At 36.9% G+C, this 72,089-nt stretch overlaps 1 protein-coding gene across 1 annotated transcript; it reads right to left on the bottom strand.

Annotated features, from left to right (window-relative positions):
* Positions 1-34,974: 34,974 nt before the first annotated feature.
* ABO1 (IKI3 family protein) lies at positions 34,975-57,531 on the bottom strand. Its single transcript, XM_020668360.2, has 7 exons — positions 57,187-57,531; positions 49,030-49,353; positions 44,862-47,974; positions 36,973-37,074; positions 35,945-36,263; positions 35,763-35,815; positions 34,975-35,269 (listed from the first exon to the last, which is right to left on the bottom strand). The coding sequence occupies exons 1-5, from the start codon at positions 57,334-57,336 to the stop codon at positions 35,948-35,950; spliced, it is 4,005 nt and encodes a 1,334-aa protein (XP_020524019.2). The 5' UTR covers positions 57,337-57,531; the 3' UTR covers positions 34,975-35,269; positions 35,763-35,815; positions 35,945-35,947.
* Positions 57,532-72,089: the final 14,558 nt, after the last annotated feature.

The following is a 72,089-nucleotide window of genomic DNA, read 5'->3' as shown; positions in this document are numbered from 1 at the left end:
CTCTGTCACTTTGGACCTTTTTCTTTATTAAAATATTTAATGTTGATTTTATACATCCGATATCAACTTTGATCAACGTCTTAGCATCCTTCAATGGGTACTGATTGAGATCTTAGAATGTTCAACTCGTTATTGGGCTCAAACGTCAGCCATCTCTTACACATACGTCACTCAATCCTCTTCAAGTTGAACCCAAGTCCATGTGGCTCAAACGTCAGCCATCTCTTACACATACGTCACTCAATCCTCTTCAAGTTGAACCCAAGCCCATGTGCAAATGGTCGGGTGGCCCAGCCCGGTCAGCCTACCCCCAAAAAAATAGGGCCTAGGCCACAAATTGTGGTCCGAGGGCCGGCCACCTTTCCTCATACCTGGGTCTAGGCCTGGGACAAGACAAGTGCTAGCCCAGTTTGGCCCGGTCTAGCCTTTTTATTCTTTATATTTTACTTTTATGTTCACTTTTTTCCATTTGGCACTGCCCTACCGTGACAAGGCCTGGGCCTCATTAGTGTTGTTAGGACGGACCTGGCTTGGGCCGGTCTTATGGGGATCGGGCCGGGCTAGGGCTAAGCCAGGCCCAACCCATTGCCAGCCCTATATCATGCCTTATCTTGAAAAAGATAGTATGAGGTAGTCATATAGCCTGATCAGCCATTCACTGAGGTCTTCACTAGTTCAAGCTCTAATGAACTTACAACTCAACCTTTTTTTATAGGATGAGGTTTCTATAATGCCTAGGCTTTATGAAAATGAAATAAAGCCTCATCTCAAATTCTCACCCAAAAAGCACTTCCAACGGAAATCTCCAAGAGGGCTCTAAAATTTATTTCCAACACTGACAATGAAATTCAAAACTCAAAAAATGGTATAGATATTAGGGATCTATAAACACTCATTTTTAGGGCAAAATGGACACTCTAGATAATTTATTATAATGTGTACCATTTTTAGAGCTTGAAATCCTATTTTTTTCCCACAACCGTAATGTTCAAGCAAAGATGATCAATGTAGAGATTTTTCGATGCTTGAATTGCAATTTTCAATGAGTTATAAGGTGAGGCTTTACTTATTTTGATAAGGCTGCAGCCCTATTAAACCATTTTCTTTTTTTAGATGTAGTACGTTATCTACCTTTAAATTGAGTTTAGGACTTTGTACACTACAAACAAGTTGAATAGGCCTAAAGAACTGTTGACTAGCATTAACAAATGTATAGATTAGGTAATTAAGGGACTCAAAATTATATCAATTTTGGCCTTTAGGTCCCTCAAACCCTTCTGAGTTGATAATTGCAGTCTCAGGGTTGCATCCCATGTTTTGACCAGGTCTGGAGCATTCCAATGCTTAAATGGTTGTGGAACTAAATTGTTTTCTCTATATAGGTTCTTTTACCCTTTCCAAATTGAATTTAGGAATATGAGCTTTAAAAGGTCCCGAAAAGTTCGCACCACGGTCTAAGCCATATGATCATGGGGGAAGATTTAGGCTCGAATATGGTCCATTATGTACATGTTATTTTTTAATCTTAATTTTTAAGGGATCTAAAAACTGCTCCTAAACAACAGCAAAAAGAATGCTTTAAGAATCTTTTGAAAATATTTCAAAAACATATATAACAATCAAAGTAGTTCAAAACTAAAAAAAAGGTTGTTTTTGCATAAAAGTAGCTCAAAACACTTTGGAACTTTCTTTATAAAAAAAGTAGACCTCATAAAGTTGCAAAATATTGAGGATAGGAATGCCAATAAATAAAAATACAAAAGAGGGACCCAGCCAAAGATTGAACTTTCAAATAAGAAGTTGATTGATTTCCTCATTTTCATCAAACATATCAAGAAAGAAGTTAAATAAAGTTTCACTTATTTTGTGGTATTCCTCTTAGAGGATATGTATGAGTCGGACGGCGAGAATGAGTTATCAAATGAAGTTAAGGACAAACAGGGCTAGCTAGCAAAAGGCCACGCCTATGCTGAGCTCGAGCAAGCCCTATCCTGATCCCAGCCCGGATCCCTACACAGTCGGGCATGCCTAATAACCTTGGAGAAAAGAAAAATTTTTGAATGCAAATTCCAAAAAAACTATGCCTAAGTGTTGAGGATGGCCTCTTTGCTATTCTGGTCACAAATGATAATGGCAAATCTATGGTTCTGAACTTGGGTCAAGCTTCTTTAAAGAATAACCCTGAGATTTATAAGCATAATGAGCTAGGTGCAGTGTCAGAAAGTTTGAATGTGACGGCCGAAGGTCCTTATTCCGGAGGGAAGATGAATCATCAGTTAGTGGGGAGTCATTATAGGAGAAACCGTCGGAGATTCAAAGTTCAAAATATTCAGAAACCGCAGTTCCCTAAGATTTCTAAGCGGTGGATTCCCATAGGGAGGTTTCGAAAATCTTCTGTCGATTTGTCGTAGCGATTTGGTGATCACCATTTTTCAGTTACGGATGGTGCCGATGACTGCGAACAAATCCCTTTGAAAGATATCTCGTCGACTAGTCTAAAGGAATATGATGATACTGCAGCACCATCGTCTTTTCTGCATAGGGAAAGCACAAATTTCATTGAGCAGACGACGACTTTGAGTCCCGAGAAGGACGGGGAGATCTGTGTCAGGGATTTGGTTTGTTTTTCAATTGACTTTCCTTGCTTCGATTTGGCGGCTCTGTGAAAATCTGTCACCATCACCCATATTCGGAAGGAGATAGAGACTAAAAGAAACTTTCTTGATATAATCTCGGTGGTGGTTATTCTTCTGGGTTTTTGGAGCATGGAAGGCTTTCGGCTATGCTGTGACACCGTACTCTCTCGTGGCTATTGGTGGTTGCTCTGTGCTCTTTGAAGATGTATCCCTTGCCTTATCGTGTAGCAGTAGCCAAAGGTCGTACTAAGAAAACTAGGACCAAGTTCAATGCCCTATTGATTGATCCTCTAGCAATAATCATGGTGGAGCCTGAGGAAGAGCCGATGGGGCCATTGATGCTTGTAGATGGTGCCTCCGTTCCCCAAGATGATGTGAATCCTTTGGGCAATGAGCATGCTCTGTCTGTGCCTGAGGACTTTCGGCCACTAGACGTCCTTCATCAGGTGGACGTTCTGCCTCTGCCACCTGTTCAACTTGCTCTTGAGGAGCTTCAACCGAAACTAACAATGCTGGGGACTCCTTTGAAGGACGCTCAAATGGATGATTCCCCTGTGATCTCTATGGTGTTGAACGACATGGGTCTGGATGAGGTCCCGGTTCGAGTGGTGATGGAGGATATTAAAGATCGTAGAAGAAAGAGAGCTTCTGCTAAAAAGGGAGTGACGGCGACTGGAAGTCTCAGACAGATGCAAGCAAGGAGACTATTTTGGTAACTCCGACCAAAGTGGTGGATGCGAGCAAGAAGAAGGGGATTGCAAACGTGGGGGTTTGGTCTTCAGTGCGCCTTGAGGCTCATGGCATATTCAAGAAGGGTCCACCTGGTGCTATCGCTTTTGGAGAACCTATAGTTGTTGATGTGGAGTCGTCCTCCTCGAGTGCGGCATCCCGAGATGACGACGAGCTAAAGGAAGCCTAATTTTGGAAGCTCTTTACTTTGGTGCAGGTCCTGATGGACCAGGAGGTTGCTCCTCTAACCCCCATTTTCTTGATTAATGAATTTCTTATCATAGAATGTGCGGGGTCTGGGTGATCCCCGTAGAAAAAGGGATGTTTCTTTTTTGGTGTCCAAATATAAACCGGTTGTTTTGCTTTTACAGGAAACCAAACTTCCTAGGGCCAATGTGTCAAGGGCTACGGAAGTTTGGGGTTCAGTGCAGTTAGTTTCTGTGGGATTGATGCAGTAGGTGTATCAGGTGATTTATAGGTACTGTGGGACCTGTTGGTTCTACATAATTTTAATGTCATCATCAAGAATAGTTTTTTGCTATTGGGCTTTTATGGTCCTAAACCAGGTTTCTCTTGGGGTCTTATGAATGTTTATAGACCTTTTGTTTTTGCTCTTAAAGAAGCTTTTATTATTGAGATGAATTTTGTAATTCAATCTTTTCTTTTTCCTATGGTGGTTGCGGGTGATTTTATCTGATTCGATGGCCAGATGAATGTCTTACAGCCACTCATATTAATTCATCAATGAGACTGTTTAATAGGTTTATTGAAAGTAATGCCTTTATGGATCTTCCTATTATTGGATCTAAGTTCACTTGGTCCAATAATAGTGTTGCCAGGTTAGCAATGTCCAAGCTAGATAGATTCTTGATTTCGATTGAATGGTTGGAGGAGTTTCCTTTATCATTTGTTAAGTCTCTGCCGAGACTGAGTTCTGATCACCAACCCATTTTATTGAATACTAGAGTGGAGCGAGGTGGTTTAAAACATTTTCGTCTGAATCTGGAATGGCTGGAGGTGGATGGTGTTGTCAATCTTATTAAATGAGCTTGAACAAATTGTGTTGTTGAAGGTACCGTGGATTATCAGTTGCACCAAAAGTTGTTGAATATCAAGCGTAAATTGATTGTCTGGAAGAAAGAAAACAACTTTGATATCAAAGGTAAATTTAATAAGGCTTTACTTGACATTAAGGGTTGGATCAAAGCATCCAAGAAGCGAGCACTTTAACGGAACAGTTTTTTTTAAACATAAGTGAGAAATTGAAAGAGTTAAATGATCTAAGAAGAGCTGAGGAAATATATTGGAGGCAAAGGTCCAGATCCAAGTGGCTTAAAGAAGGAGACCTCAATACCAAATTCTTTTATGCTATTGTTAGTGCTAAGAGAAGATAGAATGATATCTCTGAACTAACTATTCCAGGTATTGATTCTGAAAATGATCAGGTCATGGAACTAGCAGTGATAAATCATTTAAAAAAGATTTTTACAAAGGAAGTGAATTTTACCCCAAAATTTGATAGAATCCCTTTTAAAGTGCTACGTAACAATCTGCGGTGCCATTTGGAAAGAGATGTAACATTGAAAGAGGTGAAAGAGGCAGTTTTTTCATTGCCTGGTGATAAAGCGCTTGGACCGGATGATTTCCCTTTAGCCTTTTTACAAAAATTTTGGGATCTGGTTAAGATGAACTGTTGGAGTTGGATATGGGTTTTATGATTACTGGGCACCTGCTTAGAGGTATAAACTCAACCTTTCTGACTCTAATTCCCAAAAAGTTGGTGATATCGAAAATCTCGGATACTAGACCGATTAGCTTACTTAGGAGCCTTTATAAAGTTATTGCTAAAGTGCTGGCTGAAAGGCTCAAATTAGCCCTCCCTTTCCTCATCTCTAGTACGCAATCAACTTTTATTGCCGAATGCCAAATTACTGATAGTGTGTTGATAGTGCAAGAATGCATCTAGTCTCAAGTGATAAGGAAAAAGCCTGGTGTGATGCTCAAGCTAGACATGGAGAAGGCATATGCCAGAGTGGAATGGGGGGTTCTGTTAAAAATTATGAAAATGATGGGCTTTGGAAATAGACAGAGAAGCTGGATTTTTTGTTGTCTATCCTCGGCTCATTTTTCGATGCTTTTTTAAAGGGAGCCCCTATTGGCTTTTTCAATGCGCTAAGAGGACTTCGTCAAGGGGATCCACTTTCTTCATTCTTATTTACCATCTATGATGAATGTTTCAGCTTGATGTTAAGGTGGAACGAGCTGGTTACTTTTCGGGTTTTAAGATTGCAAAATCTGGCATTACCATCTCGCACCTGCAATATGCAGATGATGCTTTCATTTCTTGTGATGCTGAAATCCCTCAAGTAAAGAGCATTGTGAGATTTTTGGAGTGTTGTGAAGTGACTTTGGGCCTAAAAGTAAATCTTCACAAGTCTTCAATGATTGGCATTAGTTGTCTACAATTGTTTGTAGATGTTCTGGCGAATGCAATGGGTTATAAAGTTGGTTCTTTCCCTGTTATATATCTTGGGATACCCATCTCAGATTCTAGGCTCTCTTACAGTTTGGGATAAGGTGATTGAAACAGTCCAACTTAAACTTGATTTGTGGAAGCCAAAATATATGTCGTTAGGAAGAAGAGTGACGATGTTGCGTTCATGTTTGGCCAATCTTCCGGTATATCAAATGTCATTGATTACCATACCTACTTCTGTTGTAAAAATTATAGAGAAAATGATGAGGGATTTTCTCTGGGGTTTTAATGGTGAGATTCACAAATTTCATCTGTTAAGATGGGATAGAGCATGCACCCATAAGAGAGAAGGTGGTTTGGGTATTTGAAAGATCCGAACTTTCAACCAAACTTTGCTATGCAAATGGTGGTGGCGTAGCATTCACTTGAAGGATCATTGTTGGTACCAAATTTTACGCGCCAAATATGGTATGGATAGATTAGAACTGTGGCTTGGGGGTGGAAGGGATAAGAATATTTCTCCTCTTTGGAGAACTATTTTAAGTTGCAGGCCAATCATATATGGTTATTTTAGATGGAATATTGGTTGTGGCGAACAACTCTCATTTTGGCATCATAAGTGGTTAGGGGACTATCCATTGAAGCCTGTTTTCTCGGATTTATTTAGGTTTCTGACTACGCCCAACTTTAAGGTCAATGAGGCAACAAAAAGGAGTGGTCAGTGTGTTTTGTGGGATATTTATTTAGCCTATAGCGGACTGAATAATGTGATGTTAACCCAATGGTGCCAACTCATGGAGTTGTTGGATAAAGTTTATTTATCTCAAAATGCCGTTGATGAGATTATCTGGGAGATTGAGAGTGATGGTGTTTTCTCTGTCAAATCATGTTATAATCTTTTCTTTCATGATCGATGGAGATGGTCCTGCACATACATCGCTCAAATTTGGAAAAGACAGATTCCACGCAAAGTTCAAATTTTTATTTGGTTGGCTGCTCAGGATAAAATATTGACCATTGATAACTTGATTAAAAGGGAGAAAATTCTTCCTAATGTTTGTTTGTTATACAAGGAGGATGGTGAGACTGGGGCACATCTCTTTATTCAGTGCCTTTTCACGACGAGAATTTGGTATTGGCTTTTGATATGGTTGGGGTACAGTTGGTACTCCATCAATTGGTTGGGGGGATTGAGTCATTTATGATTATGCCTTTTCTGCCTAAGATGCGATGTGTAGTCTGAAAGATTGCATTAGGAGTGATACTTTGGGAGGGTTGGAAAGAAAGAAATAGAAGAACCTTTGAAGGGCGTACTTGTCCATTTGATAAACTTATCCATACCATTAAATGTTCCAAGGTAGATGTGATGGCTAATCTGCGTACTTTGTTCTATCTTGGTTCCAGCTGCTCTAAACCAAGATGTATCTGGATGGCACCGTGTCCAAGAAGCTTAAAGCTTAACTTTGATGGTAGTTCCTTTGGAAACCTAGGATTAGCAGGAATTGGAGTTGTAATGCGAGATTGCTTTGGTAATGTTCTCTTTTCCTATGCTGGTCCAATAGGTTCTTCTACAACAAATTTTGCAGAACTGAGTGCGTTGCTTTGTGGATTGAAGATTTTCATTGGGAGGAATATGGATGTAGCTACACGATTGAAGGTGATTTCTTGAATGTTATCAGATGGTGCAAAAAGGAACAGGGAGTCCCTTGGGAACTCCAGTCCTTATGGTTGCAGGTAATGGATTTGGCAGCTACTATCTCGGTCTCTTTCTCTCATGTTTATCAGGAAGCGAATAGTGTAGCTGACTTCTTAGCTAAGGGGGATACTTCTATTCCCTCTCTTATTGTCTCTGATGACGTAACTTCCTTTTCATAATTATTAATAAAAGTAGTGATCGTGGTAAAAAAAAAAAAAAAACTAGGTTGGGCTAGCCTTATCGTGGTGCTGAGTCGTGCCCTGCCTGGCCCATGGGCCACACATTTTGTCCCAAGCTTGGTTTTTGAAGGCCGGGCTAGGCCAATTGTCCTTTGCCAACTCACGGACAAACAAGAAGAAGAAAATGAGAATTTCGAATTGCTTATAAGTGTTCAAGGTGGCAAGGTGCCACAACATGATATCTAGAGTTATATTCATGTTCCTAAGTTGATATTAAAAAATAAGAATAATAAGTGACAAAAGCTCGGTGTACTATGATTACAGAACATCCGAAGTCACTAAATATATATTTAGATGAATATAAGGAGTTTAAGATATTGAAAAATTATCTAATCAAGAGAGAGATGAAAGTTTGGCGCACCATCATTACAAAATAAGTCTTAAGTCACTCTAAATAAATTTGGATAAATTTAAGGGGTTTATTGAAAAAATCCATCAAAGACTTTCTTATTGAATTTGAAGGGGAAATTTTTCAAAGCGAGAGCTGTTGGAAATAATTCAAAACTTTAAACGGCATATTGGTCATATTATGACAAGGTTTTGTGGTGAATTCTTGGATATGAAAATGAAATGTTCAAGGAAATGGTAGAATCAGATGTTTTTGAAAATAAAATACTTTTGGTGGCACTAAATGATGATGTTAGAAAATAAAGAAATTATTGTGTAAAAGAGGTGTTTTAGATATGAAATTGCAAGCGAGAAAAAGCAAAGTAAGACATGTGTTTGCATTGTACTAGAGTTGTAATATAATGGATATTGTACTTAGTGGAAAACAAACTATAAAGAATATAATTGAGAAAATCATGTGTTGTTTGAAGGCCTCTTATTGTAATTTAGTAGCTCTGCTATGGCCTTTGCCTATTTGCATAATCTTATGGTTCATAGTTCTCTGTTAACTTTCCTTATTATTATATGTGGTGCGTGGTTGTTGTCTCCTTGAGAGAATGACACATGTGATCTAGCTGGAGTATATAATTTTTTTTTCTTTCTTTTTCAATTATTTTCTTTTCTTCACGGTCTAGATCACTCACAAGCAATCCTTTTACAATATAACAACTTCACATAAAATAAAAGAAAGAATACAATAGGATCTCAAGAACTTGAAGCCATTCAAAACCAAATTTTTTGTTAACAAAGAAAAGACACAACCTATGCCTGGAAATAAAAGATTTAATAAATAGATATGGAAGAAACAAAAGACGATGTTGGAGATTACCTTAACCGAACTTATTACACCCCACACCGAGTCACCACCTTCCGATGGCGCAAGATCTAATGGTCAACCTTCAATCTCAACCTGGAAAGCAAGTTTGGACGAGCCACACCAATGGAACATGTGCCCATTTGATCACAAACTCAAACCTTAAGTGAATCCCTTTAGCAATCTAGTTTGAGAGAGATGCTTCTCCTTTCTACTACAACCCTATAGTCTATACCTCAAAAGAGAGATGAGAGATCATGAGAGAAGATGAGCGACACTATAAGAGAGTTAAGAGAACCACCATGAGATGAGAGAGAATGTGGCATCCCCCCTTAGGGCTTTCAAGATAGAAGAGAGAGAGAGTCTCTATAGGAGAGTGAGAGAGATATTCTAAGTGGGGTGTGCCCCCTTTGGTAAGTCAAGAGAGAGAGAAAGAGAGAGATGGAAAGCATATGTAAGAGATAAGGTGTAGAGATTTTGGGTAGCATACTCCTATTCTTATAATGCTGGAACAAGATTAGGGTTTTTTAGACTTTTCTTTGACTTGCCACTCATGTGAAAATGAATATGCACAGGTGATCTTGGGTGATTTATAGGTTGAGAGATCTGAGATCTCTATACTATAGTTGAGCCATCAACATCCTATGGAAGATGTTAGACCATTATTCCCCGACCATTATTCCCCACTTCCTAAACCATTTTTCTATCAATTAATTCAAACAAAAAATTAATATATCATAATATTATCATTTCTTATTTTATACATATGCCTTCTCATACATTTCAAAATATCATTCAAATTTTTTTCAAGGATTAAACTTTCAAAAACAACACAAACTTATCTCTCAAGCTTTAGAGCTTGATCACAAAATAAGAAAGTTTCTCTAGATGTCGTGTGCCACCTTTGGGTACATAATGGGCCCTACCCAATATGCAACGGTGGGCCCAAAAGATCTATAGGCCTCCCATGCAATTTAGGTTATTTTTATATTTTCAGAAATACACAAAATCATTATTTGATTATTTAAATCAGGACAAAATCAATATCTCTGTTTTTATAAATCCAAAGATTTAGAAAAATTCAAACAACAATTCTAAAAATAAAATATAATTAAAATAAATAAAATTAAATACTTTGATAGGAAAATGATCTATATGATATATGAATAAATATCCACTAGGGTACTCAATGTCCAACCGTGAACTACGAACTGCACATGCTTTCTCAAACCGACCCAGTGTTGCCTATGACCCACAGTCTATACAGATGATCATTAGTGGGTCTAGCCAATGGGCAAGGGGTCGTAGTCCTAGTATATAGATTTCAAATTCCCCTAGAGACAAAACCATGGTTATCTTGACCTGATGTAATCCATAGCTCGATGGTGCACGGGGGTATCTCTTGTACATGCACACACTTCACCCTGAAAGGTGGTACGCTTTCCTGAAAACAGCTATCGATGTGCATGTCATGTGATTGTACAAATAATGAGGCTCTGGTCCCATCTCTAAAGGCCTCCATCACACACAAGGGTCACACAGTCCATTGGCTTACTCATCCGGGCATACTCATTCGGCATACTCATCGGCATAATTCTCTGAGCCCATGTAATATGGGTTTTCCCCAATCAGACCGACCTAGCACTCCAAGCACATACCAGTATCCGCAAATATCGTTTACTTAGTATAATCCTCAAATGACCACATTCCCATTGAGTTCATGTTCTACTATATATTTTCATTTTACAAGTACTCATAGCGCCTTTAATAGCCACACTCACCCAATACTCCCCTCCTTTCTCTCAAGTTGTTTAACGTTTTTTCTTAGTAGTTCAATGGAGAAAGATTCCCCTACCTATGGTAAGAATAAAACTCAAGAAATCACATTATAACACCTTGCCACCCAAACCACCTAGCCTTGAGTCCATTTTTAAGTTGTTTAACCTTTGAATACAGGAGATTTAGGTTTATGATACAGTTCCCACTAAAAGCGTCGTAATCGAGTTTTGGAACTACATCTTCCTAAAATGGTGGTGTGGCCATTTGTTCATGATATTCCCATATTTAGCAATGCCTCTCTCAATTTTCTGAGTAGGATGGGTTTTTTATCTCCACAACGTGAACCCTGTGACCCTGTGAGAGGCACGCTCGACACTTATTTACATATCCTTCCCTGTCTCTTTCCATGATGGGGTGAGGTGTGTATAAGGTGTTAACCTTTTACTATTGAAATAAAGTGCCCCTCAAAACAGTGTCAAAAGGGTTTGGTTTCTATAAGGTTGCAACCTTAAACAATCCAATTAAGGCGTAACATGCAATTTTGTTGTAAAAAATACTTAGTATTATCTTAACATCTATTTTCATTCCTAATTAGAAAATTTTAAATTCCAAAAATGGTTAAAATCAAGTAGATCTATAAATATATGAAAATCTTGAAAATGGACATTCTAGATATTGTATTGCAAGATGCACTATTTTTGGGACTCAAAAACTTTTTTTTTCATATTCATGCATCTCGATGTCGAGATGATCGATTAGAGGGTTTTTTCAACATTAAAACAACATTTTCGATAGATTTTTTAGGTGCATATGTTATTCTACATTTTAATGTTGCAACCTTATATAAACTTTTCCCATGTCAAAATATGTAGTTTCAGTGTTGGAAGGCCTTACGGTGGCATAAAATTTATAGTCGTCCCTAATTATAAAATTCAATGCTCCAAAAATGATACAGATCAAGCAAATTTATAAATAATTACAATTTTTGAAAATGGACAATCCAGACAATGCTTTACGAGAGGCACTATTTGACGATTTGAATTTTTTTTTTCATATCTATACATCTTAAGGTTGAGATGATCAATTTGAGGGTTTTTCAGCATCAAAGCAATGATGGGTTACTTCAATAGCATAAGGTTCACACCTTATATAAACGTTTTCGTTCTATGATTATGTTAAACTGTTTTTATTAAAGGAAAATATCTCCTTACCCCCTATTTTTAACTTTCCAATCTCATGAGACCCAAGAATTAAAAATATTACTTGTAAGCAAAAGGTCTCCATCTTTTATGCCTTACAACCCCTTGGACCCCTTTGACCATAAATTTTTTATCCAAACAAACACTAAAATGATACCCTATTCAAACTTCATCTCTCTCTCTCTCTCTTCGCTTCTCAGTGAGTTTACCAGCCAAGGGGTTTAGCTTGAGCTCGAACACGAGCACACCTTCTTATGTGTGTGAGAGAGATGGAGTTTTAGAGAGAAAGAGAGAGAGAAATGGAGTTTGGGTTTTAGAAAGAGATGGAGTTTTAGAGAGATAGAGATGGAGTTTGAGTTTTAGGAAGAGAAAAAGAGTTTTGAGAGAGAGACATGATGTGAGAGAGAGAGATGGAGTTTGGGTTTTAGAGAGAGACAATGATGTGAAAGAGAGATGGAGTTATATATATATATATATATATATATATATATATATATATATATATATATATAGTCATTTCATAAGTTGTTGAGGTCAATAATACATTGTCAAAAGGGTTTAAGGGGTTGGAAGATAGAAAAGATGGAATCATTTTGCTTACAAGTAATATTTTCAATTCTTAAGTCTGATGAGATATAGAAGTTAAAAATAAAGGATAATAAGATATTTTCCCTTTTATTAAATCTCTAACTAAATTAGAAAAAAATTAGGACACTCACCGTCCATCTACTAATCCTATAAAGTTACTCTTTATTAGTAAACTAGTTTGAATCGGTCAAATCAATGTGATTTGGATCAAGAAGCAATAATAAGAATAAAAATGGGAGGGAATTGAGAATTCTAGGAGCCATGGACTCACATCCCCACTCACAAACCAATCCATATAGCGTGACTCTTATCTGGATCGCCATTGTTCAAAACCTTGATCCGCACCATAGAACGCCTCAACCTTTTCATACACAAAGACTATTTTTCAACTTGCTTTGTATCTTATTACCTATGTCGTTTGATATGGCACAAAATGGAACAAAAATGTAGTTTGTGGAAGGATGAAAACAAGGGGGCTTGTACATAAATAGAGGGAGTCTAATGAGGAAGCTGTTACCTTGGCCAAACAAGGGGTTGCTCGAGATGTTTTATTAGTCAATTTAGAGACGACTTAATTGTAGATTTTATGCTATTTATTGTTATCTCTTTAACTTAATATATTTTTAAATAGAAATATATACAATGATACTATCAACTTTTGATACAATGAGGGCACAATCACACTAGTAGATTGAAATCAGGTGGTTGAGGATGTGTCATTGTTTAGGCTTCTAGAATGTTGAAACATACTTTAATACATTGGATTTCACATCTAGTGGTTAAAAGTGATTGTGACCTCTTTGTATAAAAAAATAGATGGTTTTATAGTATATAATATCTTTTTAAAATTAATAAAATAAAAGTAATTTCAGTTAAAAAGGAAAAAGAAAATAAAAAGCATTGTTGAAGCCTGGTTTTACTTTTAAAATGTCTTAATTAACCTTACTCATTATGTATAATTCAATGTTGATATTGGACTATGGACAAGCAAGAGAGTTCGAGAATGTGGCTTACATTGCAACATGTCCTCGATCCATCCTTTGTTGGCAACGGATGGTGTGCCTTCACATTTAAGGGAAACTAATCACATCAATTGTCGAATTTTGATGGCTAATAGTTGAGGTGATGTGCATTTTATTGTTGAAAGAATTTTATATAAGGCATCAACTTTGTACTATAGAAGTAAGATGAGCCTATAAAAAAAAATTTGCTCTGATAATGAGAAACTCTCAAATTGATCATCTCAATCTTGAGATATACGAATATGAAAAGAAAAATAATAAAATAATAATAAAAAAGCTTTGTAGCTTAAAAAATATTGCATTGTAACATATGATCTGAACCATTCCATTTTCAATATTTTTAGGTGCTTATGGATATGTTCAGTCTATATTATATTTGGAGCTTTAAATTTTATAGTTGAAAGAGAAAATCGAGTTTCGGGATGTTTTCCATAAACTATCAATAGAATTGAGGCGCACATCTTAGTTTAATTGTTTAAGGCGGATACCATATGTAAACGACTGCATTTATTGTTTATGTGCTTGCATCAATTCCCAAACCTATGTTATTAACTTAAGGCTCAGTTTGGTTTCTGTAGCTAATTTGTTCCTTAATTTATTAATTGGGGGATAGGCTCTTAATTTATTAATTGGGGGATAGGCTCAAGTTTTATTTTATTTCTATATTTGGGTAGGCATTGAAGTGGTTTGCAGCATTTTAGTGGTTTGGCACATTTTCCAAATAAGCTGTGGAGAGAAATAGAGAAATAATTCAAGCTAAACAAACACTTCTTGCCATTTAAGAATAAATCCTAGATGTCATATTTTTTGTTGGGTTGTGGCCTTTCAAGGCTTAACACTAAGATTTATTTGGTTCTTAGTCATAATGGAAGTGATCACGAATATGTGACTCGCCGAATCTGGGCGAACTAGGATCCCAATTTAGTGTCTATAGTGACAAAAACCCCAGATCATGAGGATTAGGTTTAAAGAGCGATATACTCAAAAGAGTTTGAGTGTTCCCTTGGCCAGGGTTGGTGAGATTAACTCGTGTTGAGTTTAAGCCAAAGCATGATATTTATGTTTGAAATGTTTATAAGAATGGCTAGAGGTGGATCAATATATTTGTATATGAGACTTTTTGAGAATTTCTTGTTGAGCCCTGTGTGAGAAGGATCTACTTTGAGAGGAGATGTGAGCCAAATCCTTGATATTGATCCTACTCACAGTATGTGTATATGATAATTGCAAAACTGGAATTCGTTCTCACTCAGGTAGATCCACTAAGGAGAGACATACACATGTGCTAGAGAGAGTTCCCTCACATCCCAAAAGCGTATGTCCTCGAGAGACCACCTGCAATTTTGATGAGCCGAAAATAAAGCCCTAGTTAGATATTGTAGCTCATGAGTCCTGTTGGCTAATATCAAGAAAGTGACCGGGTGTTCTAGATCTAACCGAGTGGGCTGCCAAAACAATTGAGAACAAACTCCTTAAGGATCCTAATTTCCGAAAAAAGAATTTTTTTATGCCCTCGAATTATTGAGATATGATGAAAAGTATTGAAAATGATTTACAATATTTTTATGTTTTTTTTTTGGACATTTTATGTGACTATGTATTTGTTTTTTTGAATAATTCCACATGAGGACACCGTCCCATGATGCCCCAAGTGGACAATGGGACTCGTGAGACCCATATGGCTGATGGTGTCAACCGCACATCGTAGCTGACATCAGCCACAAAGGTGGAACCTCTCCTCGCCCCGCCCCGCCCCTTCCCCTTCTCATTCTTCTCTTGAGAATGGTTTTGGAATTTATGAGTTGGTTAACTCTGCTCACGTGTGTGGAGAGACGTGTGAGATATTTGAATTTTATAAAGGGAAATATTTTTCCGTAAATTGAGTGCTCTAAGCCAATCATAAACCTAAATCTAAAGTGTTTTCAATGGGTCCCCATCTCTCATTGCTGATAAGGGTGAGCTTATTACATGAAGTATGTCATATGACACCAAGTATGTCCTATGCACATAACATATGAGAGGGATGAGATATTGAGAGAAAAAACCATTTTATTTCAAATTCCAAATATGGTTTGAGAGAATAATTTTGTAGAAAAATGAGGGGCATGCCTTTTATATGATTTTCTCCTCACACATTAAGCAAGGGTATTTATAAAATTGATTTTTTTAAAAAATTTATAGAATTAATTAATTTATAAAATTTGGAGTTTTTTTCATACATATGGGATAAGAATGAAGAAATCACAACCACATATCTATAATAGCTAAATGTAAGTGGGATGGCTAGGATCCTACCTCTCTCCAAATGCTTGATATTGTAATCTAGTGGTCTAGATTCTCCAAATGCTTGATATTGTAATCTAGTGGTCTAGATTCAGTCCAACATAAGGCAAGCTCAAAACCCTAGCTTACCCACAATATCACAAAACCCCATAATATGAAGAGAGAGAGAGAGAGAGAGAGAGAGTGGTTGAGTGAGAGGCATGTCCCCCTCTCCTTGTTTCCTCTTCTACAATACTTGGTGTGCTTTTGGTCCACTGGTAGCTTTACATTTTGGCTATCTTTTGAGACTATTTTGCATGAGATCCTCTTGATATTTGGTGGCTGTAAGTTTCTGTTTTTTTTTTTCCATGAATCAAGAAAGTATTTAGCCTCATTACACCAAAAATTTAAATCTAGTCTAAAATTACTTCATGATTCCATTGAAAATTGCATGATCCATGGCACCTAGTTTGATCTCATGCACCTCTCTTTTTTATCGTATTTTGGCGTGCTCTATCTTTGATTCTATATGATAATTTTGGTAGCAATATGAGTTTAGCCTTAACGATTCATGTTTCCCTTTAAATTGGATTGAGATTAGACCACTTTTATCTTGCTATCTGGACGAGAAATCACAAGGGTTGTTACTAAGACTTTAATAGACAAAATTGGTTTATAAAATTGGTTTCCCATAATCGAGAGACCATGTGCACAACTTAGGCGGTGGTTATATAATTAAGATTGGACTAATTTAGTGTCTTAAATAGTTATGTAATTTATATCATTGAAGCGTTTCACTTGGGGACGGTTTGGATGTAATTTGTTTATATAATGTTGTATTGTCGCAATCTTTATGTTAGGTTCTAAGTGAAAGTAGTAAGAGGCCAATACGGAATCTTGTAAATTGAAATTTGAGGTGTTTTAATTGAATATTTGTTAAATTGAAGTGACTTGTTTTTTGCTGTAATCTCAGTCTCAAAGTTGTAATTCAATGATTTTGTTTAAAACCTTTTAAGTTGCAACACCTGAAGGAGGACTCTTGACACCCCTACATTTCTTACTTAGGACCACCATTTTTTATGAAAAAATTATTAAGTCTACCTTTTTCACCTAAAGTTTACTTGAACCAACCATTCTTCCAATAATAGTATCATTTTTTTTGAACTTCTAGTAAAATTGCTAGCATTTTTGTTTCTCTCGAGTTGTAAATCTCCATCTCCCTTCTTCTTTAATACTCCTCTTCTCCATTCATCTCATCTTGCCATGTGAGTAACATTCATATTAACTCGTATTTTCTTCTTCTTCTTTTTTCATTATAATAGAAATTTTGAAAAATTTAGTAGTCAATCTCTAGGCTTCACCCCCATGTAAATCGATACACCAACGATATATGTAATGGCTCCCATGATTAGTACTTTTTCATTGTATTATCATAAAGAGTGCTACTATAATTCTTATTTTTATTATTTGATTGTTATATTCAACAAAGGTATGGAACTTTACCCAGGATAGGATCGTAACCATAGGCACTCTTATTATGATTATCCTATTTATTTTAGATTTTGTAATGGGAAAAGTTTATATAAAGTTGCAACCTTAAAATGTAGACTCACATATGCACCTCAAAAAATCTATCGGAAATGTTGTTTTAATGCTGAAAACGCACTCTAATTGATCATCTCAACATTGAGATGGATGAATATGAAAAAAAAGGTTTTTAAGTCCCAGAAATAATGCATCTTGCAACACATTATCTAGACCGTCCATTTTCAAGATTTTCATATATTTATAGATCTACTTAATTTTAACTATTCTTGGAAATTAAAATTTTCTACTTAGGTATGAAAATAGATTTTAAGATAATACTAAAAATTTTTTACCACAAAATTACATGTTATGATAAAATTTTAAGGTACACCTTAAATGGATTGTTTAAGGTTGCAATCTTATAGAAACCGCATACTTTTGTAATGGTATTTATTATATAATTATTATATTCTATTTATTCGAATCTAACTTTCTTTGTCATTGATTACATGTATTAGAGTCTTAATTTAGTTTTTTAATGTAATTCTTTTTTGACAGTTTGTTGTACTTTATCTTTCGTCTTATTTTTTTATGTATTGAGTTCTGGCTGTTTCTGGTTATATTTTGCTTGATAAAAGGTGCCACAAGCAAACAGAGCAATTTTTATTTAAGAATATGGATGAGAAATTACACAAAAACCTTGTATACACATACACCTATATGTTATACAAACTTTTCATGTCTAAATAACTTTTTGAGAGTTCATATTTCTAACCCTCACATCCATGTCGTAAACGAAAACATGTGTCTGTTTCTACATAACATTTGATATATCTTCTCGCATAGGGCTAGCATTGGGCCATTCAGCTTAACCCACCACCCCTCCACACCCCCGAAACAAAAAAAAAACTTGAGCATGTGCCACAAAATATGGCTCAAGGGCCGAACAAGGGCCACAACAGGGCATGCGCAGCTCAACCTGACTGGCCTAGTTCTCTTCAATCTCCAACTAAATTAGGAAACAATTGGGATACCCAACTTCATCTACTAATCCTATAAAAATACTATAATCATGAAATCTTCTACCTTTCTATTGCAATAAGATTGCTGTCCAAGTTCTCTCTCTCTATCCCAGATTTTAACAACCAAAACCAGGTTTTTGATAGACTCTCCATTGAACTGAGCTAGATCAGCAATCTGTTGATTCAGATCATGAAAATAATAATAAATAAGAATTAGAAGAAATCGGGTAAATCTAGGGGCCATGGACTCAAATCCTCCACCCAATGCACCCAATCCAGATCGTGCGATTATTATGTAAACTGTTTTTTTAAAAAACCTTATTCCAAAACGCCCCACTTTTTCCAACACAAATGATATTTCTCGAGTTGTTTTTTATATGAAATAAAATGCATGAAAAATGCACTAGGCTTGTTCATCTACATAGATAGTCTAATGAGGATGCGGATACCTTAGCAATGCTACTTTTGAAAATTTATTATGGGAAGGGAATTGCGGCAAGAGCCAAATTGCTACATTCCCTCAACCTTCCTTTGCTGACAATGGACGATTTTTGTGAAATGTTCCTATACTGGAAGTCGACTTTCAGGGAGGAGTCAATCACATTAATCATCTGTCATTGATAATCTATGGTTGAGGTGATGTGTATTTTATTATTTGTCCATGTGCTTTGAACATTGCACCTCAAAGTCCTCATCATCATTATCATCAGAGCTTTTTTTTAATTATTTGGGGTTACGAAACTTAATCTGTCATTTACTTTTAATAAAGCCATAAGTCCTCATATCTTTTGTATAGATTGCACCGCAAATTATATTATTAATTTGGGTGAGGTTTGTATAGGGTGCCTACTCTATACTATAAAAACAAAATATACCTCTAAACTTTGTCAAAAGATGTAGTTTTGGTATCAAAAGCCTCATAATAACTTGAAATCTATGTTCCGTCTTAATTATAAAATATAAAATTCTAAAAATGGTATAGGTCGAATAGAATAAACACTTGAAAATAATCAGTTCAGATACCTTGATACAAAATATATTATTTTTAATATTTGAAATTCTTCTTTTTTTTTTATATTTATATATCTCGAGGTCAGATGATTAATTTTTTGAAAATTTTCTAGCTTCAAAACACTCTTTTCCACTAAATTGTTTAGATGTACTTACTTGTAGAGTATAGGGTAGTAAACTTTTTCCTTTAACTTTAGGCTGAGTTTGGTCGCTCCAGCTACCTTGTTCACCAATATGTAAATTTGGAAATGAGCTTAAAACATGTATTCCATATCTGCTTGAAGGATTTTCCAAATGAGCAGCAAAGAGAAACAGCTGGAGCCAAACAAACACTTTCTTAAACAGGCATGCCATTGCATGATGAATCCTAGGGAACATATTTTTTGTACACATGGATGCCATTTGATTATGCCTCTCTTTTCTTTTTTTGCTTTTTTTTTTTTTTTTTTTTTTTTTTTTTTTCTTTTTCTGTTTTCTTAACAAGACCAACAACTTTCTCATTTTTATTACCTTCTCAGAAGTACATCAATCACTTCCAAAGACAGTAGAAATAAAAAAAAACCCTTCAGAGGAAAAAATGTTGGGGTTAATTCTTTGGCCAAACTTGTACAGGCTAGTCATTTGAATATGGACAAGGTCTAGATGAGTCCATCAACTTACCTATTTCAACGGGTCTTCTCTCTAAAATCTATTTTAAAGATGAATTTTGGATCTAAAATTTAAAAAAACTAAACCATGATAATTACAAATCTGAAAAAATAAAAAATTGAAAAAAATAAAAGACGCAATATAATTTTAACACCCTTGGTTTTGAATATGAGTGGAACTACTATTAATTTACGTCCAGGTACAAGATGGATGTTAAGTGCGTCAGGGGACCCAATTGCAGAAGTGCTTTCTTTGATGCATCATTTACCTTTATTTTTATTTATTTTTTACAAGAATACTAACTTTTATGAATAAAGGTGAATTACTACTAAATCAAAGTAACAACTCTTCATAAACAAATAATAGGAAGATTTACCCCCCTCCTAGCCAAGGTAACAACTAGATCATTGGCTCCTCGATAAACACATAAAAATAAAATCTCCATAGTACAACAAATATCCAAAACTTGCACCCAAAGGGACTTCCAAGTCGACAGCGGTCTACTCTTCTTATTGCACGAATTAATCACATTAAGAGAGTCCCCGTCAACCATGTAATAACCTTGATATTCCTCTTCTTTAAGAATATAAAGCCTTGCAAAATAGATGTGAACTCTGCTTTATTTGCTGAGGTACTTCCGCATGGACTCAAGTAAGGTCACCTTTCCTTTGAATAGTGTATGACACACATGTAATAATTGGTGATGGCTAATTCGATAATTCATGTTAAATTTTGTAAATTGCAACTAACTGTAGAATGCCATTTGCATATACCTCCTAACCATCCATCATCATGCGTGTTGGGCCTTTAAGCTCTAAAGAACTGTGGTCACCCATCCATTAAGCATGATGAGTGGTTGTGTTTATATATGGCCACAAAATATGGTCTAGTCTAGGTAGTATCATGCTGTATACATACATGGCCATAAAATATGGTCCATTTATTCTTACCATGGTTTGGTGGTATTGATTTCTGAATCAATTAGCATGACTTTCCAGCTTTTTCAACTTTTTGTGAAATTTAGAACCCACTAAGATTTCCTTTTCAGTTTTGGAAAGGCACTTTATTATGATCCACAATTAAAGAGGTTTTCTTGGGAAACATAATGTGTTGGGGTTTGCTTTCTCCTTGTACCATACCTTTGTCAAGGCTGCTCACTCACCTAACAATCAAACTATCATTTACAAAAAAAATTGGTGGACCTCATTAACGTGGCCCATGATCAAAGGTATGCGACTTAGGTTCCAAAACAAGCCAACATATTATTCTTACTCATTCTGTTATTAATAAAAAAAAGGCTAATATGTAGTTTTTTAGGCTAGGGCTCTAATTTAGCTAACCTTTAGGTTTCCAATACATCTTCCTCTCTTACATGGTGGTTTATGTTGGATGGCTTATTTAAAAAAACCGGCCGTCTTGTTTTATAATGGCGTGTTTCGTCTTCTAGAAAAGTGGATACTTTAGGTTCCATGATCCCTTATAGAACTAGCAGCACCCACTTTTTTGCTTTAAATATAAGGCAAGTGGATACCGCGGTATTCACTTTACTATAAAACTTCCCTCTGTTATAATACCGCGGCTTCCATAAATGAAACAGGCCCCAAGTTTTTTTTGACAACTAATAGGTGCATTTCCTATTGAGCCAATGGAGCTTTATACTCTATGGCCTACTTAGCATTATAGCCTCTTTGTCGCAACAATCAATATGCATTGTTATTATGGAGCCAAGCTCACTAATTGTGGAGGTGTATAGTCCAGGACTGAATGATCCACTGGTGGGAGTATATACTACGTGGGTCACAATTTAAGATGTATTTTCGTTTTTCTCCCATATTCGATTGAGCCATACTCACGTTCTTGAAGCACAGACCTCAAAGTGCACCTAAGATAGGCCGGGCCTTTGAGACCCATCAGCTCAGCCCAACCCAGTTACACCATTTGAATTAAGAACTTCATATATAATTGGGGCCAGCCATACCTCATCCTAAGGCCAGGCCAGGCTAGTTAAGCTAATTTAGGGCCCGTCCAGCCCTACACTCCATATGAAATGGCTCAAACCCAGCCCGTGATAGGCCAAGTCTTCAAGGCTGGTGGCCCTATTCCACCCCTAGATCTGACTGTCCAAAAATTAGACAGTCTTTATTCAATCGTATGACGCTATTCATACATAGTGATTTCACATTCTTTTTCTTATCTTTTTTCTTTTTTTCTTTTTTATTTGAGGCTGGCAACATATGACTCCGCCAATTGCTGGTCTCCTGCCCGGATGAGAAAGGAGGATTATGTTAGGTTGACAACCAATGGAAAAATTTTGGTACATCCCTATCATGAACCCCGATCCAACATTATATGCTTATGTTTGGACGTTCCTTAAAACTAAGGGTACGGCCTTTGATAGAGCCGAATGGAGAAAGAGGAATCATGTAGTTGATCCCAAATAGTTAGAATAAAGCTAGAGACATGATAATAATGATGATGATGGCCAAATATCCAACGTGTATTTCATGATCTACTCATTTTTTTCCTAGATCAGTTGCTATGTTACATGAGATAACATCCCCAAAATTTAGGACACTAAAAAACACTCCCTATTTGGCATTTACCGGAGGGTGTCAAGGAAAGAAATGCCCCCGCTTGATATCCTATAAGATTGTTTGAGTTTTGTAGTTTTTTTCTTTTTTGATAATTCAGTGGGAAAGACGGCTCCTACTTATTTTTTTCAAGTAGATTAGGAGTTAGCTTTTTAAAGTACTAGTGGAATCCATGGATGGAATTGCAAGTGTGATTTTCAAGTTTCGCACCAAGTTGTAGGGTTCTAGAAGAAAGCCAAGTACAATTCATGGCACATCTCAATTTGAACATCTTGATCCTTTTATAAGCCCATGGGATTGTGTTAGTACTTTGAATGCAAGGGATTATAGCGTTTTTCAAAGCTACTCAAAGTTTGATCCGTCATTCTGTTCGATCAAAGGCCATACCCCCTAGTGAAGGTATTTTACTTTTCCGGGAAATAGTTCTATCAACAACAAAAAAAAAGAGTTTCTCAAAGCTCCATGATTAGCATAATAAGTATGTGGTGATAGCTTGGAATTTCCCATTAATGGCCATTTCTCAGAGTTGACTCTCTCTCTCTCATATTTTGTTGAAGAATGGATGTAAAAACACATGTAGGGGCACATACAAATGTATGTTAATGAGTATTTTTGTGTGGAGTATTTCTCCTTTCCTTCTCTGGTTGGTTGTATTTCTCTGTCAACTAACAAATAAGACAACGATTTTCCAGGGAAACATAAATGATGCACCAAGGTGAAAGGCGTTTAAATGTTTTTTTTTTTTGTTAAAAAAAAAAAAATTGTATTTTAAAAATTCGAGCTAGAGTTTATAAAATAATAAAATAAACCATTATTGCCAATAATTTTCAGAAAGCATTCTCTATAGTATTAAATACTTGAAGCTTTGGACTGGCCTCGGTCACTGCGGAAACCGAGCTACGAAATATCATGGAGAGATTGCTTTAAATATCTTGGGACCGTTGTTTGATTGCACGAAACGCCCTCGGAAACCGCCCATGGCCCAGGTCCAAGTAACCGAGAACCAGTCCGAGTAATTGGTCCTAACTGAGTAAGTCCCGACCGCGCTGAAAAAATATATATAAAAAATCTAAAAAACTCTTAAAAAATACGAAAAGTATATCTGAAATATAATTAAACAAAATACATCCAAATGAAATTTAAAAATTAGTGAAAAATCAATTTTTTCAGGTATTTTAGAAAATATAGGGAAAAATGTAAAAATAAGTATTATGTCCAAAATAAGTATTATGATCAAAACCGGTTGATAAAACTAGACCAAAGCAAAACGAAGCCTGGTGCTACTGCTTCAATTAAATTTAGGCCGCTTCGATCAGATTTGGGTCTGTTTCTGGCAGATTCGGCTGACGCTTCGGCCCAAGCAAATAAATATCTACATAAACGTTTTTTTATTTTTAATCTTTTTATTATTTTTATATAATGGTGTTGCCGCTTCGGTCATATTCGAGCCGTTTCGAACGAATCTTCGGCCTCTTTGGCCCAAGCAAAGAAATACTCTATAAAAAGCAATTTTTATTTTTTATTTTAAAATTTTTATTATTTTTATATACTTCTATATATAAATATATAATTTATTTATATTAAATTAAAAAATTCAAAGTCTTCCCTCGAATTGATTGAAATACCGAATTGTTTCATTTTTCTCGCTAAACCGAAAAAAACCTCAAAGCAAATATGAGAGACTAACTCAATTTCTTTTATTTCTTTTCCTTTTGCCCTTTTGAACTCAAGACCACCTCTTCAAAGAGCCCAGTCCCAGTATAAAGACACAACTCATCACAATCATAATTCATCATAAAAAAATTTAGATTATATATCAAAATAACCTCAAAAATTTATGCCTAAAGCTCGGGCGCATTTTTAGTTTTCATCTATAGAACTTAGCAAAGTGGCGAGTTGACTCGATGAGCTAGGATACGAGTCTTTGTTCACACTTCTACACTAAAGTATACTAAAACCTTCTCAATGTCACTTATCTCGCCAATCTTTTATGATGTTAAATATGAAAATTAAATTTTTAGCGTATTTAAGTAGGGGTGGCAACGAGTCAGGCTCGACCGGGCTGGAGATTAGGTCGCAGCCCGACCGTCGAACAATTTAGCGGCACCCAGGGTTGTTTAGGGCCGGGCATCCAAGCCCATTCCTTGTGAGGATACTTCCATGATTCAAGGGCACGAGGGCATGATTGATGATTAGAGTCCTCACTTTTTAATTTGGGGGGCAAAATTATGAGGCATGGGCATGCGATGCAACATCAAGTGTGAGAGAGAGAGAGAAAGGGAAAAATATTATCCAATTCTTTTTTTTGGGTAATTAAAATATTATCCAATTCGTCAATCAAAAAGTGAACCCGGCCCACCTCCTCTTAGCTTTTAGAGATTCATCAAGAGGGAGCAAAAATGGATGCAAGCAATCAGTGATATGGGGCACAAACATTCATAGAGAAGGGAAAGTCTTGTGCTCTTTCGGGAACAAAACTCGAGTCAAAAAAAAAACTTACTTGGAGGACTTCTTGGAACTGAAATTTTGGGAGCCACTAAGGATCACTGGTTGAATTTTACGTTTTTTTTTACGCTTAGATTTCGACCTCCAAAAATTGGACAGTCTTTCTTTGATCTTGAAAAATTACTTTTTGGAGAATTCATGAAATAACTATCAGCATTGCCGCATGGTCCTAAATTTTCAAAATTTTATGTCTAGGTCCTATAATTTTTCTGGTTTTCTCATTGTAAATTTGGCCTTTCTATTTGATGATACAAATATCAGACTGCTGTTTTTTTTTGTTTTCTTTTTTTTTCAGAAAGTTAATCAAATACTAGTGAAAGATGCACAATTTAATATTTTACACATGTACAACTATTCGTACTCATGCCTCTTTTCATAGGTGTTTCGAAATAATATTAAACAATATGAGTAATGTTTAATAATTCATATTTCAAAGGTACTTTACGATATTTCTTTTATTTTTTGAAAAATTTATCAAAATACTTATGAGAGATTAATTATTTAATATTTTACACATATAGTTTGATTTAATTTCAAAATACACATCAAAAAATACGTGATTATGAGTTGGAATTGTGTAAAATGATAAATAGTGAATCTTTCATAGGTAGTTTGATAAATTTCCTTTTCTCGTTTCTTTGCTTATGTGAATCCTAAGGATTTCCGATGCCTAAGATATCAGCCCCCATTTCTAAGGTGTTCTGATATTAGAAACATGAGAACCCTATACATAAATTTTTTTTTAATGTATGAATTGACATATCTCCAACTGTAGACCACCCTTTATTTAATGCAAATTGGAACTGTCTGGTATCTCTAACACCCTTTATTTCATTTTTTATATATATATATATATATATATATATATATATATATATATGCTAAAAGATTTCATGCTCCTATGGGGATATATTTTCCATTTACTTTGTCGGATAAAACCTAACATAGGAGTAACTTGAGCACTTCAAATTTTGGGCACGTAAACTCTTCAATCCATCGACCAATTTCAATAAAGAAAAAAAGGTTTTTCCAAATTGCACGCTCTATGCATATCAAAATCTAATGTCTAAAGATGGACCATCCAATTTTTGAAGGCTAATATCTAAGTGTTAAAACACTCAAAATGCAAATTTTTCTGTTAAAAATAATCATCTAATGATTTTTAAGTGGTTCTCAAAATTTCAAATTGAATAAATCTCCTAGGAAGCCAACTAACCAAGGAACATTCAACACATTATTTTATGGGTAAACCTTACAATAGCTGGTCAGCAATAATGAATAGTATATAAGTAGAACGAGAGCTGTCAAATCTTCATCATGCGGTTCAGAATGCACATCACTATTTTAATTTTATATTTTTTTTTATATAAATTTGATTAGTATGAAATTTTGAGTGTATATACCTAACACTATTGTGCACCATATAAAAATATAAAACAATTATTTTCAAGAATTTAAAATGACCGAAATACCTCTACTATTTTTTAGGGGTATTTTGGTCATTTTATATTCTAAGAATATTTTTTATATATTTTTTATTTGTGTGCCCTGTGTTTTAGTATGTATATCCAAAATTTTATTATAACTCTGTTCATAAAAAAATAATTAAATTAAAATAGTGATATACATTCTGAACCGTATGATGAAGATCTGATGGTTCATATTCTACCTATAGCACTATTCATTATAGCAGGTGAGCTATTGTTAGCTTTTTCCTTAGTTTATATGTATATGAATATACTGGCGAGGTCGGCCTCCATATTATGATATAGTTATTGTTAACCACCATTGCAATGTATAAGAAGGGACTAGTCTATATGCTTAGTTTGATGGTGGAGACATCGGATTAATCTATAAGTTTAAGTAGAGAAAAGATTATTTAGAGCCGAGGCTCCAAATAATCAAAATAGAGCCTACCTCAAAAATTTCACTAGAAGAAGTTGTTTTAATGCTCAAATTGATCATCTCGACATCCAGATGCATGGACATGAGAAAAAAAATAGATTTCAAGTTTTGGAAATAACGTATTTTGTAACACATTTTTAGATCATCAATTTTCAAGTTTTTATATATCTATCGATCTACACTATTTTTTAAGCTTTAAAAATTATATATAAAGTTGAAAATTGTTGTGCGTGAAAGCTCTAAACCCGATTGATTGATTTTTGGTAAATAAATTATGAGAAATAAAGCATAAAACACTCATACACAAGAACTCAAATATTTACGTGGTTCACCCAGAAGAGCTACATCCACAGGCATGAAAAATTGGATTCCACTATTCCAATGAATAGTTACAATAATGATTTTGGAACAAAGAGTTACTTCTCTATTCTCGATAAAATCTGAGTCAAGCAAACCGCTTTTAAACCACTCTCCCTTCATTCTCTTTACTTCTGGCAACTATTACCAGTAATACTAGATAGAGACATGAGAGCAATGAGAAACTGACTTTTTCTCTAATTAAAAGGAAAACAATCTAAAATCCTTATGGGAATTATTTCTCTACAAAACAAACAAGCATCTCAATCTTCGAGAGTTTACAAGAGACACCATCCTAATGTTTCTCACCATATGAAGTTTTCTTCTCTCTAAGAGGAAATCTTGCATTTCATGCACAAGAGGCGTTGCCTCTTTCTTTCTCTAAAGGAACCATCATTTCCATACGGTGACCTAAATAGGGCACACTAATTCTCTACATTTTCAACTCATATATATATATATATATATATATATATATATATATATATATATATATATATATATATATATATATATATATATATATATATATATATATATATATATAAGAAACTTCTTATGGATGTTACATATATCTCAAACCAAATAGATATATCCAAGAGTCCTCATCCTTTTTGGATTTCTATTTCATTTAGAACACTTATCAATATCAATCTCAATCCCACATAATATAAGATTCTCTTATATGGGTGATTTTGGATAGCACCAAACCTAACAAAAATATATTTTAAGGCTATCTCAAAGATTTCCAATACTAAAACCACATTTCTCGACATTATTTCAAGGTAGCCTCTAATTTGATTATTTAGAGTTTGGGCTCTATACAAACATCACACATCTAAGTATGGGGTGGCACAATGTTTCCAATATTAGACCGCTCCACAAATGGGTTTGTCCAACATCATGGTCGTCCACAGCATCAGGATTCATAAAAAATAAATAAAAAATAAACAATAGAGTGTTGGATCTTTATAACATCGAATTGGGGAAAATTGGAATAAAAAATACAAAAAATATTGGACCTAGCGTAAGATTTGGAAAATTGAAGACCATGGGATGGGGTGGCATAATGTCTGCAAAATTGAAATTCCTAAAATCGCTCCAAGATTGAGTGTTACATAAGGGAGAGTAGATAGACAATATTCTTTCGCGGAAATATCAAACATTTTTTGAAAGAGAAAAAGTTGGAGATAATAAGAGAGAGAAGATTATCATGAATAGGAAGTAAAGCTTGGGCATTACGTTATTGAGTTAGAGGAAAATAGAAGCAAAGCATCAACTCAAGAGAAGAGAAGAGAAGAGAGGAGAGAGGCCGAAGCCATAAATTAAAGGGAAACCGGCCTGCAACTTTTCACCTTTTCCTTTTTACCTCTTCTTTCTCTTTCTCTTTCTCTTTCGGTTATTTTGGGTTTAGAGAGAGTTGGGGATTTGAACCCAACCTTTTCCATTGGTGAAATCCATAGAGCCAAAAGGTGAGGTGCGGTCCCAAACTTGAGAGCGCGCCACAAGTACACAAGAGAGAGAGAAAGAGGGGGGCAACACATCCATTTCTTTTACTTAAAAATTTTTAAGAAAAAATAAAAAAAAATTAAACAAAATAAATAAATAAATAAAAGCGGGAGAGTAAAATAAGGTAGTAATAATAAGCACAAAGTCGGTTGAAATACTCCGGTGATTATGGAACGAGCATCCGATGCAGACCAGGGCTATTAATTACTGTAATGCCCCTAATCTCCCCATTAGCTGCAACACTCGGTTCTTTTTCCTCAATCTCTATACCACCCTCGAAACTTCGTATATAACAAGTTTGTCCTCACCTAAGAAGCTGTATGGGGGTATTCACCAGCAGGGGCATTATAGTCAAATTTGTTGAAAACCAGGTTAATTTGTTATTTTTTGCTCGATGATAAGGACATGACAATACAGCGATGGTCATTTAACACAAAGAAAAGGGTAGTTTAGATCTTTCGGTCATAAAACGGCCAGACTGGTTCGATCGAGAATCCCAGCTACATTTATGAGGAGATGAAAACGTCCTAATCAACTCCTTTAATGACATAGGCGTCCCATATGGTTTACATTTTTCCAATACCCATAAATCCATGAGTATGACCAAAATGCCCTGGCTCTGTACCATTTGAAAATTTTGGCTGCTCCCCGGGGTATAATTGTAAACTCTGAAACTTAAAGCTCATTTGAGGCAATTAGAGCTGGTTAGGATTCTTTCGTCATTGTTAAAAGGGTAGGATGGTCTTTTCTCACCATTAAAGCCATGAGATTTCATGGGAGAATTAAAACTAAATAATCAAAAAAATTTATGATAAAAACTTTTTATAAATTTATTAAGCGATCTCTGTTTTCTCTATATAAAGCGCGTCCCCCAGCTGCATTGGTACAAATTTTGCACTCTTTTCTTTCATTTTTTTATCGTTTTGATCACTCTGAGAATAACCCATGTCGAAGCCAGAATTGTTTATTGCAGAGGAAGAGATCAAATCTCTTGAATTCGTCATCAAATGCTTGATCCCCACATCTGAATTCGGCGTCGAAAGATCTTTGGAAAATGATAACGAAACAAAAGCGAAAGAAAATCTCCAAATAATGGTGGTGAAACCAGTTGCAACAAAATTTGAGAAGAAAGAAGGAGAAGATGAGGAAGAAGAAGGTTTCCAAACTCCAAAATCAAGAGATCATAGGATACCGGAGATTTTGACTTGCCCACCTGCTCCAAAGAAGCGGAGGCCTCCAAAAAGAAAATCATGTATATCTGAAAATCGATTTTTCAAGGTGAGTTCCGGTGATCTTGAGTCTATTTTTGCTGGAATTAATATGAATTCTTGCCTGAAAATCAAGAGAGCTAGAGCGGAGTGATAATCAACCAAACATTGTTGGACATCCAATCATCATCTCTCTCATTTTCGAGGTGAAATTCTCTGATTTTGAGTGGCTAAAAGCCGTAATTTCGATGGATGTGTTCCTTTCTTTTTCTTCTTATTTATGCTTTCTGTTTGTATATACTATGCAAGAGGTAGAATATCCCTCTCTATTCTCTCTCACACATGTATTTATTTCATTAATTTATGTGAGAATTCCACGGATGAATTCATGATCTCTTTCTGTCTCCAACTCATGCACATTTTTTTTATTCATTTATTGGGGAATTGTATTGATGAATTCATGGCCATCTTCTTTATATTTCTTCTTCTGGGTTGATCAGGTTACTGGTTATGCATTCTCTTAAAGATTAGATTATGTGAAAATAATCAAATAGAGCTAAAAAAAAAGTGCGAAAAATAGCTTCCCCATGAGGAAAATGTGAAGCTTGGAGGTGTGGTGTAACAGAGCAGAGAATGCAGCATGTAACATGATAAAGGAGAGCTTGGGCTTTAGAATTCAGAAAAAAATTTACTTATTTTGGCATTTAGAGAGAGAGAGATGAGGGGAAACCAACTGGTTTTTGAGAGAGAGAGAGAGAGGAGATGAGCTGGTTTTTGAGAAAAATGGCATACAATGCGAGTCCTTGTTGCAATATAGGGGTATCTGGGTCATTTGTATTTTATTTGGCGGGACCCATTGCCTTCTCAGACCTCCATTTGATGGAAGAAATTTATACAAGGTGTGTACCGTACGAGTAAAGTGCACTTAAAAATCCAATTAAAAAACGTTGTTTAAATGTTGTAAAACCTCCAAATCGATCATCTAGGCTCGAGATTCATAGACATGAAAAAAAAATGATTTTTAGTCTTAAAAATAGTTCATTTTCTATTATATTATCTGGACCGTTCATTTTCAGGATTTTCAAGTGTATATAGATCTGTTTGATTATTATGATTTATGAAATTTCAAATTTTATAATTAGAAGCAACAATAGATTTTCATATTATCTCATGGCTTTGTGGCACCGAAACTGCAATTTCGACATGGTTTTGAGGCCCACTATACCTTAATAATATAAAGTTGACACTTTATACAAACCCCACTCTTTATAAACAGAAAGCCATTAATAGACACGTGGCGTTATGATATTGAAACATATCATCCCGGTCAGGGTTATGGGGACGGAATGGTTATTTGATATAAATAAAGTGCAGCTCAAAAAAAAAAAATTTTGACAAGGTATTATGAGCATTGAAATGTGCAGTTCCAATATTCATCGAAACAGGCTGTTTTGATGTTGAAAAATATTTAATTAATTATCGAAAGATATATAGATATAAAAAAAAAATGTTTAAATTACAAAATTAGGATATATCACAAATATTATCTAAACTGTCCATTTTCATGTGTTTATAGATCGGCTTGATTCGAATAATTTTTAGAGTTAAAAAATTTATAACTAAAAATAAATTCTTAGGTTTATCCTAAAAAAATTTTACATCAAAATTACATCTCATCTCATGACAAAATTTAGAAGTAGGTTTAATTATTGCAACCTTATACCCCAATAATTATAATGGTAAATGATAGTCTTCCAACAGGTTGGACCCACATTAGCTAACCTGTCATTAGGCTTCAATATCAACGTTCAATCCCTTCCTCATCGTATTGTTTTCATTATTGAACCGTTGAGATTTGACAATGATAAATGCGGTTTCCAAATCCATGTTTTTTAGGGGGCGTGTTTGTTTTGGTACAAATTTTAGACCAATTGAACTCCCAAATTTGTTGCATGCTCGTGGAAGGCGCGAGACTTTCTCAAGTGTGAAATCCATGGTTTAGCATAACCATAGAAGGGCCACATGCCCTTTATATTTTTGGTGTCCCACCTAAACATTCACTAGCATAAATTGCTCCTCTCCCTCCTATGTATTTTTGTAGCAATGGAAATTAGAGTGTGTGGCTTGTATAACGTATCAAGTAAGGTGCGTCTCCAAACTATGTTTAAAGATGTAGTTTTGGTGTCAAAAATTTATGTGATAGCTTGGAAACTTGTCACCCCTAAATATAAAACATAAAGCTTCAAAAATAGTGTAGATCGAGTCGATTTATGAACATTTTAAAATCTTGAAAAAGGACGGTCAAAATAATGTTTTATAAGATGCATTATTTCTAAGACTTTAAATCTTTTTTTTTTTTCCTCCATAAATCTTGATGTTGAGATGATCGATCGGATGATTTTCCAACATTAAAGCAAACTTTTTTAGAGGATTTTTTAGGGGCTACTTACTTCTATAGTATAAAGTTAACACATTATACAAAAATTTTCCATACAGAATTAAGGTCTCATGACGAATATTCCATATGGGGAAGGCTAATGTAATTCTATAGTCATCACCATCTATTGAAATCAGCAGCGGAGATAAGAGTGTGACCCACCTAAACAAGATATGAGCCCGTTGTTAGATCCAATCACCTCGTATCCATCATCCATCATTTAAAGGTTGATGCATGGATTATCACGGTCTTTTAGTAATGGGAAAGCTTTCTACATGCTACTAGGCCTAGGGAATTTATATATGCCATTCTTTTCTTTTGAATGGATAATTGGGACCATAATGTGTGAGCTTCTCACTTTTTGATCTAGATCAAAAGTTTCAAAGTGCTTTATTTTTAATTTTTCTATAAGTCACATAGATATGAAATTTGGTGTGTGTCATCATCTCAATGGTGCACCTAAGAAAAATATTTAAAAAAAAATTAAAAAAAGCAAAATGATCAAAATACCCCTAAATTTTAAAGTATTTTTGGACATTTTAAAATATTTTTTAATATTTTTATAGGTGCGACTCTATGATGGGAAGAGACACCACAATTTCGGTGTCAATATGAATTACAAGAAAAAAAATAAAAATAAAATAGTGGTTAGGCATGACATTACGATTGGAGCCAGAATTGTCCATTCATATCGAGCGGTTGAGAGAGGAATAGTGTATATAAATTTCCTATACCTAGTGGCATATAGAAAGCTATCTTTTTTAGGAAACCAATTATTGTATTGTGCATGTATACTATGCTCATGTGGGATCATAGTGTACTTGTACTCCATCAGTCTAGAGATTGTACTTGGGAGATTTTTTTCCAATTTGGAATTTTGGGAACCACCAAAGGATCAATAGATAATTATTTTGAAAAGTAAAAAAAAAAATAATTTTTAAAGTTTTTTTGTGATTTAGAGATCGCCCTTCCAAAAATTGCAGAGCCTTTGTTCAATGTTAAGACATTTTTTTTTTAGTCCATAAAAAGTTCAATTCAGTAATTTTTTTCACTAACGTCAGCATGAAGATGATACATCATCAAAATTTAGAGTCCTAAAATTACTCCTATATTGGGTTTTATACAAGGAAGTAAATAGACAGTATACTCCTACAAGAGTATAAACTCTTTCGGCCATCGTAGTATCTCTAATCCTTTTGCGATAGATCCCCTACACTACCAATAAGACCGAAGCAAGGTAAATCCCAAGCTCCTTTGGACGATAGCTATAGGTGCTATGATGTGCCTAGAGTGGAAAGAAAGAAGAGATTCTTGGGTTCATGCCAGTGGCACAGTCACATGGAGAACTCTTTCTTGTAAAAAAAAATTAAAAACTCACACTACAATAGTGGAGTGGGCCTTGGCAAGAGAAAAACTTTAAGAGGGATAACCAAAGAGTAATTAATCTCAAACATAAAAGAAGTTCAAAAAAAAACTCAGAAGCCAAATGCATGGTAACCACCTCCACTGATATTGGTAAAACTTAATTTTGATGGAAGAGAAACCTTCACCCGGTAAGACTCACCTCCATTGAGATTGGTAAAACTTAATTTTGATGGAAGCTCTAGAAGAACCTTCACCCGGTAAGACTCGCAGGTTTGGTTAGAAATAACCAAGAGAAGTGGATTCTTTCCTTTTATAGGTCTATGTAATAGCTCAGCATATGAGGAAAAATATAGGGTTCTCGAACCAGGTATAATGTGCTTAACCCCACATGGAAGAGGGTGCTTAACCAGCCTTTGAAGACTTTAAGGTGACTTGTCTATTTATTTGATGTTTAGGATCACATAATCATTTAGAATTGTTGAACTAGATGTGTTCATGAAATTTGAAGTGTTCAAAGCCTTTCTTCGAAATAAAGTGTTTAAAGGCTTGATGAAGGGGATCTTAATGTCCCTTGGGACTTTAGCCCACGATTCGAATGAAAAATTTCGGGGTACATCTGGTTCATAGGAAATCTCTTCTCTTTTTTTAACATCAGCATAACTTTAATTGATAAATATAAAAAGACATGTACAGCGAGAGGTACAAAGGAAAAAGAATGAAATTAGAAGTGGGTACCAAAAATAAGAGAGAAGCTAAGGATTCACAGAAAGTATTGTTTCCTCATGAACTTCAAAGAAGATAATAATGAGGATATGAAGGGTGTTCCGTTTTTCTCGTGAGGTTAGCAAGGGTGCTTGGAGTTTAGAAAAAGGCAAACAAATCCAATTTAAGTGCGTTTTGACTTTCGTGGTGTCGCAGCTCAGGGATTTCAACAAGGACCTGATGCATTGTTCACAACGTAACCGTCAAGCCGTAAGTCCGTGTGTTTATGTTTCATATTGGATTTTGACTCCAAAACCAAGGGTTGAAAAATAAGAGCTTTTAACCAGAGAGAGATCAAAATGGTGTCGCTAAACAGAAGTACTAAACCATATAACTTAAAACGCATTGGCATCTCAACTTCACAAAATTTTCAAAAAACCAAAATAGTGCACAAAATGGTGCCCACAGAGAAACCATGCAACTTAAACAAATTTTCCTTCATCCTGTCGCTGCTACACAGATCAATGGTGAGCTTAGCTTAAGGAGGCAAGTTTTCCACATCCCCCAAGTTTTGCAATTAGCAAAGATCTCTAGAAGTTAGCAGCTCTCCGATCTCCAATTCAAGCATACGGTGCCCATTCTGATCCCTGGTCACCTAAACAAGAAAAAGAAAATGGTTCAACAATTCACTCCTGTGAACACAAGCACACCCAGGTAGTATAAATATCTACTTTTATTTATATTAAATTTAAAAAAAAAGTCCGAAGTCTTCACCCAAATCGGCCGAAGCACCGAATTGCTTCATTTTTATCACCAAACTAAAGAAGAATCTGAAGCGAATCTGACAACATTGGACATTTGGAGGAGGATACCTTAGCTAATGTATCTTCCCCAAGGATGTGGTGTATTTTTCCATTTTGTGGTTTTAAGTTCCGAAAGATTGCATGCTTCTTATGTTTGTTCTAAATCTGTAAAACTTTTATTCACATTTAAAGATCAATATGCTGTTCCAGAAAGTGGGAATAGAAAAGTTACTTTCCTTTTTCACCATAGTAGCAGGGGGGAAGATAATAGGACTTTCCATTCCTTTAATGATAAGGTTTAATGGACCTCACAGGATATTACCAGCAGCAGACAGCCTCACTCACCATGATGATCTGAACACTTCTGTAGGACCATTCAATAGATAGGAGAGATGGGCCTGTACACAAATGGAAATAGTCAAAAGGAAAATATTTTTTTTTCCTTAAAAGCCAAATGAAAAGACCCACATTAAAGCTCAATAAAAAATGGATATAATTGTCACTTCCTTCAGAAAATGAGGAACTACCTGCTAAGGAGGACACAAAACTTTCAACTGCCATAGGAAAGCCTCAGAATACAACCCTGAAGCTCTTACTCTATGCACATAGGGCTCCAAAGAGTGATTCTCCTCTTTCAAGCTCTCATCAAGCATTCTATCTTCAACGAGCTTAGCAGAAGCCATCTGTGTCACTTGGAAGGTATCAGCTGAGCATTGCAGCTTCCTAGCAGGTCCTTCCTCCCCCAGCATTAAGAGAGCATTCAATAGTGCCCTCAGCTCACTTTGGGCGCCAGGTGTCAGCAACATGCCTTTCAAATGATCCACTAAGGCAATCTCCTCACCAGGACTGTTATAATAAACATAAATATAAGTTCCAGCAAATTTTGATTCTGAAGATATATATATATATATGGAAAAATCTTCCCAACGCCTATAGGCTACAATGAACAGTGATTTCGCCTACCCTCATCACCGTCCAAAGTTCATCGCACGGTCATGATTGTCCGATAGTGTTTCATTTTTCATTTTTTTTTTTACAAATCGGAATGATCTGAAATTTGGAGCGTGTGTATATCTTAGTAAGGTGCACCTAATAAAAATATAGAAGAAAAATAATTCGTGAAAACAAAATTAACCAAAATACCCTGAAACTTTTTGGGGGTATTTTGGTCAATTTATTTCATGTAAAAAATATTTTTGATATTTTTTGTAGATTCACCTATTTTTTATGAACACACAATACAAATTTCATATCATTCCAATTTGTAAAAAAAAATAAAAAATGAAACACTACCAAATAATTGTGACCATGCGATGAACTTTAGACAGTGATGAGGGTAGACAAAATCACTGTTCATTTTTGCCTATAGCCATTTTGTAGTATCTTCATATATATATATATATATATATATATAGAGAGAGAGAGAGAGAGAGAGAGAGAAGTATCACAGTACTAAGCATCTAGGTTTAGACAAAATTGCCTTCTTCCTGGAAAAAGAAGCATGTTTTTTTTTTTTTTTTCCTTTTTTTTGGTAATCACGAAGTGATAGATGCACCTTCCGGCACGGATTTTCCCCCCACGATGTCTCTGCCGTCTCCGCTCACTTGCCTTGCTAGCGGCACTTGAGCTTATGGATGCGCCTGAGCCCTTACCTTTCCTGTAAACAGTAAATTTGCGATATAAGGTATCAGAGAATATCCCAATTAACTTCTCTTGCAGAATTCCAAATGATGATACTAACCCCTTAGAATTAGTGTTTCTAGAGGTACCAGCAATAGAATGCTTTCAGTGAATTATTAGAAAAGCAGTGAATTATGTTTACAACGCTAATTTTTAAAGAAGATTTTCAAACTTGAAAGTATAGACAACATGGTTTCTTCCTGCTAATTTGAAATCCAAACTTATCAATTAAGTAAAACAGAACACAAATTACAAATTAAGTAGGCAGCAGAAAGAACAGACATTTTGAAGTGGATTATGAGGTCAGAATTTGGTTTCTCCGCTTACTAAGTTAAGAAAGTAGAATTCTTGACCCCAAAGGGATTAAGAGGTCGGAAACTAATGGTGCTATCCTCCTCACTTCCTTTCAGAAGGTAGTGCTCTCAGAATGTTGCAAGGAAGTCGATCTCAGTTCAAAGAAGCCCCCTTGTTCCTGGAGCGTTGGAGGCCGGGGATGGGAACATCTCGCAAACATAAATTTTGGCTCAGGTGACTCACATTCCCCTCCATGCCAGACACCCCAGCACCCTCAAACTCATTGGAGATGCATGCGGGGACTTCATATCTGTACACTGGAAGTCGTCCGAGTTTCTCACCCTGGGCACTATCCAGTTGCTGATCGAAACTGTGAACCCTAATCTCATACCTCCCACGCTGTGGCTTAAAATCAGAGGAGTCCTTTTTTGCATTCATATGGCCTGGTTAGAGGCCTCACCCCTTTCCCAACCTCATGGACGTGAGTTGTGTAATGGCCCCAAGGCCCTGGGAGCGCAGGGCAGACCACAATCGCCGGACCTTTGTGGCTCACAGAAGACGACGGGTCGCCCATCGTAACTGTTGAAATTTCAATCGGACGGGTCCTGTTGGACTCCTCCAGCCCACGAACTCAGGCAGCCGCCCTTCCCTTCCGCTGTCCCCCCTCCCAACCTCCCTGCTGAATCACGCGAGGGCTGATGTCAGCCCCCTCACTGCCCCCAGGCAGCTGCCTCTCTCCCACCTTTCCTCTCCCACATCACCCCCTTCCAAAACCCATGTGACAGCCCAGACCCTCTCCCCAAACCCATCCCTCCATGTCCCTTCTCGAACGCAGATCCCTTCTGCCCTCACATGACACTCCCCCTCCCCTTCCTCCACATGGCCTCCATCCTGCAGCCCCCTCATACGAACAGCACCTTGCCCACTTCACGTGCCACTCAACCCTCTCCTGGCCCCGTCATTTCCATCATCTCCCCACGTGGCCAGATCCCTCTAATTGAACCATCGCCTCCCCTCCGCCGCCTGGTCATGTGGCCACCACCCCACCTTCCTGTGACAGGTCACCAGATGTCACTCCCTCACTCTTGAGCCCTATGCCTCCTCTCCTCCCCACTGACTCAATCCGCCCCACCCCAACCTAACCTTCTGCCAAGCCCCATCAACACCAACCCAATCTCCCCTATTCTCCCTCCAGACTTGGCTCCACCATTGGATCTAGGTCTGCAAACCTCCATTCCCTCTCAGCCCTCCACTTCTCCTATGACCACCCCCATCATTTCGCCATCCATACCAGCCCCCATCTCTCCCACCACATCATCCAGAGTTAGCCTCTCTCTCATCCTTGATTGTCATACCCCCCCCCCCCCCCCCCCTTCATCCGACGGCCATGACCCCTTCCTCTTTTCCCCCCGCAACCCACCTCTCGCCTGCCCCTATCCTTTGTCCCTCATTTCACACCCCACCTCCCCCCTTCTACCTCTATTGTCGACTCCATCCCCTCTCCCTCATCAACCATCGCTACCCCTCCCCATGGGCCTCCACCAAGCCCTTCAACCCCTTATCCCAGCTACACCTATCTCTCCTGAGCACCCAACCACCCAGCCTTCTCAATGGCTAGCACCTCCCATCCCTACACCTATCTATCCCCCCTAAATGGCCTTTCCCCTACCCAACCCATCAGCTCACAAGCTACCCATCATGCATCCTTTCAACTGTCCCCTCCTCCCTTATCCCTCTCTCTTCTTGGGAACCCATAGCGGCAGCTTCGCCTACCCTCCCCCTTTTCCCTCTCCTAGGTGCCCCCTCAATTTGTCTTTCCCTAATCTTCCCTCCCTCCCAGCCACAACCCCCCCCCCCCCCCCCCCCCCCACCAGGCTTTTATCCATACCTGTCTTCCCCCCCCAACTATGTCCCTATTCCCCATCCCTTAACACACCCAAACCCTAGCTTCTTTAATTCGCCTCCCTTGAAAGTTATCCTTACTCCATCATCTTGGCACACACATCACAGGGTCACTATCCTTCCGGCTCCCCAAATCCAGCCATCTTCACACATCTCTCCCACTATTACTATTTCTCCCAAACCCATCCCCCCCCCCTCCCCGTCCCCCTCCCCCTCCCTCCCCGTCCCTTCCCCTCCCCCTCCCTCCCCGCTACAGATTCCCGTTTCACCCCACCTGAGTGGTACAGCCTGCAAACCTCAAGAGAAGGGGCCAGCCTTCCCTTCCCTCCTTGCCATAGCACCCCTAAATCCCCTTTTAATTCCTCCACGACATCTCATTCGGGTTCCATAACCTCGGTGGGCTCAAGCTTCGTCGATGGGATGCACCTCGCTCAAGGAAATAGTCATCAGGTGCTCAAAGTGATGGGATTCCAATACAATATACCAGAGGGTGATATCAAGGCCCTTCTTCAAAACAACACTCAAACTAGATTCAAAGTAAGTCCAAAAGGCACAAGGGAGTTCTCTAAGCTCGCTTTTGAGGTTCGCTACGACCTGGCAGAGCACTCGTCTACTACCGTTCCCCCTACTGGCTCAGGCACCCTGGCTCATCAACTTCTCAGTCTTCTCCAAGGCACGCCGCCTCCTACAACCATTAGTCTTGAAACTACTTACTTGGAACATCCGTGGCCTAGGCTACCCCCACAAACACTAGCCGGAGACTTCTGCCTCAAATAGCTTCTTACGGCTTCAGCCATCATCGCAACCAAACTCCCTTCACCTTCCCTCAACCAAATCCATCAGGTCTAGGGCATGAGGCCCTATCAATTGGTAGCTCTTGTAGCCCAAGGGGCTTCAGAACGCATCTGGGTAATTTGGGATCCATCCATTCACTCCCTCTACTCCTCTCATGTGGCCACCTCCTCCGTCACAATGGCCTTCACTAGAATATCTGACGGTTTGCCTTGGAAGTTCACTACTGTATACGGCTCTAACTCAGCTAGCATAGGGGATCAACTTTGGGAGGAACTTGATGGGGTAGCTTCTCTAGCCCCATCAACACGGTGCCTAGGTGGTGACTACAATGTCACCAGGTGCTTCGAATGTAATTCCAACCTACAGTCACCCAAAGTATGTTACACTTCTCCAACTTCATCTTCTAGGAATAACCTCATTGACCTCCCACTCCAAGGAGCTAATTTCACCTAGTTAAACCACTCCCCTGAGCACTCTCCAAAATCGATCGCTACCTCACCAGTTTCGACTGGGATGCTTCTTTCTACGGCTCCCGTGCCCTTGCTCTCCCCAAACCCACTTTCAACCACTGACCCATCCTCCTCGATAGCCAGCCTACCTCAAGAGGGTAAAAACCCTTTCGCTTTGAATTAACTTAGCTTGAGAAGCTCAATCTCCAATCCTTGAACCCATCTTGGTGGGAGTCCTTCTCGAACCAAGCTCATGGTTGGGCTCGCTTTCGCCTTCAATGAAAATTGCAACTCCTCAAAGCTTCTCTCAAAACCTGAAGTAGCCAACTCCCAGGCAACTTCAAAACCCAGAAAGAATAGTTGCACCAGTCCATAAAAGACCGAGACCTTACTCAGGAAAATAGGGCCCTCTCCTCAAAAGAAAGACACCAGAGATCCCAACTCAAAATCCAATACCAACTTCTTCTCAAAAAGGAAGAAATCTATTGGTGCCAACGCTTCAAAGTAAAAAGGTTGAAAGCCAAAAATCTTAATGCCGCTTTCTTCCACAAAATCGCAAACTGCAGAAGGTGACATAACACCATACCCAAATCAAGGTCGAGGAGCTTGTCCACCAACCCCAACTCGTGGAGGACTCAATCATTAAATTTTCAGATAGCTCTTCTCGGCCCATCCCGAGCCCAAGCCCACGATGGACGACCTTTCCTTCCATCCCATCCCGCCCAAGAAATCGGTTTGGCTACAGCGTTCATTCTCCAAAGAGGAAATCCTCAAGGCAATCTCTGACCTAGGATAGGATTGGGCCGCAGCGCCCGATGGCTACCCGTTTGCCCTTTTCAAAACATTCTGGGAGTTTATTCAACCTGACATGCTCTCCTTGTTTGAGAAGTTTCACAACCAACGGGACATCCATAAGGCTATGAATGCAACTTTTATCGCCCTCATCCCCAAGGTTGAAGGAGCCGAGGAACTTAAGGATTTCATACCAATTAGTCTAATCAATATCTCTTACAAAATCCTCTCCAAGGTCCTTGCATCCAAACTTAGGGAGGTTCTCGGTTGGGTCATATCCCCTCACTAAGAGTGCTTTTATCAAGGATCGATAAGTCCTCGATGGAGTATTAGTGGCCCATGAAGGCATCCACTCTTGACACCTCTCAAAGGTGTCGGGCATGGTCATAAAGTTAGATTGGGAGAAGGCTTACAACCATATCGATTGGGGCATCCTATAGGAAACTCTTCACAAAATGGGCTTTGGCACTCGTTAGAGGGCCTAGATTCAAGATTGCATCTCAAACCCCTTTTCTCTGTCCTTATCAATAGTTACCCCAAAGGTTTCTTCCCCTCCTCTAGTGGCCTTAGGCAAGGAGACCCCCTTTCCCCCTTCCTTTTTCGCTATAGTAACTAAAGTCTTTAGTCGATTCATCACTAGGATGTACCAACATGGGCTGTTGGAAGGCTTCAATATCAGGAACCATGACCCAAGTATCTCCCATCTTCAATATGTTGATGACAACCTTCTTTTCTATGGAGCAACCACTCAGCAGGTTGATTTCCTTCTCTTGTTCCTAAAATGTTTCGAGTTGGCCACCAGCTTCAGGGTGAATATGGCCAAATCCAAGATGATCTGAGAGCCGATCAATTAGCAACCTTGCAAGCCGGTGGGGATGTGAAGTAGACTCTCTACCTTCCACCTATCTGGGCCTGCCCCTCTGCATCACAAGCAAAAACAGAGGCTTTGGAGCTACATCGTAGACAAATTTGATAGGAAGCTTGTAGGTTGGAAGGGTCACTTCCTCTCCTCAGCAGGAAGAATCACCCTTATCAAAGCAAGCCTCTCCAACATCCCCATCTTCCAAATGTCTTTATTCCATATGCCTTCCGCAATTGCCAACCGCCTCGAACAGCTCATGAGGAACTTCCTTTGGTTGGGTGAAGGGGAGAGCAACAAATACCACCTCATTTTTTCCTAAGAGAAAGTATGTCACCAAAAACGCTTGGGGGTGCTAAGGATCCACAAGCTCAAAAGAAACAATCGCCCCCTTAGAGAAGTGGTGGTGGCGCCTGGCAACCCAAGAATACCATTTGTGGTAGGAGGTATTCCACCACAAATACCACCTGAATACTAGCTGCCTCCATCTTATAGGAGCGACAGCTGACCTTTTGGAGCTTGGAGATCCATACTCCGTCGAGCCTATTCAAAGAGAACATTAGATTTCGATCCCGGGGTGGCAACCGAGTTAAATGCTGGTCAGACATTTGGATTGGCAACAGCCCCCTACAAGAGCTTTTCCCCAACCTCTTCCTCCTTGCTCTCAATGGACAGGCCACAGTCGTAGACCACTTTAACACCTTGGGGGCCTCTAGAATTTGGAATCCCAATTTAGGAGGCCACTTACCCCTTACCAACAACGAATTGGGAGATTTCCTTACTTTTTCCTCCCTCCTATCGGAAAGATCTTTGAAGGTGGACCAGCTTCAAAATAGTGTCCCCATTTCGACTAGATATACGATGTGCACAGAAAATGAAGAGTCCAACTCCCACCTCTGTATCCATTGCAATGTGGTCTTGACACTTTGGGTTGACCTACTGCAACTTCCCAACTGGTCATGGACAACCTCAAAATCGGTTCCACACCTCTTCAGCTCCTCATTCCTACCCCCTTGGTCAAAGTCCAGTATTTTACACTGGCGGGCCTTAGTCGCAGCCACACTTTGGGTAATTTGGACAGAGAGAAACAACCGAATCTTCCAGGAGGAGGAGCTACAAAGGAGGCCCTGCAGGACCGGATCGAAAACCTTGTCATCTTTAAGGCAAAAACCACAAATATTTCAAGCACTTTTACATCGACTTCCACCAAAATTGGCAGGCCTTGCTGCACTTATGACCTACCTGCATCCCTCGCTCTTCTCTGTGGAGACCCCCCGAACCTGGCCAGACAAAACTCAACTTCGACTGTTGCTTTCTAGGCAACCCGAGGCCCGCAGGGATCGGAGGCATCCACAAAGGACAGACACAATATTCCTTCTGCAATGCTGACTGCAATATCGTGGAGGCCCTTGCCTTGCTCGAAGGTCTCAAGAATTTCAATCCTAGCTGGAGCACTGTATTGCTCATCGAGGGAGACCCTAAAAAGGTTATTTCATGGGCTTCTGGACTCTCGGACCACTCTTGCAGACTACACATTTTTGACAAAATACTCCACCTTTGCAGAGATACACATGTTGCTTGGAAGCATATATGGTGCAAGGCCAACACAGCACTAGATGAACTCACTAAAGAAGGAACCAGTCAAAACGACCCACTTGGTACCATTTTGGCACCTTTTTTAGCTCCTGGTTCCCGACTTTGTGTTAAGGAACTGAATGTAAAACTTTTTTTTTTTTTTTTGTATAGCCCACCAATATATGCTGCACCCAGTCTGCAGGCTGCCATTTTTTTTAACTTGTATACTTTTTCCTTTTAATATAAACATTAATAGATTAACAAAAAAAAAAAAGAGGTTGAACTAATGAGTGAGTTAGCGACTAGAAATGAGGGATCACTAACATTGAATGATGCAATCCTAGTCACTCACAAGGTAGACCTCCTTTTTTTTTTTTTTAAAGGATATATAAATATGCATACAGCAAACATTAAAGCACTATTCCATACAAGTAGGTAGAAAGAAAACCATGAGAACAAACAATTAGATAACGAAACAAAAACGTGTCCCAAAGCAAATTGGTACTGGATTCTCCTCGGTGTGGGTTTAAATGCAAAAACACCCCCCCAAAAAGGTTTCAGTAGGTGTCTCAAAACTAACAAACCCGCTCTGTGGGGCACATACTTCCTCAGACCCTTCGGCTCAGATACAAGCATGCCTATTAAAAATCTAACAATTTGGACGAATCAAAATTTGTACTGTGAAGCCAATCCTATCACAGCATGTTACCCATAGAGCCTTCTATTAAATGTGCTATGGACAGTGGATGCAAGTCATTCACAAAATGAAGGGAAAATATCAAAAGATTGCATGAAACAAGTGTATAAATGGGGCAGGCACCCAGAAATTTGGAATCTCAAAAACAGTGACTGGACCAGTAATTTCTTTTCTAGATGGCTAATTTACGGCAGGTTTCTTTAGAAAAAACTATCAGTGGTCCTATTAGTAAAGCGTTAACATATCAATACAGGAAAATATCCAGGCACATGTTTGAGAGTTTGAGAGCCCATGTTTCTAGCACACCTGGGCATTTACACAGGTGCTCCAGTAATTGTTGGTACTTTCACTGAGAAATATCGTATAGGAAGAAGACTGTCATAAGAGAAAGGATACGGTACCTCAGAGTATAAGCACTCATTCCACTGAAACTGCTACTGGTTTCTGAAGCATTGTCATCAATATCATCATCATCAGCTGATCTTCCCTCCAATTGCAATTTCACAGCGAGAGCCAACCTTCTCTGCCGAACAGCTAGGTAACGGGTTAAGTATTTACCCACTTTCTCCACTCCCTCCACATACTCTGATACAAGTGAGCTTGCACATTCAAGAGCGGCATTCTTAACCTCCATTAATAAATCTTCTCTCTTATGAAGAAACCCAATTCTCAGAGCTTCATTCCACTCCCTTGCTGCTACAAAATAGCCAACCCCACTCTGAATGTCCCCACAATACTCCACAGCAATTTTGGCAGCCTCTGCTGGTTTTCCCATTGCTTGAAGCTCTTCACATAGTTCCTTTGCTAGCTGTAGAATCTCTTCTTCCCCAAGTTTTAGCAACCCAGCAACTGCAAGCAAACCCCTCCAATTTCCACAAGCGCGATAGGCTTTCAAGGCCTTTTCCAAATTCAAACAACCCAAATAAGCCATAGCTGCATCCTCGAAGAATTCTTCACGACTTAAATGATCACCCCAGGCTTCGAAAACCTTTTTTCGATTGGATAAATCAGTGAAAAGTTGAAGAGCAAGGGGAAACAGTTTGGGGTTGTTTCTTATGAGGTTTAAGCAATCCTCAAAGTAAGCATCACCAGCTGAGATGATATTTCCAAGCGCCTTCTCAAACCTGTGTAGCCTAAGATCAATTGTATACAGCATAAGAGCAGGAGGCATGCTTTCAAGCTCCTTAAGGAAGGGAAGAAATTCCTTTGGGTCCCTCTGAGAGTTTAATGCGACAATGGCTGCAAGATTCAGATCATAGAGGCCTAATGCAGCTTCGAAAACAGCATCTGAATCAGACAACCATAAAAGATGCTTTAAAGCTTCTTCTGCAGAAGGAAGAGATTTTCTTTGAGCACTCCCAATCTCATCTAAAGATGCTGACAATTCCATTTCTCGAATCTTTTTAATCCTCTTCAATGCTTCTTCAAGGGCAGGGGGTAGCCTACGAGCTAAAGTGGTCAATATGCAAAGCTCCCTTGTGGGGCTCTCAGGCAGTTGTTCTTCAAGGGCCAATTGGATGGCCTCAAGAACAGAAGTCACTTTGTTATTTACACTCTCAACCTTAGAATCTTCTACATCCACTGTTTTACTCCCTGGGGGGTAAAGGGGAAGTAGAGCATTCTTGTAAAGGGAACCCATGACATTTTCATTCTTTATAGAGCAAATAAAGTCTGTGATATGGCTAAGATTATTCACTTGTTTGACAAATTCTACTGCTTTTTGGAGAAATTCTTGCCAACCACAATAATCAACAATGATATTGAAATCGAGTCTCTGTCGTCTAACCATGAGCATGGCATCTTTGAAGCGCCCTTCAACTAAAGCATTAACAGTTGCTAAGAGGACCAGTTTTCTTGGGTAGATGCATTCTAAGTTACCCCTAAGAGTTTGTATAATTATGGCTGCTTCATCCCCATCTATAACCCCAATCACTTTTGCACCTCTTTCCCAAATCTTTATCCCATCTTGATCCCCAACTTCATATATTTTGTTACTTCCATGGCCATGGCTTTCGAGAGATAACAATTCATCCATAGCCATGACGTAGAGAAAGTCATGCTTCGTGGTGAAGACAATGTGGGTCACAACCTGTTGCATGATTCCTGAAGCACTAGAATAAAAAGAGAAACTAGTGCAATTTTCACACAATATTTTGTCATTCACATAAAGCCTCCCATCAAGGTCCAAGCCAAAAATTAAGTGTTTCAGTGTGCCATTATCAGAAACAGGGATGGCATTCATCCATGGGCATGTTGATGGAAATCCCTTTAATATCTCCCGGGAAGCCATTTTCATTCCTGATTTTGAAGAATATTCTGCAAGGAATCCCCCATCAAACTGTATAAAAGCTGAGCATTTTGATAAGGGATTGGGCACAATAGCAACTATTGACCTTTTCAAAAATATTCGCTGGATGATCTTAGCCTGCCAGTTTGAAGAAGTGACTAAGTTGGAGACAGAGTTCTCTGAACAAACTAGCTCAATCTCTTGCAAGGAATAACCAAAAGAATGTTCTTGTCCCTGAGAAAGAGAGATCCCATTATTTTCCATGGATGAAAATTCAATACTTGAATTGGGCTCACTGGACTCAGAGTGTAAAACCCCAAGAAGAACGTGAGAGTCCAACCAAGTAAGATGCCTGAGAGTGCCGATGATTGTATCAGAGCAACAAGTATCAACAGGAAATACTTTGTTTTCCATCTCTTCCCAAACATCCATTACGGGAAGCTCCACCACACCCAAATTGCCATCTGACATGCTCACAGCTAAACAGCTCTTGGAATCCTTACAAAAGAAACTCTTGTCTTGAACAGAACACGGAAACTTCAAGTTGAAGAGAGAGAAAGGAGGTGGAATAAGTGATAGACAGAGAGGAGACAAGAGAACATTAGCACTATCAATCACCAATGCAACAGCATTATCTGAAACGGAAGTTACCCAGATGAAATTGTAACTTGCGATCTTTGCCAACAAAGTCCAAGAAATCAGATGCAATGGCTTTGTGGGGTCCCAGAAAAATTTTACCCTATCTCTTTTTGGGTATCTCAATTCTTGTTTTAGATACCAGTGGTTATTGCTAAATGACCAAATTTTAATACTGTCATGCCCTTCACACCTGATAAGAGCAGCAAGAAGCTCAGAACTGCAATTCCACTTCAGCATCTCAATTGTCGATTCTTTTGGATCATCAATACTAAAGGAGCCTCTTTCCAAACCATTTCTTTCGAAAAAAACAATCAGAGCACACTTATCGTCAGCCTTTCTATCATATGCAGCAGCCACTTTCACGCCAGTAGGCATCCAATCCAAGCATGCTCCCATGAAAGCCTTGTATTCTGAAGAAGAATGAAGGGACCCAGTCTCTCTTTCCCATATCTTTACTTGTTGCAAGGAAGAGGAATCCTTTGATCCAGTTAGAGAGGCAAAGTACTTACCGTCTCCTCGCCAAGATACTTGAATTTCTGTTGAATCTGTGGAGCCATCAGTAACATCAACATATGCCTTTCCTGAAATCTAGATAGAACAAATAATCACAAACTGTATAAATGAATCATACATACATACATGCTATCACACATAAATCAAATAACAGAGAAAGAAGCATATTGGATGCTTGTATTTATTTCTTGGGACACTCTAAGAGTTACTAAGAGAAAATAAAGAGAATAAGCATTTGCATAATATCACCGCTCCAGTGGACAGATGGTAATATTTGAAAAGAAAGTGGCACTTTGGCAGTAAAGGAAAACAACTTGAATGCTCTAGGCATTTTAGATATCTTAGTCATAGGCCTTATTCCGTTGGGTGGACAAAAAACAATACCCATAGAATGAGTGTAGTAGAGATGAGGATGTTGAGATGGATGAGTGGCAAGACAAGAAGAGATAGAATTCTAAATGAATCTATTCGAGAGAATTTAGGCATGGCACCAATAGACAATAAATGAGAGAGAGGAGACTTTGGTGGGCTGGCCATGTGTGGCGCCAATCAAGTACAGCATCTATTAGGAAGTGCGAGTTAGTTCAAGTGGAAGGACAGAATGGGGCAAGGGGGTAGGCCCCAATGGACGTGGTTGGAAGTAGTCCGAAAAAATATAGGAACTAATGGCCTCACTGAGGATATGGCCTATAATAGATCACAATGGGGAACCAGGATTCATGTAGCCGACCCCAATTAATTGGGAAAAAGCTAAAATGATGATGATGATGAGTCATAACCCTTATTCCAAGAAAAAAACAGTTGAAATTGCACATTTGGAAAGCTTTTCTTATTTCTTTTATCATCTTCTCCATCATTTCCTCATTTTTCAGACATGTCAACCTTAAAAATTACATATAGCAGATCCAAACTTTGAAGTTCAGTCTGAACTATTTGAGACCCACATTGGAACACTCAGATCTGTTAAAGAAATGTTGCTTCAAAATGCAAGTACAATGGCCTCAAAAGAAAAGCAGTCTGCACCTTACATGACCATAAACTGATTAATTAAAGAAAAAGAAAACCAATTTGCCTGTAACTATGAACACCGCAATGTAAGTGTAAAAACTGTTCAATATACAACTACATACATCCGTTTTCTGAGGATGTTCAAGCATGGTTTCATAAAGCACATCCCAATCTTGGGTCATAACCAGTAACTGTCCATTGCCAGCTGCAACACTGAGAACAGCTCCATCTGGACTGCAACAAATGCTCTTGACACCACCTTCTACCCTGCCAACAACTTCAGTTGTCTCATCAGAGTCCACGGTAAGCAGCAATATGTACCCATGTGATGTCCCCACTATCAATGCCTCCTTCTCTATAAGGTAATCCATGGCTGTAATGGAATCCTCGGGTTCTAAAATAGAAACCATGGGCAAGTAAGTTGAATTCTTGCTCTGGTCCTTTCCCTGGCAGTGTAACGAGCACGAATTAATAAACAGAATATTTCATCTCAAAGAAAAATTTCCTTTTTCTATTTGTTTTTATTTTTTTTTGGATAAAATCTCAAAGACGAATAAAAAAGTTCTGGTCCATAAACTTGTTCGCAACAGACATACTATTTTATCGCAAAATACTAAAAACATACCCTAATGATGAAGAATAATTAGACTCTTATACACAGCTTTAGAGAAGACTTAAAGAATGAGATAGACATTGGTTTTGAACTTGTTAAAACAAACTAAACACCAGATGCAATAATAATTAGCACACAGGGCCCAAAACAAAGAGTTATTGCAGAACTGGTATGAAATGCTCATACAACACCTGAAAATGATGTAATTTTTACAGAATATTCAACTTGAAAACCAGAAGCAATAATAATTAGCATGCGTGGCCCAAGATAAAACTCGCATGAGGTGCTCACACAACACCTGAAAATGATATACTTTTTACTGAATATTAAACTTGAAAACTATGTTATTAATGCAAAAGTGATGAAAAGGGAACATATCTAAACAATCTTCTCCCTTTTTTTGCTTGTTCTGTTTAAAGATGGTAAATAGAAATCAACTGCTTCCTGAATCCTCAGAAACCCTTCTCAAGCTCGTATAAAGACCGAGTCTCAAAATCCCAAGCAAAACCGGGAAATCTTCGACCAGATCCTAAGGGCTATTGATTTCCCAAATGCCCCAGAAACTCTAAACCATGCTTAAACTCAAATTTAATCTGGAATTTATAACCAAAATTCTAGAAGACCTTGGGCTCATCTTAATGTGCATAATCATATCAAGCTGATACAAAGGTCAACATTCAAAAGTGGGAAAATTTTGTATGAATGGGGTTGTCAACTTCTACAGCATTGATGGACCCCCAAATACCATCCATTTGTTGCACCGCTGCTAGTGGTCAAATTACAAATCTGAACGATCATTTGTTGGTGAATAGATTTACAGTTTTAAGAGCTGAAAAATTTATAATTTATTTTTTTCAGGAATTGATCACAAGATAAATCAGTAGTTATTTGCAAAAAATCAAGTGCTTGATCCACCTAACATGGTTTTCAAGATTTCCATCAATGCTGTAGAAATGTACAACTCATCCATAGGTAGTTTTTCCTTCAAAATTATGCTTCAGAAATACCTCTAGAGACACTAGTTCTTACTAAATAGCTTCTTTTTCATTGTACATATTCCTTTTTATGGCCTCAAAATGATCAAAACCATCCTTTTAGTCATATTGACATCTTTTTAACAGCAAGCAGAAACTCCGAGGAACCCATCATGAGAGTACTCAATACTCAAAGAGACTCACCAAGTCCAACTCCAGAGCTCGACTCTCAACCAAATTTCAAGTTTTTCACCAAAAAGTTAATATTGTTTATTTTAGGTTATGCCCTCAACTTGGCATAACAATATAAATTATGGTTTTTCCAAATAAATTAATGAAACCTCATTTGAAACCAAAGAGAAATAGAAATACACACTAGCAAGAAACACTAGCCCTTTATGACATGAAAAATCATAAACCTAAAATTAGTCCTTTATGGACATGGAAAATCATAATAGTAGCCAGAAGCCTATAAACACACACGTGCGTGCACGCATGCACACAAGCGAGTACCCGGACGCACACATACAGAATTCAAAATCACCCCAAAAAGGCAATCTGAAGTCCTAAACCCATCCTTTTGTGGCATACAGAGATTAAGTGATCTAATGCCCATGGGAACATAGCTTGAATGATCTTAGCTCTTGTCTGGATGCTGTCCCAAAACATGTTTAGGTGCTGTTGGAGCCCCACGATGTGTGACAGCGAATTTGTGTTTGAGTGGCTTCTTTGACTGCCATTTTAGAACCCCATTTAGGTACAGGTGCACATAAAAAACTCCAAAGTTTTGTGACAGCGAAGAAAATTGAATAAACCAGCTTTCTTCATACTTGCAAAATGCTGCATTTTGTTGGACATCAAAACTGTCATTAACCAAAACATATCTCGCAGCCAAACAAGGTGCTAGTATCCATAAGGGGGAATATAGAGAAAAGTCATGCACAATGCCGCAAATCATGGCCAAAGCAATCCTCCACAATTCCCTTACAATAAATTCCAAGCCCTGACCTAAATCTGCAACCAACCCTTAAGGTGTTCTGGCAATTGACAAGAAATCATTGAAATTGAACAAGAATCAACAAAGGCATGTTCACTTATGATGTCAAACTTCCCCTATCTAAAGCTATCCCTCAAATTGATTACTTAGCTGTTGATTCATCTTAAAATTCGAATTTAGCTCATTCAAATGTAGACGCAAGTCTGCAGAGATCAAACTTGATAAAAATGGGGAAGATTTGGAGTAACATAAGTTTCTTTTAAGCTTCTGTTTCATGTGTTTATAGAACTCATTTAGTTTTGATGGATCAAATTCTCAGAGTCAGGAAGGATACAGCCATTTTAATGTGTTCATTTGATTCTGAACAAATGTTCAAGCTCATATATATCCAGTACATAGTTCTTATATCTGTTCCATGACAGATTCTTTCAAATTTGACTTGGAGAACACATAGATAGCAAGACTAGCTCACTATAGTTTGGCCAAAATTTGGATCATACATATCAAATGTGTAGTTCTCATAACTTAGTTAAAGCATCTTGCATATTTCTTCATAGATTCCTTGCAGGATGCTTGGCAGCAACGAGACTCCCGATCATATGTTTGATTTGCTGTACAAATCATTTATTTTCATGCACAAGCCTGCATGTGCTTATGGTTATCACTTATTTGCAAAAAGGATAATTCTTCACAATTGTTCAGTTCATTTTATTCTTAAAAAGCCTTCCAGCCTCTTTTTAGGATAGGAAGATCCTTTAAAACCTGCAGTTGGGCTATAAATTCAGACTAATGACTGGAGTTTAGGACAAAATATCTCTCGGTTAAGGTAAGTACAAGTGGAACTTCTGTCAAATCCTCCAGAGGGCCTCAATTTTGAACTTTGATGTATCGTATATCAATTAGGCCATTCAGATTGCTGTTTTCTCAAGAATAAGGATTCCACACATTTGTCATTCTGCAATTTCTTTTACCATGGTTTAATATTTGTGTCGATCAATTGAGGGCGCAGAAGAGAAGATCTTAGCTGGGAGACATATAGCAAAGGGAAAACAGAGTAGATGCACTTAAATTGTTTTTTCAAGTACCAGGAGAGTACTCTCCCTTCATAAGACGAGGCCCTAGAGGCCAAGACAAAATCTGAAATGAACATAGAACCACAATTAAATAACCTAAAAGTTACACTAATACATCTTTATGGGACTTCGACACTAATGGTGACTAAGAATTAAAATTTGATGACTACTACTAGAAAGCACAAGAGGTCCTAATATTTTTTTAAATGTAGCTGTCACCTGTATATACTTCACAGTGTTCTAAAGCTTGGCGAGCTTGACTCTGTTTTGCCTAAGTTATGTAAATGGGCAGGGTGACCAGTCCCATTGAAAAACCTCAAGAACTGGACAAGTCTCATGGGTTCCCGAGGTTATTTTATTAATTTTTCATGGACTCAGCCAAGTCTTGTTGAGACTCGCCAGAGTCATACCGGCTGACTCAAGCTTGGCCCTGCACAGTTCGATTCCTGAATCCCTACATAATGGATAATTATTTATTTTAAAATGGATAGGCAGCATGATGATTTCTTAGCATATCATAGCAGAGTTTATCAAAAATGTGATGCAAATTAGTAAGTAAATCAGAGCCAGAAACAGTTTGACAGTATAGTTGTTGATTGTTTACTTTCTAGGTAGCTAATAGCAAGATAGCATGGAGAATTATTTATAGCCCATCTTCCCTTTTGACTCGTTTTTTTAAGCACATATATTTTCGTAAAACATCAATCTGGTTCACTTGGGCTAAAAGCGGCTCGCATGCCTAGAAAGGTATTTCTTTGGGTCTTAACAGGTTGCGTAATAATGTAAAATGGTTGGTAGGTGATGGTAAACTAATTGATTTTTAGGCCGACCCATGGCTATCAGAGAGATCTATATGGGAGTAGTATGGAATAAACGTCCATGAGGACCTGGGAGCTCTGGCCGGTAATAAAGTGTCAGATTATATAGAAGGCTCAACCCAAAGGTGGTCCCCACCAACCCCCTCTTCGAGTCCCCTTATCCATGTTTGGGAGGAGGTGCAATCCCATGTGCTTGCTATCATGTGCTTGCTATCATGTGCTTGCTATTTGATAATTCTGCGGATGGTGTTTTCTCAGTTGGGCATGCATGGGATCAGATTCGCAAGTCAGCTGGCTCTCTCCTCATGCAGATTACCTATCACCAGATTGCTTCGATCAAGAGGCCTGCAGGTGGAGAACAGATGCCCGCTCTGCCTCCAGGAGAACGAATCTACTGACCATATTAGCATGCAATATTCTTTTTAGCAGGTTTTGTTGTGGTCTATTCTTCGGAGATTTGGCAAAAATATTTGGAACGAGCAATCAGCAATCACAATGTTGACCAGATGGCTCAAGCTCCGCTTCAAGTCCAATGGAATGAAAAATGTTTGGATGTCCATTATTTCTATCACTATTTGGTGTCTCTGGATAGAATGCAACTTTCATATACACAGAGGAGGGAGAACACCAAGAGAAAATCTCCTAAGGCAAGTTATCCACTTTGTCAGCTAACTTGCTAAAGAAAAAAGCTAGGCCTTTCATTCTTCGGAGCGCAATATAACCAATAATCTCAAGCTAAACTGGTGTGCTGAGACACCCCCCATCCCTATACAAGTGGTGTGGTCCCTCCCCCTAGTCGGCCACTTCAAGCTCAACATAGACGGCGCTTGCATCCATAATCCTGGAACTGCAGGTTGTGGGGGAATCACAAGAAACGATGTAGGTGGTTTCATAGCTGCTTTTGCAGCCCCATTAGGCCTCAACTCTAACAATGATGTCGAATTCCATGCTTTGAAGTTGGGAATTTCTCTTCCAAAAGAATTTAATTGCAAACCCCTCATCATAGAAAGTGACTCAATATTGCTCGTGAAATCCTTGAGACAAAAATATAAGGCACCATGGACATTGCGTGTAGTTTTGTCTAACTGCAGGGCTAGTCTCTCCTAATTTGCAAATCACCAGTGGCCGATTTTTCATACATACAGGGAAGCTGATATGTTCTTGACTATTTAGCGAAGAGGGCAGTATCCATGGCAGATGCAACAGTGTGGCGTACTCGCCCCCCGGACGATCTACACCCTCTGCTACTATATGATGCTGCAAATGTTCCCCTCACAAGGGGTGTAAATTGACTGTAAAAGTTATCATTTTCCTCTTCATTAACAAAACAGGTAACTACATAAGTTTTACTCTTGCTCTTATAGACTTGTAGTAGTTTGTCGCACAATTCAACTATCATAATGACCATGTAATGTGATCTAAAAGCGATGTTGACATAGAAAAAATCCTTGCTTCTTTTTTTTCCAAGTCAAAAGCCCAACTATTTTTTCTTACAATAGGCATTGTATTCCCCATTTCATTAAATAGAGTTTCTAATTTTTTCTCATTCCTTTCATAAATTATCTCAATATTTTTCCCACTGCATCCTCTTATTTTAAGAATAGGTTGAAATATAATGCATATGGCCTATAGCTCTGCTGCTTGAAACTCAGGAAAAAAATAATTCATATGCCTCATGCTCTCAATGCATTTGAAAAGTTACCATAATGAATGATAAGAAAAACCTTCAATAATGTTTCATCAATGCTGTTAGTACTAGATATTGTGAGCTTGCACTTGCATTCTTCCTGCAAAAGCGTGTAAGTTTTCCAGCTACCAAAACAAATCATAAATAGTTCTTTCTCATGAAAAAAGTTGCTTCCTTATGTACCTAGTCTTGATGCATTGAGTTCTAATTTTGTCTAGCTCGTGCAACCAGGGAGTGCTTGCTCTCCCAAGGTTCAGTTTTAGGTCTTCGGATTGTCTAGATAGGATTCTTATTACAGATGATTTTTATCATTGGTTTCTCCAGATATATAATAAGTCAATAAACACCCTAGAGGACAAAATGACAGTCAATCATCTTCTTACTCGTGGAAATTTCAGAAGAACAGCAAGGACCTCCATTTGGATTCCTTTGGAGTTGGTAGTGTACTTCCTGAGTAGACCAACGATCTCTTATTCAGTTCTCTCTAACTTCAACTGCCATCTGGAGGTTGTATCCGCAAGAAAACAAGTTTCCTTGCCATTTCCTAGCAATTTTGGAAGCGGCATAACAACCAAAATCTTCAAAGGCACGATGGTTGGTTTTGTGTTACAAGAGAAATCATCTCAATCATCACCTGTGCCCTTTAGCTAGAAAGAAATTTTTCTCATAATATGTGGAGAGGTGTTTGGGGCTATTAATGTGAAAAACAATTTCAAGGAAGGCTCCCATTCGCCTTTAGTGAACCCTTGATTACCAAATCATAGATGCTGAAGAGCAGTGTAATCTGCAGGATGTTGTGAAGTTCAACTTTGATGGCAAAGGGTTTGTCAACCTTTGCCCTGCTTAAGTTGGTAGTCTTTTTCTCTATAGCACTAGGGAAACTCTAAAGACTTTCTGAGGTCACTTAAGAGGTCAGGTGTATGCAGTTAAAAAACACGCTGAGGTGAAAGATTTACTCAAAGGACTCAAAGTTTTAGCTCCTTTAGGGCCATGCCAAGTAGAGGCCTAAAGGGTGTCTCATTGGATGTGATTAGATCGCCAAGTCAGAAGTTGAACATCTCATGGCATTGACATATTTGCAGAGGTTTTTAAGCATTGTGACCTTATCTCATTTTATAGGAATGTGAATGATCAATCCGTTTAGTGGCAAGGGATGGTCTGGGATGAACAATGCTTTAGAATGAATGAATGAAGAATGATGATGATGATAATAATAATAATAATAATAATAAATGGCATCATCATCAAATGATACAAGTCTTGGATAAGAATCTACAACGCACTAGAACGTCCTTGTTGACGAATGACGATCTTTTACTCCGACAGCATCCTCGAACAATGTGATATCTCACACAGGGTAAATCCTTAACCCTTCCTCCTATTACTAATACTACATAATGCTAATGTTATTATTGTTATTGTTGTTATTATTATTATTATTATTATTATTATTATTATTATTATTATTATTATTATTATTATTAAAATAAGGATAAGAATAAGAATAATAATAATAATCATAGTAAGAATAATAAAAATACAGTGAGGCATTAATCAATGGAAAAGTGTGTTCTGTCAAGTGAATCAACTGAATAAATAATAAAAGGGAAAGCTACGGCAAGGTTTAACTATTGATGCTTCCTTAATTGATCGAAAGAACAAAAGAAACAATCGCATATTGCTTATCCTATGATCACTCACTTGCTTCCATATGAGAGAGCAAATACAAACCAGTGACTAAGAACTTCAGTATCATATTATCATCAGACCCAAACATGAATTGCACATTTTTCACTAACAAAAATACAATATGGACTACCTTCACTAAGTCGCACAACGCATATAGAAATCCGTCGTTTAAACGGATAAAATCACTAAATATTTCTAGAAAATGACCAATTTCAACGAAACCACTAAAACCCATTAGCAAACTAAAGAAAAGCAGAAAAAAAAAAAAACAAAGACATTGGTATTCAGCTCTAATTGGTACAGATATTGGAACTAACATAAACGAAGGCTTCATCATGTTTAAGCAACAAGCAAGCTAAGTAGAACAAGAAGCAGTTGGCTTCACAGTTTTTAGTCCAGAAAAAAGACGAATGACAAGATGGGTTTACATGGAGATGGAGAATGTATATGGAGTTGGAAGTAGAAGCGTAGAACATGCGATTTTGTTCAACGTCCATGGCTGCAAGAGTAACGTTTTCGCCCTGTGACTGTAAACCCAATTCCAGGGTAACCTCTGAATAAAGCTTCAGGTTCTTCATCTTCTCAAAGCTTTAGAGATCAGCAAAAACAAAAAGGAAAAGCACAAAGCCCTTTCTCAGACCTGAAGCTCGACACGATGGAAACAGACTTCGATTGTTATAAACAAGGGTGTGGTTTCTGTAAGGTTGCAACCTTAAAAAATCCAATTAAGGCGCACCTCCACCTCCAAATTGTATCTTAAAGTGAAAAACATTATTAGGATTATCTCGAAATCTATTTTTATACCTAGTTATAAAATTTAAAAGTCTAAAAATAGTTAAAATCAAGTAAATCTATAACCGTATGAAAATCTTGAAAATAGGCGGTCTAAATAATATACAGCAAGATGCACCATTTTTTAAACTCAAAATCTTTTCTTTTTTATATTCATACATCGCGATGTTGAGACGACCAATTAGAGGTTTTTTCAACATTAAAACAACTTTTTCTTATGACTTTTTGAGGTGCATATGTGATTCTACATCATAATGATGCAACTTTATATAAACTTTTTCTTATAAACAAACGGTTTACAAATGCTAGAGAAATAAAAGAAGGAATCGGTTTCTATGCGCTCAGGCCCGCATATGTAGAAATGTGGGCGTATAATAAATCTACTTTTTAGATAGATTTTTTAACATAATTTTTAAAGACTTGTAATCTAACATGGAGTTCATGAATATGAAAAAACAAGTAAATTTTAAAAACTAAAAATAATATTCTAATAAGAAAACATTTGGACCGTTAGCTTCCATTGTTTTTAGATGTTAAAGATAGATGCTTAACAATTTTTGTACCGCATATGTAGTCAAGCTGTCCAGCCCGCATGAAACAATTTTTCATAAAAGAAAGAACCGGGGTTTTAAGTGGTCGCATTCTCATTCTTGGGACTAGCTTGCTCTTGCTGAAGCTAATTGTACATCTTCGACGCCTCTTGCAGGCAATATTTAGGGGTGGCAACGGATTGAGTCCGGCTGGATCCAGACCCGGACCCATCGGGTTCCAGATCTGGTTAGATTTATTGTCACCATATGACTATAAGCTTTTTTTTTTTTTTTTTTTTTTTTTTTTTTTTCTTACCATCATACACTCTTTGAGTTTTTTTTTTAGAAAATTAGGTACATGCCATATTTGTAGGGGGGGTTGTTTCCATTTTGTAATTGACCCCCCCCCCCCCCCCACCACCTCGCTTTTTTTTTTTTTTCCAAATTATCCCCTGATAAACCGAACACCAGCTATGGACTTATTATTTAGCGCACACGGTGAGAGAGAGAAAATTTGCCCCTTTATAGGCACGTCTCTCTCTCCTCTCCCTCCGCCTCTCTTTGCTTCCCTCGCTCAATCTCAAGGCAATATTCTTTTAATCCCTCTCTTTAATGACTCTGTCAATCTCTTTTTTAATAGAAACAAAATTCAAATACACAGGAAAGTGTGTTTGCTCAAACAAGATAGGAAAGTGTAATGCTCTTTCCCGTTGAAAGAAGAATGATATAAGATATGGAAGTGTATGTCACCGGCAACAAGATAGGAAAGTATCATTGTATCACCAATATATATATAATAAAAGGACTACCACAAATTTAGTGTGGGGCACAATTATTTTTTTCAAAGTTTCCTCTCTCTGTCTAAAATTTCTTCATGATATCATAGCACTAACGATCCTCTCAATATTTTCATCCTGAAGTAGTTTCTCAAATCCAAAACGGGCGGGGTACAACACTTCTCTTCCAAGCCTCTCTATTCGTTCTATTCATCTGTGTTGGTGTTGATGTTGTGCGTGAGAGTCTCTCTCTAAGTTCATCATATTCATGTATATTGGTATTGCTTTCATGTATATTGGTATTGGTTTGGTGCGTGAGGGAATTGGTGTTGGTCTTATGCGTCAAGCAAATTCAACTCTTTTGGTCTAAATTATCATTTTCAAAACCCACCATCTCCTTTTATCCCAACTTAAATCCATTGTTTTCTCATATTCCAAATTGCATGAACTTCTCCATAACAACAATGGTCTTCTCCTTTATTCAAGGCATCGTCTTGTTTAAATCCAAGCCACCTCACGTCACAAGCTCCATTAAATCTTCTTCCTTCTCTTCCTACAAATTTCGTCTTAAATTAATTCCGTCTTGCAAGTTTTGGGTGCTCTAATATCTCTTTGTTCCAATGAATGCTACATACTCAATATCCAAATATCCATATCCCTCCACCCTTAACTTAGGAAACTTTGTGTCTATTAAATTGACACAAAATAACTATCTATTATGGGAAACTCAAATGTTCTCTTTCAGATATAATCATGAACTTTTTTGTTTCATTAATGGTGATTGCCCTACACCAAGTCAAAAGATTTCTTCTCTTGATGGTAATAATGAAATCGAAAACCCAGACTAGAAATTATGGCTAAAGTCCGACCGGTTTCTTAAAACCTGGATCACAGGGACATTATCAAAAAAGTATCTTGGCCTTGTCATTGGCCTCAAGATTTCTGCAGAAATAAAGAAATGCCTGAAAAATACCTACGCAGATAATTCTCAAGCTAGGGAGTTCCAACTTACCCAGCAACTCCAACTCCGCAAGAAATGGAATTCAACACTATCAGAATTCATATGCAAATTCAAGAGTATTTGTGATGATTTAACTGCAATTGGCAAACCTATACCAGATGAAAATAAAGTATTTTGGCTTCTTAATAGACTTGGTCCAAAATATGATAATTTTGCTACCACCATGCTTAATCATCTGATTCCTTCCTATTATGAAATTGTACAACTTCGTCAAGGCCATGAGGTTAGAAATCAATCTCATGTCTCTAAGAACTCGTATCTAAATCAAAATATAGTTATTGCTAGACAACAAAAAAATGTTGGACCTAACAGAGGTACTAGAAATTATAGAGGTAGAGGCAAACGCAACTTTGTTGGTCAACAGTTTTTTAATTCTTGGGGGAGTGGAATTGCTCAAACATGTCAAACCAATAATGGTGGACTTGGTATGCCTCAAAGAAACCATGAAAGTGGTGGTATACCTATGTAATACATGAATTAAAGGTTCCAACAAGATCACAGATACAATAATCAGCTCAGACATCCAAGAAAAAGTGTCAAATTTGTGGAAAATTTAGACAAGTTGTATTAAAGTGCTGGCACCGATTCAATCATATGTACCAAGAAAAAAACATTCTTCAAGCTCTTGTTGTAGTGACTACAACAAATTTCCAAGACTCGAAATGGTTCCCAAACATTGATGTCTCAACTCATATGACATGAGACACAGGTAAACTGCAAAACCTTCGCTCTTATAGTGGCGGAGATACAATCATGGTTGGCAATGGTGAGCAATTAATTATTTCACATGTGAGTAATACAAATATTGATGTTAGGTCTGAAAATTTTAATATTTCTAATGTTCTTTTGGTACTAGATATGAAAAATAATTTGCTATCTGTTAGTCAATTTGCAAAAGATTTTCCTTGTATTTTGTGTTCTCATCAAATGGTTTTTAGATTAAAGAAAGGGGTACATGGAGAACTCTAGCCAACAGGAGTAGAAATGACGGACTTTATGCATTTCAGGATGTGAATGAAGCTTTATTTTCTAATCGAAATAAAAGAACATCATAAAATGTGTGGCATCAACGACTTGGACACCCTCAAAGTAAAGTAGTATGTTACATAAAATCTAAACAGTTGATTAATGTTGATGTATTGAATAAATCACATTTTATTTGTGTTAGTTGTCAAATGGGAAAAAGTTGTAACCTCACGTTTAGTAGTACTGATAAGACCTCTACAAAACCTCTTTTTAAGATTCATTCAGATTTACGAGGTCCTGCTCCAGTTTTATCTAATTAGAGTTATTGCTTTTATATGTTGTTTGTGGATGATGACACTCGTTTTTTTTGGATTTATCCTTTGAAAATAAAATCTGAATTTTTATCTGCATTTGTGAAATTTCATCAAATGGTTGAAAGAAGATTTGATAAATGAATTTGAATTTTTCAATGAGATGGAGGTGATGAGTTTGCTAAGAAAGAATTCATTGCTCATCTTATTGAGAATGAGATTGTGCAACAGATATCATATCCGAGAAGCGCTAAACAAAATGAAATAGCTGAAAAGAAACATAAACATATTGTAAAATTTGGTCTTACAATAATGTTTCATGCAGGAATTCCTAAACGGTTATGGGTTGAAGCTTTTCATACTGCAATATGTATAATAAACAAGATTCCCTCGACCATTTTGCAAATGGATTCACCATATTCTTTATTGTTTGGCCGCTTATCAAACTATTCTTCACTCCAGATTTTTGGTTGTTGGTGTTTTCCTTACCTTCGAGATTATGCTGTAGATAAATTTTGTCATCGTTCTCTTCCATGTGTTTTTTTGGGCTATAGTATCTAGCAAAAAGGCAACATATGTCTATATCCACCAATAGGACAAGTTTATATCTCTAGACATGTCGTTTTTTATGAAAATATATATCATTATATTAATCTCAATTCTTTGTTTTGATGTGCTCAAGTTCAAGGGGAGTTATCCACCTATGCAGAATGGTCCAAGTATTATGAGTTTGACATACAGGCTCCTTCCTCTTCTGATTCATCACCTCCACATAGACCACCCATACGGGCACCCTTGATGTATCTGGTATCTCAGGACCGGCTTTTCCAATCAACAATGATAGCTCAGCAACTTCCATTATAGAGGAAGATGTTACCATTGCAACATCAATGCACAATGTTCAGGATGATACAATATACAGTCCTGGTGATGAAAATGTTGTCATGCAATAAACTAATCAATCTAATTTTCTACCAATCTCTGAGTATCATCATCACATGGTTAGAAGATCTCAAGATAGTACTCGAAGACCTCAAATTATGTCATCCATGGTAGCAATCTCAGGCACTCCTACTTTTGAAGCTGTCCCTTATGAACCTAAATCCATTACGTCTGTTTTGGGTTATCCGGGTTGGTATTGTGCGATAGAAGAAGAAACTGAAGCCCTACATGTTAAGTCAACTTGGGATCTAGTTCCATGTCTTCCAAGTATGTATGTTGTTGGTTGTCGTTGGGTCTTTAAAACTCAATTAAAGTTAGATGGCAGTCTAGAGAGACTTAATGCCCTGCTAGTTGCTAAAGGATACAATCAAGTTAGTAGAATTGATTTCTCTAAAGTATTTAGTCATGTTATAAAGCTTGCTAGTATTAAGGTTGTGCTCACCTTAGTTGTTGTGCATCATTAGCCTATCAAACAGCTTGATGTGAAAAATGTTTTCCTTCATGGCTTTCTTAAAGAGCCTGTATTTATGGAATAACCTCTTGGATTTTTGAGCTCAAGCTATCCAAATCATGTCTGCAAATTAAAAAGAACTTTATATGGTCTCAAGCAAACACCTTGGGCCTGGTTTGATCGATTTATTGTCTATTTATTATCGTTGGGGTTTTATTGCAGCATAATTGATTCCTCTATATTTGCTTCTAATGGTACTAAAGGCGTTATTATTCTTCTCCTTTTATGTTAATGATATTATTGTTACTGGTGATAATTCAAATCTTCTAGAATGATTCATTTCCCAACTTAGAATGGAATTTACAATAAAAGATCTTGGACCTCTTCACTACTTTCTTAGCATTATCTTATTTTTCAAGTGGAATTTTTCTATCGCAAGGCAAATATGCCCGGGATCTTATTGATCGTGCTTAAATACTCAGTGCCAAATCTATTTCAACACCAATGACAATGAAAAATAATATCCATGGGAATTCTGATCCATTTCTTGATCTATCCATTTATCAGAGCATTGTTGGTGCACTCTAATATATTACCATAAAAAGACAGAACCTTTCTCATAGTGTCAATACAATGTGTCAATTTATGCATGCCCCTACAATTGCATAATTTCAGGCAGTTAAGCGGATTCTTCGTTATCTCAACGGTACACAGTCCTGTGGTATAAGAATCTTATCTGTAGTTCTATTGGGTTATATGCTTTTTCTGATACAGACTAGGTTCAATCACTAGTTTATGTACCTATCTTGGTTCCAACCATAGATAGCAAGTCGGGGACTTTCAATAAATCGGCTTACCTTAAAATAGGAAAAAAATCGGATAAAACATATGGCTTCATGTCAAGATATCGCCAATATATTTGGCTAGGCTCAAAAACTCAAAGTCAAAAAAATCGGATAAGTTAAAATGTTAGAAATTTTGAAATTCTGAAAAATAAAAATTATGTCAAAGCCATCAATAACTAGTCTATTCATAAAAAGTTTACTAGACTAATATAATTAAGTCAATTAATTTAGATGACTCAAGACTCTCATCCAATCATCCAATATTCAATACATAATTAACTATAAATATTCAAAATTAAGCATAAGGTATGGTATAATCAAAAGAAAAGTTAGGAGTTTGGGAAGGGTAATCCCCAAGTCATGTAGCCATGCATCGTCATCGTCATCATCATCTAGAGAGGTGTCCTCATGTTCCACCTCTTAGAAAACCTCTTTAGGCAATGAATCAAGTTGCTCTAGATTAATTGCATTATAATCTCGAATTTCATTTTTACACAATGCAGTCATCATCTTCGAGTTCACTCGTATGTAAACCAAGTAGGTTAATATAGTTGCTATCAATCTATTCTTTTTTTTTGTTTGAGTCGCCTCAAAAGCACTCCAATTTCTTTCGCACGCTGATGAGCTGCATGGTTGGCTCAAAATCCGAATGGCAACCATTCCAACCAGTGGAATGCTTTCTCCGCATACTTCCCACCAAACTCCTACATAATAGGAAATTTTTAGCCACATACTCAAGATACAATTAAAAGTAAGATAAAATTTATTTTCTTCAAATACAAAAAAATAAAATACAAGAAGATACAAAAAATTGATAATCAAGAAGATACTTACGAGGATGAGTTGTTGACAATAATCAGAATGCAACATCATCAAATATATTTGAATCCTGCGTATGGTACTTCAACAACTCTTAAAATAATACAGTTTTCTATTCTGCCTGGATCATTGAATTTGAAATCAAGGTAAAACCAGCCTTCACTTCAGGATTATCAAGTTTAACAAACCCATTATATAGTAAAGTTGGTTTAATAAATGAGGCAGCAACATGAATAGAGTGAATTATATTTTCCTTTCGCCTCTTTTCGAATATTATTCACCAATTCAAGATACCTAAATTCATTGCCATTACCATTTTTTTTTAGTGCTTCCCTTGCCCTTTCCATTGTTTCATATAAATATCTCATGGTTGACCCCTCACTGTCACCTAAACGAAGCACCTTGATAAGAGGCGCTAATATAGTGATCGCATTTATCGCATCATTCCAAAATTTGGAGCATTGAATTATTTCTGTGATTTTGGTATAATTTTTAATCTTGCTATAGTTCATAGCTCTCCACTCATATGATGCAACAATCACTCTCAAACCCTCTTCTACTTGCAATACAGATTGAACTATCAAAAAGTTAGTGTCAAATATAGTTTTACCATACTTTTTAATTCACTTCCATTAGTGTGTTTTCTCATTAAATCTAAAACAATAGTATGCTGATATTTAAAATCCACTGTTAGCTTAACATCCTTAATTGCATTTTGTACCCAAATAACTTTTTTATCAATGTCTTCTAGAAGCAAATTCAACCCATAAGTAGCACACCGTGTTTTATGAATATAAGAGAATCTCGATTCTATTAGATCACCAGCAAGTACATAATTTGATCCATTGTCAGTCAAAAGATGAACAATATTTTGTTGTCCTAATTCTTCAATGACTTGAACAAGAATCTTTTCAAGAAATAATCCAGTTATTCTATGCTCAGATACCTCAAATGCATTTATAAAAACTGATCCCTTTGGACAATATGCAACAACATTGAGGAATGACCGGTTTTTCATATCCGACCAGATATCTGACATCAAAGTACATCTTGATTGAACCCATGACTCTTTTATTGAAGCTACATATACATTGACATCTGTCTTAAGTTCTTGTACCAATTTAATGCGAACAAATGAATAACTTGGCAATGCGTAGCTAGGACCAAAATTGATACATGCACTTATGATACTGACAAATGATTGTACATTGATAACATTAAATGCAATATTATTCATAACAAATGCACAAGCAACTTCTTTGGCAACAAAATCTAATTTTGTTGCAAACGGAAACTGGTAGTCAAGGTACTTAAGTTTATCGAACACTGATCAACAATTTGAACATATGATGTAATTTTGTTCTTCTTCTTTAGAAGCTTAGAAGATACCTCGTGTGTCATAGAAACAACCAAAGCTTGTAAATCATCTGGTACCTGAGGATAAGCTTTTAAGCCATTCCCTTGTTCTCTTGATATTTGAATCTTGTTATCCCTGCAGAAAAGCCTTCCCAGTAAAAATTGCAATAGAATTTATGCCCTCTTTCTTCACAATACTCCCAAAATGGATCTTTTGACCGAACCATTGTATCTTATTTCTTGTTTTTTAATAAAATAAAAAATATAGAATATATAAGTCTACACACAATATGGGTTCATGCTCTTTATAAAAATAAAATAATGAGTTCATGGTAAATACACTATATGAATTTTTTCATTAAATGTTTTAACAAACATCACACCTACTTAGTACATACCCAAGAAATACATATAAATTTTCACATTAAATATTTTAAAAAAGATCATACCTACTTAAATACATACCAAAAAAATAGACCATATATTTTTTCACGTTAAAACCATAAAAAAATCATACCTCTCCCTCTCTCTCCCTCTTACTCACATTAAAAAAGTAAATCATAAAAAAAGATCATACCTCTCTTTTTCTCTCTCTTACTTACCATAAAAAAGTAAACCATAAAAAAATCCACCGTTCTCCCTACTTGCTCTTTCTCTCTCCATAAAAAAGTAAACCATAAAAAAATCAACCGTTCTCCCTACTCTTCCTCTCTCTCTCTCTCCCCTGTTTTTCAAAGAACCCTAAATTGAACGGCGGACAACAGTTGGGATGGTGTATAAAGCTCTATGAAGTAGGAAAAAGAAACCCTAACTGGGAGGGCCTTACGGGAAAGAAGAAAGGGAAATGAAGCATTTCAGCAGTCTCATAAGGTTTTTGTAGGGCAAATGATTTTCTTTATTCATTATTTTCTTTGCAAAATCATGTTGCACACAGTATTTTCTTGCTGCACACAATTATTGTAGGGCATTGAAATCATGTTGTATACAGTATTTTCTTCACAAAATAACTACTGAAATATGCATCATGTTGAAGTTAAAAAGAAAAAGAGAAAAAAGATCATACATTCAATCTGAAACTGTGGTTGTGAAGAAGAAAAAGAACATAGCATAAATCCTAAAATAATAAACCCTAAATCCTACCAATACATAAATCTATTGGGGATAAAAATTTCCATGTTCGGATTTTTTTTTTTTGTTGAAATAATATGTTATTTTAGAAATTACACAAATTAGGAAAAGAGTTGTTTCTCTTTCTAAAAAAAATTGCAAGTAAAATAAAGAAAAAGTTTTTTTTATCCCGTTTTTTTGGTCCATTATAAAAATTGCGATTTTAATGGTTTTATGAAAAAAAAAAAAAAATGTGTTTTTTTGATGAACTTTTCCAAAAGACAGTGTTTAAAACGTTTAACAAAAAATCGTCAATTTTTTGAAAAATTCGGCAATTAGTCACCGAATTGCTAACTATGGTTCTAACTGCATATCTTGGAGTGCTAAGAAACAATCGACTATGACTCGTTCAAGTGTTGAAGCGGAATACCGATCTATGGCATCCACTGTTGCAAAATCTACATGGCTTTCTTTTATTTTTCGAGACATTGGGGTGCCTCTTCCTCAGTCACTAACACTTTTTTGTGACAATATTAGTGCTCTCTATATGATAGTTAATCATGTTTTTCATGCTCAGATAAAGCACATTGAATTACACTATCATTTTGTGCGTAAACCAGTGGTTTAAAAAACAGATCGGTGCCCTGGATCGGGCACCGCAAAAACCCATCCAGATTGGTAAATTGGTGTTTCAGATCAGAAATCAGTCGAATTGGAGCCTTAAAAAAGTCTAAAAAAATATTAAAAATCATTATAAATGTTGTTTTTTGGAAATCCAATAAGAAATTGGGGTACTACATTAAGAACTTTTATTTTTTCATCAATATGCGAATATTGAGATGTTCTTTCCCTGTATGAATAAATTTAAAATTTGTCTTATAATATCATCTAATTTTTTAAAAAATATTTACTGCTGTAATAAAAATAATACATTATATAATTTATAACGTAAATAAATAAACAAATAAAATACAAGATTTGGTTATCAATGTATAATTATTAATAATAAACAACTGCGTGACCCTTACAAATAAATAAATCTACAAAAGAATAGAAATTCGAAATGTAAATTTATAATTATATTATAATAAAATTAGAAAAATATATAACTATCATACTTGTAATGTGCAATAATTGACAAAGCGACTTTAAAATAGATTTTAAAGTGGTTTGGGCTAGTATATTTTTTTAGCTTAAAATGTCCCATAAACTAGTAATTTTTTAATTGTCAATAAACTAGTATTAATATTATTTTTTGTTGGTCAAATATCCTATGAGTTAGTACTATTTTTTTTCTTTTTAATCTCTATTAATCAATAACCTAATGACTAACTAATATATAATAAAAGGGTTATTTTTTATAGTAAAAGGCGTAATTTAATTTTAACAACGGATGTTAATACAATAGACAAAAAATAATAAGGGAGCACTTCAACGTGTAAAAGATAGGGCATAAGGTGTTTGCTAGAATCACCATGTGCATGGTCCAAAAAACATATGTCCCACATCGAAAGATGAGGGAGCCATTAAGAGTATAAAAGACATGGCACAAGGCGCGGCCGAAAGTTGTCATGCCTATGGTATAAAACTATAGAGCCAAGACCACTTGATGTAAGACATCACCACCGAATCGGATTTTGTTCGATTCTTGATTGGATGAGTGGTTTTTGATTCTTGATTGGATGCGTGGTTTTCCTAGAGAGGAGAATGATTCGATTCTTGATTGGATGAGTGGTTTTCGATTCTTGATTGGATGAGTGGTTTTCCTAGAGAGGAGAATGATTGGATTCTTGATTGGATGAGTGGTTTTCCTAGAGAGGAGAATGAAGTAGTTGGATTGACGGATTCGGATTTTGTTCGACTCTTGATTGGATGAGTGGTTTTCGATTCTTGTTTGGATGAGTGGTTTTCCTAGAGAGGAGAATGAAGTAGTTGGATTGTCCGGTTCTTGATCGGGTCGGGGGTTTTTCAAACACTGGCAAATCAGAAGATAGAAAAGTAGTCTGCAATGACCACCACACCACACCACACCGCACCACAAATTTAGTGTGGGGGTACAATTGTTGTTTTTCAAAAATTTATTTCTCTTTCTAAAATTTCTTCATTTTTTAATCTCTGCTGCCCTCTTTCCCTCTCTAATGCCTCTCTCTTTGTACTGAAACCCTCAAATCTCTATTTCAGCCGGATGCACTCTCTCTCCCAATCTCTCTCTACACACATATACCTTATCTCCCTCCTCTCCACAACTCTATCACCTCCCACGGCAAGTAAGCAGCAGCAGCAACAAGAGAGTGAGAGCAGGTGGAAGAAACACCAAAGGGTGTAGCGGCTACGGAATCACCAAAGTGGGAGGCAAAAAGAGAGAGAGAGAGCGGCCGGCGAGAGAGACATGGCATAGAGAGAGGTAGAAAGAGAGAGTAATGAGAGAGACGTTAATAGCGAGAGAGATTGGGAGAGAGGGTGTGCAGCACAACTGCACAAAGAGAGATTATGGGAGCGAGATTGAGAGAGGTAGGGCAGCAAAGGGAGGGAAAACAAGAGATTGAGAGAGAGAGAGACGAAGAATGGAGCGAATACCCTGCCAAACAAACTTGGCCATTTTTTTACATAACCTCCTTCATTTTTCTACTTTGACTGTATAACTTAAAAGAGCAAAGTTAGTTGTCTCGTATCATCATGAACACCGGACAACTTCTTTTCATTTAAACACAAAAAATTCACATGTTCAGTTTGCTAGACATTAGGTAACTTGGAAAAAAAAATGCTAAGGAGGGGTGCCATCCGTAATTTGAGTAATTGATCCCCCTCCAATATGGTCCGCGCGTAATTTTCTCTCTTTTTTTCATCAATAATGTTGTCAATAATATTACAATACGAACACCTGGTATGCGCTTAAAGACATATGATTACCATCATATACCCTATGACTACGGGTATGAGTCCGGGTCCCGATCAGATCCAACTGGACCTAGACCTGGCCTTGGCCCCAGTCCCGAATACCATTCGGGTCTAAAATTTGGACCCATAGACCTCATGTTGGGTATTCCCATCGGGTCCATGGCCATCACTAGCAATATTGTCTTGTTTACTCTTTCCGGTATACCCTAATTTAGGAGTATTGTTAAGGCCTAAAGATTTTATACTCCAACGAGAGTATACTGTATTTTATTGCCTTGGGTAAAATCCAATATGTGAGTTATTTTGAGACCCCAAATTTGGAGGTGTAATTCTTCAATCCATGATAAGTTTAGGTAAAGTCTTATGTTGGTTGCCTACCTAACAAAATCCAGTTATTTTATCCGGGTATGGGACCGGTTAAGATAAAGTTTAAGGTCATCACTCTCATTAGACCCAATGAATTGGGAAAAGGCTTTGACAATGATCATTTTTCAATCCATATAGTAACTTCGATATAAAATAAATAAATTGAATTTACTATGTACTAAAAAAAGGCCATTGGGATGAAAAAATCATTTGGATAAAATTTTAAAAAATTATTGGGATAAGGCTTGGATGATGATTAACATGATGCACTAGAAAAAGCTAATATCTCAAGATTAAATAGAGACCGTTCAATTTTTTTAAGGACAATACCTAAGTGTCAAAATCTCAAATTTCAATTTTTTTTCTTTTGAAAATAATCATCCGGTAATTCTTAGGTGGTTCCTAAAATTTGAAAAAAATCCAATGGAGTAGGTCTTTTGACCGAGGGAGTAGATAAATAGCATTGCTCCTACGGGAGTACTGTACACATATAAGACCCCAAATTTAAGGATGTAGTCGCGTCGGCACTAACTTCATAAAAAGAAAAAAAAAATCATGATTTTGTATGTGCTTGAGTAAATAATGTCCTAAGATTAAAGATAAACCATTCAATTTGTGGTGAATGCAACCTAAGTGTAAAAAACTCAATGTCCAAATTTCTTTTTCTGATCCCAAAATTTCAAACCAAAAATCCTCTTGGACATGTATTTAACCAGAGGGAGTAAGTAAACAATATGTTCTAGTGGGAGCGTGGTACGTAATCATTTGCTCACCTTGTGACTAGGTTAAGTCATAGTTAGCAAGTTGGGGAATAATAATATATGGGTAAACCAAAACATCGGTAATAAATCGATTTTATTTTTAAAAAGTAAAAGAAAAAATCAGGTCAAAATTACGGATCGCCCAAAAATATGGTAAGTTGTAGAATCGTTAACAATTCGGTTTGGCTCAATCAATCGGAGTGAAAAAATCGGATACATAAAAATGATACAATATAGGATTTATGATTTGCAACTATTGTATAGATACATTAAAGCTATTGAACAATAATTTATGGCCTTACCTGGTATCATTAGAGTAATACTGGATAATTTCTAGTCTAAAGTCTCAATAAATCAAATGCTTACTTGTCATAACACAAAACATATAATAGATTTATTCGGGCATAAAATGAAACAACAACAGTACTAAACACGAGAACTACATTAATAAATAATAAAAATTGTAAACCAAAATCAATGGTTATTATTCATTGAAAAAAAGAATACATACCTTGAGAATAGGATTGTAATTAACTAAAATAAAACACAATGATCCAAATATATAAAATAGTGATCCATTCAAAATGTTATATTGTATACATCAATAAAATAAACAAACATAAAAATAAAAATATAAATATAAAATTAATCAAACTTCTCTATGCATAAAGAAAACAACAAAATGCTTAAGCAATTTCGAATCTCACATTAAATGCCTAGCTATTTAAATCTTTAGTGTCATTGAATCTCTCTCTAGCTCTTCATAAGGATGTTCTGGGTTTTGCGGAAAAAAAATTTATTTTTCATTGAGTTACTCTTCTTCTAACTCTATGTATTACTGTGAGATATACAATTATTTGATATCTTAATTTTTGGAGAATCTGTTGCTTGTATTTTTTGTACACTTTTTCTAAGGGAACTTATTGGTGAAATTTTTGTTAAATCAATATTTTTAATTTACTCCCATATTAAGTTAATGAAGAAATGACTTTATGGGGAAAAAATTGTTTGTTATTTGAAAGAAGATAAAATACGGATTTATATCGGTTCTATTAAAAAAACACTATTTTTTAATATCTTTTGAAAAACTCTAAGTTCTTAAATGATTTAAAAAAACCAAATATTTTTTTAAAAAAATTCAAAAAAGCATGTTTTAAATGGAGACTTGCTAACTATGGATTGAACACAAAAAGGATTAACTGTGACTTTTGGTTAGTGTTCGCAAAATTGAACCTGAACGGTTAACCGGATATTGGTCTGGAAGCAGTTTAACCAGCCTAACCGGTAAACCAGTTAATTCAATCGCTCTAACCGGGCAAGTCCCGGGGAGTCAAACAAGAGTTGAAAAAAAATATTATAAAAAAAATCTACTAAAATATGAAAAGCATAT

The sequence above is a fragment of the Amborella trichopoda genome, chromosome 8 (genome assembly GCF_054954075.1).
Source record: "Amborella trichopoda isolate Santa Cruz 75 chromosome 8, AtrichopodaSantaCruz75HAP2 v2.0, whole genome shotgun sequence".
Classification (NCBI taxonomy): domain Eukaryota; kingdom Viridiplantae; phylum Streptophyta; class Magnoliopsida; order Amborellales; family Amborellaceae; genus Amborella; species Amborella trichopoda.
Note: the sequence above shows the minus strand (reverse complement) of the source record. Positions and strands in the feature narration are given on the sequence as shown.

Excerpts from the sequence above, each read along its gene's own strand:
- ABO1 (XM_020668360.2), bottom strand. The coding sequence starts at position 57,336 with ATGAAGAACCTGAAGCTTTATTCAGAGGTTACCCTGGAATTGGGTTTA. Across the intron at positions 37,075-44,861 it reads ATGAGTGCTTATACTCTGAG|GAAAGGTAAGGGCTCAGGCG; the intron begins GTACCGTATCCT and ends TACTGTTTACAG. Across the intron at positions 36,264-36,972 it reads GGGAAAATCCGTGCCGGAAG|TCCTGGTGAGGAGATTGCCT; the intron begins GTGCATCTATCA and ends TTATTATAACAG.